This window comes from Fringilla coelebs, assembly GCF_963513975.1.
Source record: "Fringilla coelebs genome assembly, chromosome: 7".
Lineage (NCBI taxonomy): Eukaryota > Metazoa > Chordata > Aves > Passeriformes > Fringillidae > Fringilla > Fringilla coelebs.
This window is the reverse complement of record NC_140035.1, coordinates 35,611,316-35,681,657: the sequence shown is the minus strand read 5'-3', so window position 1 is coordinate 35,681,657 and position 70,342 is coordinate 35,611,316. Positions and strand designations below refer to the sequence as shown.

At 45.8% G+C, this 70,342-nt stretch overlaps 2 protein-coding genes across 6 annotated transcripts in view; one reads left to right on the top strand and one right to left on the bottom strand.

The window, feature by feature from the left end:
* The first annotated feature begins 11,374 nt into the window (after positions 1–11,374).
* On the top strand, positions 11,375–64,864 carry FN1 (fibronectin 1). 5 transcript variants are annotated; one of them, XM_084209467.1, is made up of 46 exons: positions 11,375–11,568; positions 11,806–11,934; positions 13,406–13,543; positions 15,380–15,511; positions 15,639–15,776; positions 18,137–18,295; positions 19,710–19,910; positions 20,710–20,889; positions 22,362–22,538; positions 23,354–23,506; positions 25,295–25,423; positions 26,950–27,093; positions 28,867–28,988; positions 30,189–30,366; positions 30,492–30,668; positions 32,243–32,371; positions 32,489–32,578; positions 33,115–33,309; positions 34,633–34,905; positions 37,810–38,076; positions 39,632–39,726; positions 40,048–40,216; positions 40,474–40,560; positions 41,340–41,531; positions 45,168–45,350; positions 46,611–46,700; positions 46,828–47,097; positions 48,079–48,195; positions 48,554–48,718; positions 49,346–49,501; positions 50,216–50,329; positions 51,970–52,239; positions 54,000–54,187; positions 55,257–55,344; positions 55,499–55,675; positions 55,901–55,990; positions 56,198–56,377; positions 56,917–57,006; positions 57,785–57,884; positions 58,020–58,239; positions 59,352–59,490; positions 60,340–60,504; positions 61,564–61,689; positions 62,251–62,357; positions 62,869–62,979; positions 63,274–64,143. In XM_084209467.1, exons 1-46 carry the CDS (start codon positions 11,412–11,414, stop codon positions 63,346–63,348), a joined length of 7,032 nt encoding a protein of 2,343 aa, XP_084065593.1. In that variant the 5' UTR covers positions 11,375–11,411; the 3' UTR covers positions 63,349–64,143. The 5 variants fall into 5 exon arrangements, with proteins under 5 accessions (XP_084065593.1, XP_084065591.1, XP_084065592.1 ...); XM_084209465.1 differs by lacking the exon at positions 63,274–64,143 and adding an exon at positions 64,185–64,864 and having other exon boundaries at positions 57,785–58,239; XM_084209466.1 differs by lacking the exon at positions 57,785–57,884 and having other exon boundaries at positions 57,917–58,239.
* A 2,878-nt stretch (positions 64,865–67,742) lies between these two features.
* The window catches only part of ATIC (5-aminoimidazole-4-carboxamide ribonucleotide formyltransferase/IMP cyclohydrolase), a 19,608-nt gene continuing 17,008 nt past the window's right edge, over positions 67,743–70,342 (bottom strand). The window contains exons 14-16 of the mRNA XM_084209283.1: positions 69,512–69,694; positions 68,543–68,698; positions 67,743–68,027 (exon numbers count right to left, since the gene is read on the bottom strand). Coding sequence (XP_084065409.1) covers positions 67,908–68,027; positions 68,543–68,698; positions 69,512–69,694 — 459 coding nt within the window. The 3' untranslated portion in view covers positions 67,743–67,907. The remainder of the gene's footprint in view (positions 68,028–68,542; positions 68,699–69,511; positions 69,695–70,342) is intronic.

Here is a 70,342-nt window from a genome sequence, read left to right as displayed (position 1 = left end):
ATGATTAAGACAGAGATGTGCAAGGCAAGGTTTGCCCATAAAAGCCTTTGGTCTTTTAAACAAAATGAAAACAGGCTGTCCCACCAGCATAAAAGATGGTTATTACTGTAGACATAATAGACCTGCTATAAATTCACTTTTTGTCTGGCTTGGCCCTCTGCCACAAACATGTTGCAAATGATTACAAGGATGCCTCATAGCCTTCCTTGATACAGGAAGGCTAAATTTCTTCCTTAGAAAGTGTGTCTCCAAATTTCTTCCTAAATTTCTTCCTTAGAAAGTGTGTCTCCAAATTTCCAGAGGCATACTGCTGGTTTAATTCCTCTGGCTATTCAGACAGAAAACAATATTTTTCAGATGTCGTGTAGGTGCAGAGAGGTAAGTATGCACTAGATTAGGAGAAATCCCACTTGTTCTAAGGAAAGTTTCTCCAAGATCTTGGATATTAGATCCAGGTCATATTAGAACCTGTCCACCAGAGCACCACAGAGCAATAACACCACAGCTAGCAGATAAAATTAACACCTTCTGCCTGTGTTACTGCCTCCTGCTCTGAGCCCGCTGCAGCAAAAGGGAACATTTACTAAAAATGTCACAACCTTAATTGTAAAAGAAGTTTTGTGGCCAATGTAGCAATAATTTTATTTCAAGAAGCATCTGGACTTTATTAGATGCAAACACAGTTGGTAGACATTGAGGAGAGGGAGAGATAAAAAATGTTCTCCCTGGAATATTTTAAACCAGAAGCATTCATCATGCACAACATACCCTTATAATCTAACACAGGGCTTTAGGGTGACAGTGCAGTTCACTGCAAAGCTCTTGCTACTGCAGTGAGTTATTGTATTTATACTTCCATTGCCTCTGGTGACAGGTGAAAAGTTTCCTTTCTTCTTTGCAGGATTCTGTAGTTGCTTGGAGCCTCATTCCAATTCCTTTGCAGCAGGAAAGACTGAAGAATGATTTCTGGTCCTTTCCAGACTGTTATGGACATTTGCTGAGCCTTTTCCCTGCAAAAAACCCCTTTATATTTGGAAAGACATCACTCACAGATGATGTTTGTGATGCTCTCCCTGGTCTTGACTCCTCTGGCACCAGTTTAACAAGGCCATGTCTTCTAGTTCCCACTCAATAAACATTATGTAATTTGTTCATTTAGACTGAATTTATATTTAGTAGACACATCAATACAAATTTGAGTATGAATCTAAATTTAAAATTGCCAGGTCACAACACCCCACAGTTATGCTTGGACTTAAAACCAATATCAAAAATCAGTTTTGTAAAGGAAGTTTCATCTTTCAGTAAGGCAAAACAAATCAGTAACTGATATCTAGTGTGGCATTTGAGCACCAGAAAGTGTCACCTTCCATGGAGGTGAATGTGGTTCAGTTTATCTGTATTCTACCATTTAGGAGAGAATTTCACCTGAAAGGAGTTAAAGATGTAAGCAGTCACCCTTAGCTGAGGTATGTCTGCAGTGTTCCTGTGCACTCCTAGAAACAAATGGTGTGCACAGCACTGAACACACTATGGGGCATAGTTTTAAAATGAATTTTATCTCTGTTTGACCCCTGATTTAAAGTGCTGTGACTTGCAAAATTTTTCCAAGTATGCACCCCACCAGCAAGGCATTAAGTGTGCCTGGGATGCTGTGGCATTCTCTGCTATCCCTAAAAAAAAGGCAGTAATGTATGCAGCTCCAATAAATAAACAGATTTCTGGAACAACTCAGTAGCACTGAAACCTGCTGTGTGGCACTCAAGGGCAGCCACAAATTAATCACTTTAAGATTGTCCTGAGGATGGATTAAGCTCAGGCCATTTCCTCTTTCCTCCTGCAGCTTGGCTGTAACCAGCAGCGTTGGAAGGCACATTTTGTGTATCTGAGAACCAGATCTAAAAAGCCATTTAGCACCACTCAGAAAAGCTAGCTAAGAGCATGAGCACACAAATATTAACTCATGAGGTCTCACTGATTCATGGGATGAACCTACACAGCTCTCCAGGGAGGGGCTTTGGCCAATATGCTTAAATCATGGGAGGGATTTTTCTAGATGCCAAAAGGATTAGGATGCTCCATTTTCATTAATAACCAGGCACTGTGCAAGGACCCACAATGTCTTTGAAAATTCTTCTCCACGTGTTTGTTTCAGTATGAAATCATCTGGTGGGCTGCATCCTCCAGTGGGTGCATATCTGTTTATTTCTTTTAAAAAGCTTGACTGCTTCCAAGAGCAGGAATAAACTCTTAGAAATACCTAATCATTATATTCCGATCATAACCAATACAGCATTATGAGTTTTTATTTCCTGTTCTCTGTTGATTTTTAATTAACGTTGACATTTATATATAAAATACTTGGTTTTCAAAAGGCCAACTGGAAACCCTCTTGTGGATTACCTCATCCAAGCACAGATTTTTTTGGTGTGCATATTTGTAATTGTTTGATGGTTTTCCAAGCATATCTTAAAGTCACACCACAGTTTTCAAACACACTTATGAGAATGTTATAAGTGTATGAAACTTCAAAGAAAAAAAAATAATTTTACACAGTAATGGTGCCTAGAGTTTGTGATGGACACTGGATGTGGAAGGAATATTTAGGCCCACATCCTGTGAAAGCTGCCACACAGATTTAGGGATATAGCTGCAGTCCATGGATTTGGAGATGGGCATGGACAATATGTATTGAGAGCAATTTTGTGAGATTGCTCTGGCCTGCTTCAAAATCAGTGCCACTTTATGGTTTTGAGTTTGGCTTTTCTATAAAGAAGGAAGAATTTCTAATGGTCTTAAAGCATCAATCCTTCCCTGAGAGTTGAGACAAAAAGAAAAACATTAAACAGAAATTAGGAGACTGAGCCTGCTCCCAAAGAAACCAAGGTCAGAAATGGTCTCATTTCAATGGAACAAAGTCTAGTAGTAAAATTTCTGCCTTCCTCTTAAATATTAGTCTTCCTTTGCTTCTCTCCTCATGTGTCTGCCACAGCTCTCATCTCTCCAGCAGCTGTGATCTGCTGCCAAGATTTGCTCTACTCTCCCTGTAATTTATGACCCTGTCATGCAGTTTATTCATACACACTTTCCCAGTGGCAAGGCTGAGGATACCAAGGTATCTCAACACTGCTCCCAGAGTGCAGGGAGCGAGCTCTGATAGACAAAGCTCATGCCTGCCTTTATTCAGGTGGCAGCTGAGGTAAATCAAATGGTGGAATAACTGCAGCAGGTAAAGCTACACACTTTATTTGGTCTTTGCAGGCTCAGCATGTGAGCCTTTCAGCTGCAAACCCTCACAGATCTCCAAGCTGAGAGCCAACAACAGCAAGGGATTCAGTGCCTTGAGCTATCTCTGGCCTGACAGTGCTTCCCCAGCTGATCTGCCTCCCACTGGCAAAGTTTCTACCAGACACTGTTTCTGCAGGAGCCAGGGGCATAAAGGACATGGCTGTATGGACTCAAGCATTAGGATACCAAAATTTACCATCTTTCAATGAGATTCAGGCTCACAAGTTTCTGGGACCTGGCCTGTCAGACAATCTTAGGTCACAAACACATGGGAGATAGATGTCCTTGGGGTGGCCTGAGCCCCTGCATTTCAGAGGGGCTTAAACAGCAGTATCCAGAGCCCAAAGCTCTGCCACAGAGCCCTCTTACAACAATGTTGCTAAAACACTACTGCTTTTTCTGTGATCTGTAGGATTCTGTTCTCTTGAAGATCTCTTTCCCATGCACAGATGCTCCATCTTCTATAAAAACTCCTATCAAAGGTGTGTGTCTCTCTTCCCCACTTTGTCTTCCCTGTAAGAAATGTCTCAGGCTATTTTATTTGATAGAGGAAAAAGAGCAATTTTTCAAATTTGTATTTCAGGAAATTTTTTTCTAAAGAAATGAGACATATACAGGCCCTTTGCAGCCTTCCATTTTTATGTCCCTGTGCACCACTGAAACAAAATTTTAAAAAAGGGAGAAAGAAGAATCCATCAGGAGATCAATTCTTTGTGTAGCATTAATTTTCAATACTACACATGACATTTTTGACTGTAAATTAATTGAAGAGACCTTCTGTCAAAACTTTCCCTTCATTTTATGAGCACCTAATCTTCACTTTATACTAATGCACTCTGTGGAAAATGTGAATGTTGTTCCTGGAAAGTGAGCTACGACCTCTTTCCACATTGTATATAAATCTGGAGACTATAATCAGATGCAGAAGCAATGTATATCTCCAGACTCTAAAGCTTCTACCTTCCCCTATAAATCTTTCAGACATGGAATGGACAGCAAGTGGGTTTATACTAATCCTGCCAGATTAATACCCCAATCTGATGATACATATTTAGGTAATGTTTACTTCAATTTCTGCATGACCTGGCTAAGCAAAAATGTGCCTCCAATAAATATAGCTGGCTTGGGATATATTCAATCAGTACAAACACCAGATGCATCATCAAGAGCTTTGGGATATTTGTTTTTAGCATATGACCAAGATATGATGCATCTTTGAAACACTTCCTACTTCACTTAATAATAATGTTCAGCTTTTTTGGTCTTGCCAGAAGCTATTCTGGACAACATAAAGAGAAACTTTCCTCTTCAGACAGTGTCAAACTATTCAGACTTTTTTTTTTTTTTCCTTTAAAACAGCTTTTTTCCCCCCTCTGTTTCCATACCTATGGAAATGATAATCATTACTCTAGAACATCCTGCTAACAGGCTGAAATTCTGCACCTTTTAAGAAAAATGTGAATTTTTTTGCTCAGTTCAAGGGGCTGGACTGCAACTACCTTATCATAAGAGCTTTAGTTTTCCATCCATTACATGCCTAAGTACCTGCCTGGCCACTGCTCCCATGCCATTACAGGAAAAGTGTGGCCAAGAAAGTTTAGGCCAAACTATGAAGCCATCCCTCTCCCCAGCACTCAGAGGTGCTGGCTGGTCTTGAGAGGAGAATTCTGCAAGAGAAGAGATGTGTCTGAATCACCAGCTTTCCTGCAAAACACTTTGAAGGTTAAAATCAATGTGTGTTTGGAAGTAGTGAAACAGATTCCTGGAATATGGGCATGGCTCCTGGTTCCAGGCAAACTGACTTGTTTTCACTTGTGATGTCCCAGTGGAAAACCTCTTGCAGCATCTCTAGCTGAGCCAATCCCACACACGTCAAGGCTGAATCCTTTCGGTGATAAAGCTTCCATTTCCACACCAAATCCATTGGTGGGGCTGTATCAGGGTAGATGGCAAAAAGAATGATGTAAAATGGCCCATGAAAACCATGTATATTTATTGTTACTGCAGTCATTCATCATCTCAAGAGTGAGTACACTGCAAACTCTATAAATGCTGTCAGAAAGGCGAATGAAGCGAGTGACAGCTGTTGGAAAGCTCCAAATCTGTATGATTTTATGGATAGGTGGCTCACTACAGACTGAAAATATGAGCTCCAAGCCAGTTCAAATGCAAAGAAGCCCCAAAACCAGAATGAAAAAAACATATGCAGGCTATTATCAGTTTTGAGTGCCAGGAAAAAAAAAAGTCTAACTCACTATAATCAACAATTGAAAGTAAAGAAGGAATTCAAAGGATTAATGACGGAGCAGAAATTTTCTGAGTCAGTACAGGAAGCCCTTTGCCATGAGACCCAGCTTTCAACCAAAATGAATCTAAGCACAGCTGGAAGGTGACAGGAACCCACCCCAGAAACAGTTAGGCAATGAGACATTAGAGCTGAGGTAGCTCCATTTGCCAGTTTGACTCCCATTAGGGATTTCCAATAGAATTGATGGGAGGAAAAAATCATTTCAATATTGATGCCTACAAAGAACCAAAACTGTCCCTCGGCAAAGCTCCCAGAGAAGAATCATACCTGTAAGAAGCCCTGGCTTCAGACTAATCGTGAGTTGACAGATTGACACAGAATGAAACTCCAGCCTGTTTTATTACAATTTCTTGCTAGAAGCTCAGCCTCCACAGAGGGTTTGAATAAGTCAGAAACAGCCCTTCTGCCTTATTCTGGGCCTCTCTCTGGGCTGGATTCCCATCCACCGAAGAGAAAGAGTTGTGAAAGTCCCACAGGAGAAGTGACACTATTGCTGGGCCATAGAAACAGCCAAGTTAAAATAAATACATCAGAAACCAAGGAACATCTTGCTGGCCTGGACGGAAGGCAGAGGGTGGAAAAGCAAGAAGAAGAAAGTGAGAATGAAGACAGGGAGAAGACTCAAGTTCTACCCCAGAAGCTGGAAAGTATAGAGCAGGAGGCCAATGAGAACTTCTGGGCAGGGCTGAAAAACAAGTGAAAGTGAGAGCTTCTCTCATCTCTGAGAATGCAGCCAAAAAATCAGATTACTTACAGTAAAAGAAGAAGGAAACAAAAAAAAAAAAAAAAAGAAAAGAAAACCCCCTCAAAACTGGCAGCAAAGAACTATCCACACTCTTGGCTCCATATAATGCTGGGTGGAAGGGGTAAGAAAGAAACAGGGGACAAACTGCAGCTTGGAGCCAAAACATTTCCCTTCTGCATGCTCCTGGCTCAGTTCAGCCCTTTGTGACTCTCAATTTCAACCCCTTATGCACTCCCCTATAATCATCATAATATGTGGCTGTTTGCTTGCTCAGTGTATTCAACTTCCTCACAGCAAGCCAAGCTCAACCCAGCACTAGCATTTATTTCTGGATTTTAACCAGGCCTGCCTAAAACCAAACAAGACTCAGTGTGGTTTGCCATATTCACTGGGAGAGAATAAAAGGAACTGCACTCAAAGACCAGGGTTTGTGGCCAAGTTCACCTCATGCTGCTGGTGGTGATATCACCGTTATTTCACTTTGCTTTAGTATTTTTAAAAGTGCTGTGGAAAAAGGGAGGGTTTCAGTTCTGTTTCTCAGCTTTGAGGGAGATGCAAGTGATCCTAACAAAATGGACATAACTGACTGTTGCCCTTTCATTAAAAGAAAAAACCCTTTATTAGTCAAAAGTCAAATTATTGTTAGAAACCCGTAATGACTAAATAAAAACAGCCAACAGAATGTGTGCAGAGCAGACATCAACTGGGAGATGGAACAGCCCTTGAGACAAAATAGCTCCAACTCTGTCTAAAATAACATTTTTCAAGAGCTGGCCCCACTGTGCTTGGTGTGGGACACCAAGCCAGGTCCCACAGTCCCAATCAGCGGTGCTCATGATGCATCCTGAAACAGCAGCTCAGAGTTCCAGAGCTGTCCTGAGAGTTCCCAGAGCTGCTGCAGAACTCCCCGTAGGGGCATCAGGATGGGGGATCCAAAGTATTTAGGGCAACATAGGTAGGATTCAGGATCTGTGAAAGTCTCTGCCAAATATCTCAAATGTGATGAAGAACAGGTTTTCAGCTCTTTGAAGCTGGTGGTGCCCAACTGGAAGCTTCACCTGGGAACAAGGGACTGTCCCATACCACTTGCCTGCCAATTCCCATTGTCATGGGTCTAATGAGAGTTCTGATTTTTGTTGATGTTTTGGCAAGAGGAAGCATGTCAGGATCTCAGTTTCTGTTCTTAAATCACTAGTATGTGATGTAAACACCTCATTGAAAGTCAGGAAAACAAATAAACAACCTGAAAGCCCTGGGAGAACTCCTCTACCCGGGAAAGAATGGAAATCTCTTCCCCCTTGCCCTCCAAAGCTGCTCCCCTGATTTTGCAGGGAGTGGCTCAGGAGGGTTAAATGCCTGGGGCTGGCAGTACTGCAGACTCTAATGCAAAACAAGAGCTGTGGCTGCAAACTTCTCATCACTGGCAAACTACAACAATTTGGGTAGACCAAAGTAAATCTCCTAATCCACGGACAGCTAGAGAAAGGAAATGCATTTTTCTGTGTTGATGACACCGAACAATTCGTTGGGAAGGACTAGGGAGGAGGGAGAAGAGAAGGAATTTCCATTGATAGTGCCAGAGATGCAGTTAATGTCCTGTCACAGAGCATTTATACCCGATGAAATTCATTCCTGTGCTGAGAGCAAGGAGTTACATGTCCTTGAAGTTGCAGCTAACGGGCAGAAGGAATGGATTTCATTTCAAGAGCCCTGTTCCGGATTCCTGGACGAGACACTCAGCAGTGAATGAAGCACTGTGCAGCACAGCCTCAGCAGCCTTGAAGTGAATTTTGCTGTGACCTAACAAAAACCACAGACTTGAAATTGTGATGATTCAGAAATTTTCAGCTCGCAACAGGGGTTCTTGCAAAATATTTGGGAACTGCAGGAAGCGTTTAATGGTCTCCCTATGTCAAGGAGAGGAATCCTGACCTTTTCTCTTCATGGTTCCTGTTCCTTATGAGCAATAATTTTAGAAGGATAAAATTAAGCCCAAGTGGCCTTTTTTTCCAAGACTGCTTATAGAATAACAAGTGACTTGGATTGGTCCTTTATGTACTGATTCATCCTCTCTTTGCTGTTGGAATGTGCTGAAGAATGGCTACAGGGACAGACCATGCTCCCAGTCACACGTGTGGCTCCCCACAAGTGTGTGCAGTAAAGGAAATCAAGTGGAGAGGTTTATCTGCAGAGCAATACAATGGAGCAACAAAAGTCAGGAGAACCTTATAAGGGTATGTGCCTTTCCTAGCCAAGAGTCAAAAAGGTAGGATTTCAGTAGGAAAAAAAATTTGAATAGACCAAGAACATGAATCAGAATACCAATGGCTAAAGCAGAGGTCTGGGACATTCCTAATCCTTATTTGGATGCAGAACCCATGAACGGGTGGTTTATAAATTCAAACTGATGTCATCTGAAGGAAGACTTCAGGTGAATCTTCCTTTCATTTCCTGTTAGCTTGAGGGACAAACTGACAGAGGGACGGACAAAGGAACTACATCCCTTTCCTGAAATAAATAAGAGACATCTCACAAAGTTTAACAGCATGCAGTATAATAATTACTACATGCTTGTATTGTAATTACTGTCAGAGATGCCTTTAAAAAAGAAACCAGGCTGTTCCAAATCATCTTGAAATACTACTTGTAAGACTATTTCTGCTGGCTTATAAATGATGGCTATGCAAGAAACTAATTTGAGCATCACTGGAAATTATAATTTTGTTTTATGTGCTTCCAGTAATGTTTTCTCAAACAAGGATCTTACATTTGTCCCTGTATTTGTGTAACTAATTTTGTGGAAAGCATTAGCACAGTCACATGCTTGCTGACACTGTCTTTTCTCATTCAAATTTCAGACAATACAATTTTCAGTCTGTGTAAGGACTAATACTGCCCTTGAAGACTTAAGTGCAGCGCAAAATTACATGAACTGGACTTAAAGTAGACAGAAATGAGGTCAATGTCAATAATTTAACCTTCATGGGAACTATACCTGATACATGAACCTTTTATATGCCACTTGCAAATAATTGCTAAAAGCAGATATTTCTCCCTCATGTTTGCTTATTCCACTACATCCTGTTCCTTAGGTACTTAGCTCTTATATTTAGCAGATTTCCCTGAGCAAATTTTATATAACATAACCCTGCTGTCCTTGAAGACTTCTCATAACCCTTTCCTTTTCCATGCCAATTGAGCTCAATTAGCAGCTTGTATCAGCAGCAGGGTCTTCACACATTCATTGGCTCTATACTCAGTAACTGGAAAAATGACTTCAAATTGCCTCCTCATTGCATGTATGGATGGAAACTTCTCTTTTCCACTGATTTCCACACAGTAATTCCCCCTTTGGAGCAAGCTTGGTAAAGTACATCCAACTCTCAAACAGCAGCATTTTCTGACTATGTGCTTTTCACCTGGCTTTTATCAGAGAATTCCAGACATAAGGTGGAATGTGAGATGGAATTTGAGGATGACACATCATATCTTAGGTCTCGGAAAAGCAGGAACACTTTCTGAAAGCAGGTTCTCATTTCAAGAAACTGGATATTTGCTGGTTTATGATGTTGTGTCCCGCTTCAAAAGCTAATACTCTCCCTTGCTCTGGCCACCTTAGTTCTGTGAATATTATGAGGGATAATGTGGTTCTGGTGACTCAAAAAAATAGATAAATTTAAAAAAGGCAGTGCAGTGGATCTAAAAATAAAAATTAGGAAAGGTGGGAATTAGCTCACCACAGCTCACCTCAATTGCTAGGTCAGGCTTCAATTTCCAGTAAGTTTTCAGCAGAGTAGCTTGTGTAAATGCATCTGTGGGCAATCCTCACACAAGGGAAAAGAAATTTCCTTGAAAACAGATACCTGACATCACAAGTACGTGTTTTCCTGGAACAGAGCACGCACTGGATCAGTACTCTGCCTGCTGCTATAGCCTTCATCCCAGCAGTGATGTTGGCACGTCAGTAAAGAGAACACAGTGGGCTTGCAGGAAGTGGAACCAGAGCGTGGAGCTCAACATGCTGAAGAACTCTTATGGAAAGCTGTGGATGTTCACCTTAAAGATGTCTGGAAACACTGTAGGCTACTTCACACTCAGGTTTGTCTGAAGAGTTGCTTTTATATATTGGGAGCTGCAGCAGACTTTTTAGATTAACGATCCCTTTGCCAAGACAAAATATGTGTGAGAAGCATGAAACACAACCTTCCTGTATGGTCTGAGCTTGGGTCCTGGTCCAGGCACTGTGCCAGAATGGGGCATGCACTGTGCTTTGCTCACTGGCAGCCTGAGAGCCACACTTACTGGACACACTTTCTGCTTTGCAGCACTCCTTCAAACCAGGGAAAAGAAACCCCCCTGGAGCAGCAGAGATGCCCATGGGAAGAAGACAGATGGAAGAGGTTGACAAAATTTGTGTACAGCAAGGTTACATTACAGCATCACATTGAAGAACCCTTCTACTTAATAAAGGCTCAACACCTAGTATTTCTTTCACTTTTTTTTTTGTTTTTCTTTTTTGTTCTCAGAGTTGATTTTGGACAGCAAGAAATAAAGTCAGACAAAGAGGGTGTTAAATTTATTTTGAATGGAATGCAATGACACCGATTTTTCCAAGCGAGGTGTGAAAGCTTTTAACCTTGAGTTCCCAGCAGTAGATAAAACATCACTCAGAGTTGCTATTTCCAACCCGTCTGTTACACCTCACCTTCTCCCCTGTGCAGAACATTACTCCTCCTGAACGGAGCAGTATCCGCTTACAGGCAGCGCTGCTCCACGGGAAAAAAAGAAAAGTTTGCCTCTCCCCTCAAAAAAAGCCATTTTGTTCAGCCAGATGTTCTACAAAATGGCACGGCCGCTGTGCTTGAGGGGGGCCGGGCCTCCCACCCCGGCGGGGCTCGGCGGGGCGGTGGCGGCCCCCGCCCGGCCCCCGGCGGCGCCGAGGCCAATGGGCGCTGGGGCGGCGGCGGCCGCCTCCTCCCGCCCAGCCCGCCCTATATAGCGCCCGGCAGCGGCGCCGTGCCGTCCGTCGGGCTGTCCGTGCCGAGCCGTGCCGAGCTCAGCCGTGCCAGGATGCCGGGCCGCACCGTGTGGCGGCTGGCGCTGCTCGCCCTCTGCCTGGGGGCCGCGGCGGCGGGGGGACATGGCCGCGGAGCCGGCGGCAAGAGCCGGCGGCAGGCGCAGACCCAAACCACCTCGCTGCCGCAGGGCACCGCCGCGCAGGGAAAGCGTGAGTACCGCCCGCGGGCAGGGCAGGGGCAGGGCACGGCGCGGGGCTTGGCACGGCAGCGCCGGTGGCCCCGGGGGACTTTGTCTGACTCCCGAGGTCGCCCGTAGCCTCCCCTCGGCTCGGCGGACCCGCACACGTGTGCGCCCTGCGCCCCTTCCCTCCCGGCTGCTGCCCTCGGTAACGCCGAACTTTGCTTTCTTTTCCCCCTCTGCGTCCCCGTTCCTCCTCTCCCCCCAGAGACCTGCTATGACAATGGACGGTACTATCAGATAAACCAGCAGTGGGAGCGCACTTACCTGGGAAACACTCTGGTCTGTACCTGCTACGGTGGGAGCCGAGGGTTCAACTGCGAGAGCAAGCCCGAACGTAAGTTGGTGGCCCCTTTTGTCTGCGTCGAGACCCCAGCGCGGCTTTTGGTGCCGAGTAAGCCAAGCCTTGTACGAGTTAGGGCTGGCAGCCCAAGCTTTCCACTGAAGTTTGGTACTTAGGGTCAGTAATGGGATCTACACTCAATTACACTGAAGATCTGGCTTGGGATTTTAAGAAATGCTTTTCATTAGCGATGGGCCTGCCACCAGAACCCTGAGCCAAATATCACTCATCTCTCTGGAGGATTGGATCTAAACATTAATTTTGGAGCCAACCTCTTCTTTATAATGAACTGAACTGACTCCTGGACTCGCACGGGGAAGTTCAAATCTGGAGTCACTTTGCAGCTCTGGCTCTGCTCTGTTCGATTGCTTCACCCCAACTTCTCATAGCTGTGCAGTGTCGTCAGCTTGTTTAAAAATATTTCAACTTACAACTTTCCACAGCCTCCCGGCCGTGCTGTGAGCTTTCTATAATTGAGTGTAAAATGAGATTGTTTAGTCTGTGCAGAAAAAGTTTAGGGAACAGAAAGAAGTTTAAATGCGAAGTCTGCTGGAGGATGCGTCTCTCCAGGATTCGGTGTAGTTCAGTTTATCAGATGCAATCTATCTGTATTTATTGGTTTGAAGCCACTGGTTTGCCATAATTCCTTTATGTTGCTCTGGAGATAGAAGAGATGAAAAGCTGGTTCCTGGCTGACAGTGTTCATGTAAGACAGATGTGAGCATCTCAGCCATCTGTTCTGCAAGGTTTGTGTGCTGCCTTCCTCACGACTGGAGTATTTTAAGGAGTACTCAGTCTCCATAAAAGAGGGTTCTATCTACTTTTCCTTCCCCTGCAAAGATTCCCAAGTTTTACAGTTTTGAAGTCCAGTAGGCAGTTTTCCTTATGACACAATGAGCTTTATCTGCCCAGCGGTGCAGAAAGTTGTTCTGCTTCTCATCTTGAGTCTGGTGGCAGCACTGATGTTCTGTAATCACTCACCTATGCATCAGTGTGAGCAATACACAAGTACTGAACTTTGCTGTTGACTTTGGTGGGACTGCTGCAGAATTTGGGATTGATCCACTCAGTTTTTGCTAAATCAGAGCGAGGAGGATTAGCATGACAAAGCACAGAGTTTCCAGGGATTGTTTGCTCCCTCCTGTCTTCTCTCCTGTTGGCTTCAAACAGCTGGGATTGATGCTTTCAGGCATGCCTGCCATGTGCAACTTTTGGTTCCCTGAGGGAGGGAAGAAGAGGTTATTGAGGTTGTTGAGCATCATGGGGGCCTTGAGGGGGCAAATTTCACCCAACTTCCTCTCTGCTGTTTCATCCCATGAGGAAAGAGGAGACTGATAGGCATTTTTCCCCAGGATAAAAGGAGTATCTGTGTGAGGAGGCAAGGAATGTGTTTCTGTTGACTGTACATGTTGCTGGTGTGGTTATATGAAGCTGATTATTTAATAATTTTTTTTCTCCCTCATAGCTGAAGAGACCTGCTTTGACAAATACACTGGATCCACTTACCGGGTTGGGGAGACCTATGAGCGCCCCAAGGACTCCATGATCTGGGACTGTACTTGCATTGGAGCTGGACGTGGGAGAATCAGCTGCACCATTGCCAGTATGTAACTAAGAGCCTCTTCCTACAGCTATTGTTCCTTAGAGTCATATTTTCCAGAGCAATTTATACACTATTCCAGTGCCTTTTAGCTACAGTTGCATGGGATTTAATCCAAAGCCCACTAAAACTTTGAAATTAAAAGTCCCTGCCCCATGTACCTACATACAATCAAACTCCTCTTTTATTTAAGAGGTCAAGTGCTTTGTGAGAAATCATAGGTCAAAAATTACTGTCAGTGTCCAGCCATACAGGGGAGTAATTTATTATGTACAAGAGTGTGTTACATCTTCACAGGTGCAAGTATAAAAGTAGTTTTTTGACTGGAGAAAAAGTCTGCTCTACAGCTGAAGGGTCAAAATAACACAGTCAGCATTAATGGGACTACTCAGAATAAATGATAATAAATGAATGCTACCTGAGAGCCAGTCCTTCATCTTCCAACAATGTCATTGAACACTTGTCTCTAAGGGAACTGGGATTTTATATGCAGACAGCAGCTTAACATGTTTCTGCAACTCCTTTTTCACTAGCCTGACCCATACTTTCCTCTTGGTCTTCCCTCTCTTCCCTTAGTCCTTTCTCCCCAGCTCCTGTTTCATGTCTCTGTCTGGAAATCCTTTCCTTATTGAGTCACTGAATTGTTCACAATTTCCCCTTAGTTCATAATTGGACTTTCTGTGAGCCCAGAGGAAGATTGCTGTGTGTCAGGATTTTTAGACTGAGATTTCAAAGTCTCTGAGGTACCTTTTGAGAAAAGTCTTGCTGTTAAAAGTATCCAGTTTCTTGTTTAAGACACTCATGCAGACCCTAGTAGTGTTGCCACAGCGGACTCGGAAACCAGCCATCATTGTAGCATGGGAAAAAAATAATGCATTAAATCTAACAAGTAAAGCTGGAGCCCTTCTGAATTTAATGGCACTTTATTGGGCAGGGATGATAAGTGTTGTAAGAAAGAGTCAGTAAGGAAATTGCGAGTGTAGGAGCAGCCTTGTTTCCTCATCATCAGCCTGGTTTAGAGCTCACTGGAGAGTCTCACCGAGTGCAACTGGCTTTGAATCAATCTTCAGAGCTCTGAGATTCCCTGCTTTCACAAATGAGCCCACAAAACATTCAAAACATTTTACTGGCTCTTAATAAATGATGGGATGTGGGTGTTTTTTTCTTTCCTTTTTTTTTTTTTTTTCTTGGATCCTTCCAAAGAAACAACTCCTGTGTTTGCAAGCTGCCCTGTGCCATGCTGCCCTCCCTCAGCCTGGGGTGCCTCAGAACTGTGGGGCACTGATGGGTGGGAATCTGCCTTTCCAGGGCAGGCTCTCCAAACCCCAGAGGAGGTCTGATTTCCCCCTGGGCTGTCACACCAAGCACCCTCTCGTCCTCCACATGCTGTCCTGGCCACCATGTCCCTCATGAATGGTCACAGAGAAGCCCAAGTGGCGCTGCCTCAAACAAGATGGAGGCAAACCCGCTCTCGCCAGCCCTCAGCCCGAGGGCAGGGTCTGAGGGAGAAACTGGGCTTCATCACTCCCTGGCCTTCCCTTTTCGCCAGCCAGGCTTTGGCTGGGGTTTGGAACATGGCGAAGTTAGCTGAGGGGAGAGGACAGGGCCTGGGAAGGGCAGAAAATAGTGGGCTACGACAGAAAATGGTGGGTGCCAGTGGGAAATGTTGAGCGCCATTTTACAGGCCGATGTCCCCCCTCCTCCTCAGTGTCCCTCCTCCTCCTTGCTGCCCTTACCCCCGATGACCCCCTTTGCCCCCGGCCAGATGGCCCTTACCTTGTCGCCGTCATGCCGTCCCTGGCGTGTCCCTCACCCCGGCTCCCCTGTGTGCCACCACAGATCGCTGCCATGAGGGCGGCCAGTCCTACAAGATCGGCGATACATGGCGCCGGCCCCACGAGACGGGCGGCTACATGCTGGAGTGCGTGTGCCTGGGCAACGGCAAGGGCGAGTGGACCTGCAAGCCTGTGGGTAAGTGGCCGCTCCTTCCTTCTCCCTCAGCGCAGCCAGGGCGTGTGGGCCCTTTCTCCTCATCCTCCCCGAGGCGTTCCCGTGTGGGAATGCCCTGGGCGGGCTCTGATCCGCTTTCCCCTCACAGCCGAGCGATGCTACGACAACACGGCCGGGACGTCCTATGTGGTGGGAGAGACCTGGGAGAAGCCCTACCAGGGCTGGATGATGGTGGACTGCACCTGCCTCGGCGAGGGCAGCGGCCGCATCACCTGCACCTCCAGAAGTAAGTGCCAGCCCCCACTTTATTTAGCTTGCTTTTTTTTTTCGTTCCCCTACTTATTTTTCATCCTGCATGGGAAAGGAAAGTTGTTCCTTCCTCTGCCCTGTGCAAGTAACAGTATTTTGAGAGGGATGGGCGTCCCCTGAGGAGTGGCGGGAAGCAGAAGGGGGAGAGAGGCCTGGGTGGTGCCTCAGTCACCATTTGCCGTGTGGGAACACTCCCCAGAGCTGGGGACGAGGGTGCCTGGATTATTTGGGGATTTAATCCCATGGAGAGAGAAAGGTGTAAGGGATTGGTATGTCAGCTGAGCCACAGCCAGGCAGCTCCCAGGAAGTCAGGGGAATGGCTTGGCCCACAAAATGGCAGAGCGTTTAGCCTAGGACATCCATTTCTGTACTTTCAAGGAGCTTTCTGAGGGACAATCAAGTGGTTTTTAAGTTAAATACCCTTTCCAACAGCCGGATCTGCAAGATTAAAATGTTTTCTTACTTCTTTCTCTCTATTACTGGTTAATTTATTTGTTAGCTAAACCAGGGTTTGTTTTGCCTGCTCTGCCATCTCACCTATCACTTTTCTCACCCCATTTCCCGCTCTAGCAGCGCAGGTGATGTTTTTTAAAAAAGTTTTTGCATCATTGAGGGACATTACCGTAAATACTCCATTTTATTTGTATTTGCAGAGCAAACAGGACTTTTAAAACCCAAAATCTTGCTTGTTTATTGACCTTCTGTTCCAGTCCTGTTAGCTCTACCACAGACCTTACTTCTGTCTCGGGTTTATACCAGTTGCCTCAAGAAAGTTTAACTTTGTACCTTACACCTTGGTTATGCAAGGTTTGAGGAACTCTTCTGTAGCCTTTCAATTGCCTCATATTCAGTTGCCTTGGGGCACACAAATAATGGATTTTTGCTGATATAAACAGCAGACCTGATGATATAAGCAGCAGGAAAGAATAAGATACTTCAGGAGGGTTGAGATGAAAATGGAAGATCTGGAGAGACTTGGTCAAGAAATAAGCTATAAAAATCAACCCAGCCTTGACAATATTACGTCTGTTAAAGACATATGGGGAAAAATCATTAGCTGTCAAATGGGAATGAATAAAACAGAATGTGTTGTTTGTGAATTTTGGAGGACTTATAAAATGCATTTGGCAGTAGCTTTCTTTCCATCACTCAGGTCTGTGCTGTTGTATCATGGGGGAAATTGCAATATAAGGAGCTGTTCATTTTTCATTTTGTTTTCCAATTACATTTGAATAGAGAAATTCAAATTTATGTCTATAAAATGATACCTCTAGCCCACAAAATGGCATTACACTTCAAGTGTGTGCTGCTGTTATATATCTTTTATGGCCAGCATTTTCCAGAATCACAGCTGGTTACTTCCGTGACATTTCAGCTTTTCATTGAGAAGTGTGTCCATTAGACACATTTTTTTCACATTTGCAAAATTGCATGATGAATACCTCACCAATTTACCATACTTCTGGCAAATGCTCAATTTCTGGTCATTCTAGCAGTGTGAATCAGTAACATGTTTTCTACATTCACATTCTGTCCCATGTGCTCTCTCAGTGGCAATCTGGCTTAATGCATCTGTCCTTCCACAGTTCTTCATAAATCCATGTTCATTGATCTGTGATTATATTTGAGCCACTGTATCGGGTTTCCCTTGAATAAGAAGGTAAAATGTTGTAATGGAAGAAGAACTAGTTAATCCATGTGGATCTGGCATCCAGACAAAAGTAGTTTGTTGTGCTGTCCTTTGAACCCATTTGCTCAATTCATTGGGGGCTGTGGGTTATTAAAGAGATTTAGAAAGTCTGATACTCCTGGTATTACTTGAGCAGCTTGTATTAACTTCTCTGCAGCTTCATGCAGGTTTCTTTTGAAAGAAATGGGGTTTTACATGTTGCCCTCAAACAGGTTTTAGTCCCTTCCAGATGAGAGAGAGCCCTGAACTTGAATTGTGCCCTGTGTATAGTATGAAATGACCAAGCTGCCAAAGACTCCTGTTTTTTTCTTAAAATAAAAAAAAGGGTCATTAAAACGAGTTTAGCTTTAAAGGTGTGTGCTGGACAGAATGGGTTTAGAATGGCTTTAAAAAGTAGCTCATTTTGACAACGGCTGCAAAGTAAAAGCACAATTCTGGAAGTGAACAGAAATCTTTCAGGATTTTGGAGTGCTCTCAGCCTGTGCAGTTTAGTGCAGGCTTTGGTGCATGTAGGAATTGCAGTAGTGGGCTCTGGAGGTGGGCCTTTAATTCAGGCTGTAAAGGATGAGCTTGTTTGGTAGAGTTGGTGGTGGGGTGCTGGAAGCTGCCAAGTGCAGGCCCAGCTGAGAGTCCTGTTCCTTACACAGATCGCTGCAATGACCACGACACCAAGACTTCCTACAGGATTGGAGACACCTGGAGCAAGAAGGACAACCGTGGGAACTTGCTGCAGTGTGTCTGCACTGGGAATGGCAGGGGAGAATGGAAGTGTGAGAGGCACACGGCCCTGCACACCACCAGCACTGGTAAGTGGAACATCACGTCATGGAACAGAGAGAAGGGGAAGAGGAATGGCATGTTTTGACAGGTCAGGACTTGGAGTTGAGTTGTTCCATCCTAATTCGAGTATTTCGGAGTCTTGTCTGGGAAAGATCAACAGCAAAGAGTGTCAGAGTTCAGAAGATGCTCCTTGTTAGTGGGTGCGGAGATAAGATTAATTGGTACCTTGTTTCCATGCGCAAATGGGGCTGGCACATACAGGTGGGATTGCCTGCACAACCACAGGGCAGTAAATCACATGCAGGGCCCTGCATCCACAGGAGCTATCTTTGTCTTGGGAGCACGGCACTCCAAGTTAATGTTTGAACTTTATGTATTCGCCTCAGGGTAACTTTCTTGAAATGTCCTTTATTTAAACCCCACTGAGACCATCTGGTTTCTTTGACATGATAAATGCACCTACTAATGGCTGAGCTTTAAAAACCCAAAAATGTCAAGGAATGTATACAATGCTGTTTAGTATCTGTACATGAGATAGCTTGTAATTTCAGTCTGAATTATTGCCTCGTTTACGGGTAGCATATTTTTTGTGTCCAAAGTTTCCATCTTCAGCTCCTAAATTCTTTTTTTTTTTGTCATTTTAAGGATCTAGGTTTCTTATCAGTGAGTGCAATATAGAACTTCTGTTTTCCTGCAGTGCCTGCACTAAATTTTTCTTGATAAATGACCTTTAACTGTTTGGTACCAGCAGGTTAACTTAAAACTCTCAGAAGGTCTAAACTTCAAAATGAGTAACACTTCAAGGATGACAGTATTTTCAAGGGTTTCCATTATTACTTCCCCTATTTCAGCAGAGCTGAATTTGTGGAGGTTCCTGTGGGAATCATTAGCAAAAATTCATATGATGTAGACAACAACAAGCCTCTTTGTCTCTCAGTATTATTTCAAATGGTAATGTGCTAAAAACTTTGATTCAAAGTTTAAAAATTGCTGGGTAAAAGAATTTTAAATTTATTCTTCTTGTTTCTCAATGAAAAATTCAAAATTAGTCCTTTTTGCCTTATCTCCCTACTCTTGGTAATTTTTATTCTTTTTTCACTGATCTTGATTTTTCTATTCTACATTTCCTTCCAACTAATTTTTTTTTCCCCAAAAAATTGTTTTCTAAACAATTGTATGAAAAAGACTTTCTAAATGCTTTCTAAAGCCACTCTACATGGTTGGAAGCCAGAGGCTGTCATTAGCAGAGAGGGGGAGTTGTTCTTCTAATTTCAAAATTTGCAAAGTGGAATAATTAAGCTGCGTCTCAGGAAGCTTAAGAGTGTCGTGCCTTCCGTCTGCTGGAGTGCCTGAGGTTTTATTATCTCAGCACTTAATGGCAGCCTTCTGTTGCTGAGCTTTGAGTGCCACATGTCCCTTCTGTCCCACGTTGTGCTGCAGGCTCTGGCTCCCCCAGCATCACGAACGTGCAGACGGCGCTGTACCAGCCCCAGCCGCAGCAGCCGCAGCCCCAGCCCTACGGCCAGTGCATCACCGACAACGGCGTCGTCTACTCGGTGGGCATGCAGTGGCTCAAGACACAGGGCAGCCAGCAAATGCTGTGCACCTGCCTGGGCAATGGAGTCAGCTGCCAGGAGATAGGTATGAGCTGCTGTGAGGTCTCTGGGACTGTCCTGTGGCTTCATTTCCAAGTAGAACCATTTGTGTGCATGTCAGAAGTGTCCTCTGACAAAGATGTACTGGAGAAGGGTGCAAGGTGGGGAAGAAATCGTTTGGTTATTTGAAGCCTTGTTGTTTAGGGCAGGAATGTTTCCCAGTGAGGTGTGTATAACCTGCTGAGGGGGAAACAGAGCCCTTGAGGAGTAGCACCCTTTATGTGCATGTCAGAAGTATGCTCTGACAAAGACATACTGGAGAAAGGTGCAGGGTGGCGAAGAAATGGTTTGGTTATTTGAAGCCTTGTTGTTTAAGGTAGGAATGTTTCTCAGTGAGCTGTATATAACCTGCTGCTGACTGGGAAACAGCCCTTGGGGAGCAGCACCCTTTGTGTGCGTGTCAGGAGTATGCTCTGACAAAGACATACTGGAGAAAGGTGCAGGGAGGCGAAGAAATGGTTTGGTTATTTGAAGCCTTGTTGTTTGGGGCAGGAATGTTTCCCAGTGAGCTATTTATAACTTGCTGAGGGAAGCAGCACTCTTGGGGAGCAGCATTAATAACTTCATTCAAATGGAGCTGCAATAATATATGTTTGGAAAAGAATGTGAAGGAATGCCACAGCTATGGAGCTGTCTGTTGGTGTGCATTGGCCTGGCTCCTTGGCAGTCAGTGTGGGTTCCCAGCAGCCAGCAACTTGGCCCAGAGGGGCTGTTGTTGTTTTAGAGGCCTGAAATTTGTGAATTGCTTTAAACTGCAGTCTAATGCTGTGATTTTCTTTCTGAAGCCGTGACCCAGACGTACGGTGGCAATTCTGATGGAGAGCCCTGTGTGCTGCCTTTCACCTACGATGGAAGGACTTTCTATTCCTGCACCACCGAAGGCCGCACGGACGGGCACTTCTGGTGCAGCACCACTTCCAACTTCGAGCAGGACAGGAGATACTCCTTCTGTACTGAGCAGAACGGTGAGCTCCACTCACCGGGTCTTCACATGTATGTGACCAAGGTGGAGGGATGGAGGAGGGAGCAGAGGACACAGGAACAGGCTGCCTGACCGATTCCAGCAGTCTGGAAGGACTCAAGGCAGCAAGGCGGTGCTGTGAATGGAGGGCTGCCTGGTGACAGAGCACTTGTATGCTCTTGGTGGTTTTGCAGGGTGCTACAGATGTACCCTTTGAGTCCTGTTCTCTGAGCTGAACTTAGAATGGGAGTACCTGGTCATGGTGGAGCTTTGGCCCAAGGGATTTGTATCTTTGGCTTTGCTTGGGTGAATTGCTTCAAGCAATGCCCATATTAGGCTGCAAAGAGGAGGATGTCCAGGAAGTACAGTTTGTGCAGTTCTGTCACTCCCTCCATCCTGGCTTTCTAGCCAGGCTGCCATATATAGCAGTGCTCTTCATGTGATTTGTGATCACTGATCAGGAGCTGGGGCATGACTAAGGCAGCAGCAGCATTGCCTCTTGTCTGTGGATGCTCAGTGTTCACAGCACTGATCTGTCTACCTGTGTGGTTGCACTTCCTGGAGTGCCTGTCAGACATCCATGGAGCAGTGTCCAGGCAGCTTCTTGGGAGCTGATCTTGGAAAGAATATTTCATCTTCCCACATGAAAATACTGCTTTCTTCACTGCCTAGACACTTTATAAAAAAATCTGTTCTACTTTGGTTGTTTTTTCCTGATAAAAGTCAAGCCTTTTTCTGCAGCACTTATCATACTTTATTTTTAAAAAAACAAACTAACCCCCCCAAAAAACCACCCAAACTCTGTCTCCGTCCATGCACACATTCCTGTTTCAGTGTGGCTTCTTGCGATACACTGTGGAAAAGAGAAATGTAGAAACGTGATATAGAAAAATCTCAGTAAATGTCTTGTTGTTCTCCAATGTTTGTAAAGCAGAGTTGCTCAAGAGGTGATTAGTTCAGGTAGATTACAGCCCTCTTTCCCCTGCTGCTTGCAAAACATGAAGCTTCCAGCCTGCAGAGAGGTTTTGGCTTGTCCTGTTGTACATAACTGAGCTGTAACCCTTTCCTGAGGGTGAAGGCTTCCCTTAGAGCTGAAGGGCACCACTGGGAAATGGTTTCAGAGATAATACGGGTATGCTGAGAGCTGTGAGTTTATTTCATTCCCTAGGCCTTGGGAGAAGGCATTTACAAAGCTACTTCCCAAGCACAGTGAGCTTTGGTTTTCCCTGTTTCCTGGGAATTCCCATGGCTGGCTCTGCAGCTCATTCCAGAGCAAAGCTTGAACTGAACTGACCTCATGCAAAGCTTATGTTTCCACATCTGAATTAATTAAAGCTGAGAAAAGAGGCCTGTGGATTATATACAGGGCACACATGGGAAAAAGTAGTGCTAGTGGTTTGTTCTCCAAGCTCTTCCATGCATGCTAAGAGAGAGTGCAGACTGAATTTGCATCTGTTCCCTTCGTTTTTGGTACAGTTTTGGTCCAGACGCGGGGTGGCAATTCCAATGGTGCTCTGTGCCACTTCCCCTTCCTGTACAACAACCGCAACTACACCGACTGCACTTCCGAGGGACGGAGGGACAACATGAAGTGGTGTGGAACCACAGAGAACTACGATGCTGACCAGAAGTTTGGGTTCTGCCCCATGGCTGGTAAGGCTGAGAGCCATAAAGGGCTTATGGAGCATATGGTTCTTTGAGCTGGAAAGGGAAGATCTCTCAGTCGTTGGTCAGATATTGATGACTTCTAATGAGCTAAGTCTCAGCTCAAAGCCATTTAAGGCATTTCTGAAGTTTTCTTTTGTCCTTTTTTTTTCCCATTGACCACCTCTAGCAGAGATTTAGGCAGTGCCAGGAGAAGGCAATTTTCATTACTTCTTTGCTACAAGCTGGTGGTAGGCATGCTCTTCAGCTGGTGTGAGTCCATGATACTCCATGATACTCGTTAGTTTATTTTTCTTCTTTCAAATTAAATTTTACTTGTGACAGAGTATGGAGGAGTAAAGAAACAGTTGCCAGTAGAGGTTACTTTAGTCAAATCTTTTGGTGGATTCAATTTACTTTTTTGTTGTGAGACTTGCTGGAATTTGCTGTTAATTTTTTTCTTGTCTTTCATCTACTTCTTCAGATAATGTTGGGTGCTTGAAGTATTTCCTATAAGTTTCTCTGATACTCCCTGTAATTCTGATTTTGAGTCCTTCCACAAAGTTAAGAATAGAATCAGTTCATAAACTAATCCTTAATTTTGTGCAGGATTTTGCAACAATAGATACTTCTACAGCTGAAAACTTCAGAAGTTTATACCATCAGATCTGCTGGAGAACCTAAATATGAGTGTGTGCCTAAAATTTCCTTGTTAAGATGCAGAAACCACTACCTGCTATGAAGGGGCATTGCAAATGGTCTTAGTCCTCAAGATCTTGTAAATTCTGGCCTCACAAATATCCTTTTGCTTTCTTCTCACCCAGCCCATGAAGAAATCTGCACAACCAACGATGGTGTCATGTACCGCGTTGGGGACCAGTGGGATAAGCAGCATGACATGGGCCACATGATGAGATGTACTTGTGTAGGAAATGGCCGTGGAGAATGGACCTGCATTGCCTATTCACAGCTCAGAGGTACTGAATTTCATGTTGATATCACCAGTTGAAGGGGGAGATGCCAGAAATTGGTGTTCTTTTCTGTCGTTGTGGGTTTGAGCCCACACTCAAGAACTGTTGTTTACTCTTTGGAGTAGGAAGGCAATTAGAGGAGCTGTGAAGTTCTTGTCTTGTTTATGTGCTGGAAAAATATATTCCAGCCTTTACAGGCTCTGAAGCAGAAGCAAACCTTGATTGTCTTGATTGTGGCATCCCTCCCTCCTTTTGTCTGCATTTAGGAATTGGCAGCACTGTGACTTTACATGGAGCTCAGTATAGGCACCTCCCTGCCTCAAGAACAGACAAAACTCCAGACTAGTCTGAGGTTTGAAAGCGGACCTATTGTGTTTTATTGTTCTGCAGTAAAATTTTCAATTCCTCTGTGCTGGATTAGCCTTTTGCTGGCTAGTCTATATGAAAGGCTGGCAGGAAAGCGTGGAGATTACTCTTATTTATTTACTCATTTGCGTGAGTGGTCCAAGTGGAGAAGTACTTGAGCAATACCAAAAAAAGAAGACTTAAATGCACAGACATTTGATCATCCTACAGCTAGCTCACAGCATTGGCTTCATGTCTGGAAAAGGCAGGGGGTTTGCTGTCAGGAGGCCAAGAAAGGACTCTTTTAACACCACTGCTGAAGTGGGATATAATTTATAGAGAAAGGCTCACTCAAGGGCTTTGGAAGGGTTTTTTTTAATGTGCTCCCTTCAGTGTGAAAGGCACTGCTCAAAGTTCTGGGCTGTGCAAGTCCTGTTTCCACTTACACAGCTAGTTCTCTGCAGTTCCATTCTGGAGCTGAAGTGATTTTTCTTGCTGAGGAGAGGGTGGAGATGCTTTGCTTTTTCAAAAGGCAAAGGTTATCTGAATTGGGCTTTTTAAGCACAGCAGCCAGACCTTGGCGCCTGCAGGAGAGCCTGAGCACTCCTTGGTTTATCCAGATGCTGTGCCCATGGTGTGGGAAAATATCATGGGGAATAAAATCATGGGAATCATGGACTCACTTCCCCAAGGACAGCTGGTCCAGGATTGACTCCAGACCTGAACTTGGGTCTCTTGGGTCCCACTTAACAAAACAACTTGCTTCTAGGCTTGTTTTCATGTTTGTTTTGTCTTTCTGCTCCTCACTGTGATTAGACTGGCTTTAGGAATTCTGGGCCAGGTCCCAGATGGACATTGAACCTAATAGAGTGATAGCATTGTACTACAGCATGGGGTCTGGTATTGTGTTGTGAGGAAAGAGTAGACTGGTAGGCACCAGCAACATCTTGTGTGCATAAGAGATCAGCCTCTACCTTCAGATTACTACAGAATGTAGCAGAGATACCCAGCAGAAAAACATCATGAGGATGGCTGTACTTCTTCGTTTTATCTTCATAAATTTGGAGCAGCCCTTTTTTGAGGCTGAGGAGTTTCAGCTGAGATGTTCCTCAGAGGAGATGGTCAGAGAGTCAGTGTGGTGGTTTAGAGTTTTGATCACATGTGGAATCTATCTGAAGGAACAAAGAGGCAGCTGGATTGTGACCTACAGACCTCTTTTCTGCAAGCGTTGCTTGATTGTACAGTGCTGATAGATGAATTTGGGAGCTGGGCTGTGTGTGCAGCACTGTGAGGGTCACAGATTACAGAAAGGAGGGTTCCCTACTGGCTTGGATGGAGCTGGTCATGGTCAGTCTGTGTGCTGATCTAGCAAGGGAATGATGTTCCAGGCAGAAGGGCTCTGTCTCAATGCTTACACCTATTGCTGATGAACTCTGCCCTCTCCCCCAGACCAGTGCATTGTAGATGGCATCACCTACGACGTGAACCAGACCTTCCACAAGCGCCATGATGAGGGGCACATGCTGAACTGCACCTGCTTTGGCCAGGGCCGGGGGAGATGGAAGTGTGATCCTGTTGGTGAGTCACTGGCTGTCCCCCCTTGGCAGACACACTTTGTAGCTCTGTACAAACTGGCTGTGCTATGGACAAACTGTTGTGTGAGTTTGGGCCCAGCCTTTGTCCACTTTCTGTCATGAGTTGTACAAAAGCAAAAATAGAAGCACCACTGCATTTGCTGGAGGGTAAGTGAAAGGACATTTGTTAATTTAAGAACATGTGCTTGGGTTATCACACCTGCCACAGAAGAACCACAACTGTGGCAAGCATATGTTGTAAAAGGTAGCAGGTTGTGGTAGCAGGACAGTTAGCCTGTGGTCATCTGGCTGGATTCTGGTACCTCAGCTGTCAGCTTAGCAGAGCTCTCAGCCTGAACACTGATAAAACACACAGCTGGGCCCTGATGCTAGGATCAGTTTTCTTGCCTTTCTCTATTCTAAAATCTTTCACAGTTTTCTCCCTGAACTAAGGAAGGAGCACCAGCATATATTAACTTACCTTGGACTGAATTGATTTTTTGGCTGCCCTTTGTTCTAGCAAAGAGAGAAAGCTCAGGATGAGAACACGTGTTAATAGTGCTCTGGAGGTTACTTAAAACCATCATGATTCTCTGCAGGAACAAGATTCCATGTCTTCTTCCTCCCCCCCTTCCCTAGCAAACCTTGACTGGAAGATAAGACCTAGCTGTTTGGGTTGCAATTACTAAGTCCAAGAGAGCTTCAAACTATTGCCAAGAAAATCTATTAGAAATTGCTGGTTGTGAAGCTCTACTTTAGTAACAGTAGTATCTGTACATGTTTACTCAAGGAACATAGATTGTAAAGCTCCTGAAAATTACTAGTTTGAAGGAAGGGGTGGGGGGATGATTTCAGTTATCTGTATAAGTGCAATTAAAGTTTTAATTTTGTTGGCTCTCTCTAAACAATGCTCTTATTTATCCAAGCAAACATAATGCCGGTTATCACTGAAAATTTCCAGGGAGCCAGGCATACATGCAGTTGTCAGAGTAGAAAGTGTGCTGAGGTGCTGTACTGTGCTGTATTTACACTAGTTCAGCTGATTTCAGGATCTGATCTGTCCTCCTTTGGTTCATACAATGGTAAATCTGGAAAGATTCTGCTGAAAATAAAAACATTCTGGGGACTATTAAAGCATAAATAAATTCTGAAGGCAGGAGGAATTTGTGGCTTTGATCTCCTTGAGAGCAGCATGGTTTAGCTTTGGGTGAGAGATGAACTCAATTGGCCAGGGCAGAATTGAGCTCCAGAGTGGATGAAAGTCTTTCTAGAAGGAGCACCCCACTGAAATGCATCACAGCTGAATTAGCCCCCTAATATCCAACTTAATACATACAGTGCTATATTAAGAACCTTGATTTGAGACTCCAGTTCTGTTGCCACTTTATGTACCTATATTTGCAAATAAACATCAGTGCAGCATTTCTTTGTTCAAAAAGGGGCGAATTCTTTGCCTTGGGGACTTTTTTGTAGATATTCCTGTGTGGTTTCAGTAACACCCAGTGTGAACTGTTCCTCTTGTGCCTCCAGACCAGTGCCAGGACTCGGAAACTCGCACCTTCTACCAAATTGGAGACTCCTGGGAGAAGTATGTGCATGGGGTCAGATACCAGTGCTACTGCTATGGTCGTGGGATTGGAGAATGGCACTGCCAACCTCTGCAGACCTACCCAGGTAAGAAACCCAACAGAAAATGAGCTCACCTGCTGAGTGAGGCCTGAGGAAGGCCAGCTTTCCACCCCTCACCTGGTCAGGTTTTTGTACCTAATGCCTTTTGGTTTCCTTTTAAAGCAGAACAGATTCTCCCTGTCCCCTGGCAGACACAAGCAGTGGTCAGAGGTTGATAAAGAGGGGCTCAAGCTGTTTTGCAGCTATTCCTGAGGCCAGGGTTAGTTCAGAGAATGACCCTCAGTGCACACAACAGTCTGGGTTTACATTGCCTCTTGGTATTTAGTGATCTCACACGTGTGACCTTCAGCTTATATTTCCCGAAACTCACATGTGTGATTCTTCCTTTTCCACTCATTACAGAAGCAAAATCTATCATGGAACAAAATGTTTTTCCTGATCAGTGCCCCAAAGACATTAAATATTTGAACTCTTGTTTGTCCAGGCAATTCCAGGAACCCTATAGAAATGGGCAATGCCTGTTTGTTGGTTGTTCAGCTTCAGTTCCCTGAACAGGAGAGGAACTTCTCTACTTTCCTGTTTAAGGTTGCAACTGCCACTGTCTTAATCTGAATTAAGATGAAGTATTAAGGCTTAAGATGAAATATTAAGGCTGGCTGAGCTTCATTTACTCCTGTTGGACTGCTTAAACAAACATCTCCCTGAGCTATGTGAAATATGCATGCCTCCAGCCTGGAGACCAGGCTTGGGGCTGCTTTAGACACAAGAGTGACTGAAAATGTGTAAATAAACCAAATCTAATGTTTCTGAATGTAGGTTTGGGGTTAGGTGAGCTTTGAAATTTTCTGCCTGTGGGCACAAGTTTGTTTTTCTAGAAATCCTGTTAAATGGGGAACAGGTATATATGTTACATGGTTGTTCAAATAAATTATTATTAGAAATGTTGGGAATGGGGTGAGGGTGCAGCTATTTAATGACTTAAACACTTTACTGCAGTTTCCAGGGATCTCTTTGCTGAGATTTTCTGAGAACTAGCATGAAGACAGTGCTGCTGAGTGTTCCGTGACACCTCCCCAGTGGGCCCAGCTTCTATGAAAGGAGAAACATGGGATCATAAAACCTGTCCTTCTCTATTGGAGGAAATAGGCCTGAGCCTGACCTAGCTGAATGCAATCAGTAGTCTTGAGCATTAGAGCACTGCAGAACTTGTATTTTTATCAGTTCATGGGCCTCTTTTGTCTCAGAACTTCCACCTACCCTTCTGGTGGGGTTTGTGTGCAGAAGAAAAGTCTCGCTATCTGTGGAGTCCTCTGCAGTCAGGAAAATTCAGTGTTTCAAATGAACTGATGAAGAAATTTAGTAAAATAGTAGAAGATTAGTGTCTCTTTTCAGGTTATCTTCATTGTCAGATCAGAAATTTTTCCCTCACCGTGCTGCATGGTTTGGATTTGACAGATGGTTTTTCAGCTTCCCTGCTGCCATTGCAGAAGATATTAATGAAGAAAACAGTTATTTGCTAAGAAGATCCCCCCATCTCTTTGAACAGCAAGACTCTGTTTTGCAGACTTTTTCTGTACTAGACCTCTCCCATTTTCCATTTCATTGGTATCTTACAGGAAATGGACCTAAGCAGTGCACATTAACTTCCCCACAAAATTTATTCTTACTCACTAGTTTTCTAGGTAGCAATGAAGGATAGAAAGACAATTGAACTGATTTCCCATGTATAGAAATACTATGTGAGCCATGCAGCTTTCTTGCTTTTTGATGACTCCACAACATCCCCAGCAGGTTAAAAGCAGCAATTCTTTTTTTCAGGCTCAACTGGACCTGTTCAGGTGATCATCACAGAGAGTACCAATCAGCCAAACTCCCACCCCATCCAGTGGAATGCTCCTGAACGATCTCACATCACCCAGTACATCCTGCGCTGGAGACCTGTGAGTGCCACATTTGTCATCATTTGTTCCTCAAGAGTACTTTATTTGGCTTTTTCTGCTGTCTGAAAGAAGTGGCTGACACAACTTCATCAAACTTGAGTTGCTTATTCAGTGTCTTTGGCCTCTTGAAGTCAACAGCTACTCTTGAGCATCAAGGAGAGCCAGTGCTGTATAAACACTTTTTGCCCAAACTTCACTGGTTGCTGTGTTCATAAAGTATTTTATTGAACAAAGCACTAGTACAGCTAGCAGACAAGTTTATATCCTTAGGAATGTAAATCCTTGTGGAAGCTTCTTCATCCAAAGAAATGCTGTTTTAGTAACGTGCATATCCAGAAACTACCAGGATACATTTTATTCTGTTAATGTGGAGGTAAAAATGACTAGGAGATGAAGTCATGAACAGCTTGTGTAGGTTTAAATAAACAGTCACTCCCATCTTCTCCAAAGTCTAAACCAAAACTGGTTAACCACAGCTTGTTGGCTGGTTCCTCTGTGAGGAATGATTTGGTTTAACCAATGCAGATGAGCTGTCTTCCAGCTCCCCTGAGTACAGCTTCACAAAAGACCACTTAATGATTAAGAGCATTAGTACCTCAATGCTGCCTGTTATTAAGAGAACAATAAAGGCCCTGATCCAAAGCCATTCAAGGCACTTAAGTCTTTTTACTGATTTCAGTGTATCTTGGATGAAGGCCTGAATGAAATGGACTTTAAAGCACTGGAGTACAAACCTCAGAGGATGGAGCATTATTTTAAAGCTTCCCATAGAGTTCAAACACAGGGTAGAAGGGAAGAACCTCTCTGTATATTGTTTTCAGATGATGGCTTTAGAGTGTTATTATGAATAGGCTTCAAAAGTATCTTTTCCAGCCACTACTTCATGCCTTACTGTGCTTTTGGTGAAGGAATGAGTTGAATTTATAACAAATAATGCTCCTTTTAAAGGGTAAAGTTCACAGCTAGGTTGTTTTTAGTTTACCCTCATAAAACCTAGTAACTCAATGCCATTGGTCCTGCTTCGTGGCATACTTTTCTCATCTCCTTTGACTTGATTCTGTCTGTGCACTAGAGCCATTCAAGTCATACCTGTGTTTAAATATTACAGTGAGTAGTGACCACACAGCAGGTTAGGTCTCTAGATTGCCCTGCTTGCAGCCTAGGGAGTCTCTCACTGTCTGAGTGTCCTTCTTCTTGCAGAAAAACTCAGGAAGGCAGTGGAAGGAAGCCACCATCCCTGGCCACCGCAACTCCTACACCATCTCAGGCCTGAAGCCTGGTGTGATTTATGAGGGACAGCTCATCAGTGTCCAACAGTATGGCCACAAAGAAGTCACCCGCTTTGATTTCACCACAACCAGCACCACAGCAGTGACAAGTGAGCTCAGCAGGGGGACATCTAGGAAAACCTCATCTCCTTCACCCATGTCCTTGCTTTGTGCATCCCCATAACGCAAAAGTGTAGTGATGCTTAATGCAACCTCTCTTTCCTCTCTCTTGTAGGCAACACTGTTTCAGGAGAGACAACTCTTCTTCCTCCCGTGGTTGCTACTTCAGAATCTGTCACTGAAATCACATCCAACAGCTTTGTTGTCTCCTGGGTTTCTGCTTCTGACACCGTTTCTGGATTCCGTGTTGAGTACGAGCTGAGCGAGGAGGGTGATGAGCCGCAGTACCTTGGTGAGACAATGCTGTGTGTGCCAGGGAAAGCACTGCTCACAGTCAGGGCATCACTGCTCTGTGGCACTCAGTAGAGCTGGTGTGAACATCACAGTGAGCACCTCCCTGTCTTTCAGTAGGATTCAATTAGGGTATGAAAGTGCCAGGAGCAGCTCAGATTAAAAACTCAGTTCCTTGTCTTTTCTCCATTAAGAGCTGTAAGAGAACAAGGCAAGTAAATAGCAGTATCCCCTCAGAATACTGTCCCAGAATTCTGCAGAGGAAAACTGCCTGAGCCAGGAGTGGTGAATGAGTAATAACTTTGAGTAGATATAATTATTCTTTTCATATCCATGAATCTTTGCTCAGTTTTGGTTTCTTTTTTCATTTTGCAATCATGTAAAGTTACTGGCTTCCACAGCATCTTGAAATGAGCAGCAGTGCACATGAGAAGAGAACCAAATCTGTTTTTTTTTGAACCTGCCTCCCAACTGGTTTCCTTTGGCATACCTTTGTTCTTCCATCAGAATGGACAGAGAGAACTCTTTCCCACATGCCCTATCTTGGCTGCTTGTTATCTCATGGATATTTCATGTTCCAGTCTGCTCTGTCAGTTATTTTGTTTGAATCAGAGCTTCCTCATCTTTGATAATATGGCAGTTTAGCTAAGCTAGGAAGCTGGTTAAAGGCACTGGACTCAGATGCAGGAATTGAAACTGGTTTTCTAACATTTACTCTAGAGCCCATGGCACCACTACATGTTATTTCGTTTTAACTTCTTTTTCCTAGTTTCCTGTCTTAACAGTGGTAATAGCAGTATCTCACCTCAAGCATTTGAAGTTATAATAGTTAGTGGGACATGAGTGTGGTAGAAGAACATGGCAAAAAGAACAGCAATCTCCTGACCTAATAATTCTCCCTGGACTGTTGCTCCCCTGAACTCCCAGGCTTGGACACTCAGCAGAAGTGGCTCTTGTGGGGACTGCCAGCACTGTCACCACCTTTCTTTCTGCCCAGACAGCTGAGCTGAGCTGTGAAGCAGCTCCTGAGCTCTTCTGTCTACAGACAGAGGTTTACAGGCAGATTGAAAGGCAATTCCTAGTTTCCCCTAAGATGCTTGGTTTCAGTCTGGTCAGCAAATGGGGAGTTTCCTACATCTGGCACGTAGGTGGACATCTGGGAGAAGGGAAAAAAGTTCACCAGGCCTCATAATGGCATTCTTCTTCACTCATGAGTCAGTGTTTCCACATAACCTACTCATGTGAAAGCTTTTCCATATATTTCTGTACTGAAAGTTCAGCAGTCAGGGTATGAGATTAACGTTCAGCTGAGATGGCTACAGTGTGCAGGGGGCTGCTGCTCAAGCTGCCCTGCAATATCCCACATCAAGCCTTGGTGCCCTTGGTTGCTGGTCCCAACTCTCTCCACACAGCTCTTCTGAAGTGAATCAAACACAGGGCACAGAAACTGTTGTTTTATTGCAGGGAAGACTGTGCTTCAGCTCAGGTTAGAACAGACTTCTCAAATATTTAATTTGGAAAGAAAGCAAGAAGATGGAATTGCTAAAACAAATTTTTCTCTCCTGCCTTCCTCAGATCTTCCAAGCACAGCCACTTCTGTCAACATCCCTGACTTGCTTCCTGGTCGCAAGTATATTGTTAATGTCTACCAGATCTCTGAAGAGGGAGAGCAGAATCTCATCCTGTCTACTTCACAGACTACAGGTATGTGTGGTTGGCTGTTGCTGCACTTTGAAAGCTGTTGTTACTGTTTGCTCAAGAATTTTTTGTTACCTCTTACCCTCACACTTGCTGTCCTCCTGTGTTCATTGTCTTAAACAGCTCCTGATGCACCACCTGACCACACAGTGGAAAGTGTGGATGACACATCCATTGTCATCAGCTGGAGCAGACCACAGGCTCCAATCACAGGTTTGTCCTGTTGGAGTGCACTTATTCTGCATTATTGGTAGAATCTAAAATGTAGGTGAAACAGAAAAGGAAATATAACTCTGGGACAAAAGTAGTGCAAAATTCTGCCTGGTCAGAGAGACCAGCTGGAAAGCACATGGGCAGTTTAGCATTTCCTTGGCTTCAGTGGCTGAACCAAGCAATGCAGAAGGCTGGATGTAAAACAATTCCTTCTGGATTTGTGTTTAATAAAAAAAAGGCCCAAGACCTTATATTTGTATCTGTCATCCAGACCATCCCATAGTGAGCATGAGAACAGTACAGGCCTAAATCCACATGTCAGACCTCAGATATCCTAACCCAGGTCAGACTGTGCTTTGAAGGTGGTGTGAGTGGGTGGTCTGTAGATGGGACGTGAGCACAGGCAGGCCACAGGTCCTGCTGAAGTTCAGGACTATTTTTACCAAAGTTCAGGAGGGATATCAGTTCAGCCCTCATTTCTAGCATTCTTTGTGCTTACTGTTTGTACTGAGGATTACATATTTCTCTTGCTTCAGGCTACAGGATTGTCTACGTTCCCTCTGTGGAAGGCAGCAGCACAGAGCTCAACCTGCCTGACACTGCCACCTCTGTGACACTGAGTGACCTGATGCCAGGGGTTCAGTACAACATCAGCATCTATGCTGTGGAAGAAAACCAGGAAAGCACTCCTGTCTTCATCCAGCAGGAAACCACTGGTGTCCCACGCACAGGTAATGCTCATCTTCTGGGTTTCAGTCACTGAGGTTGCTGTTGCTAGCTAAGGGAGTGCTTAAATAAACTCTGTTATGGTTTTGTGAGTTTGAATTTTAAGTTTCACTGGTATTGAAGTTCTGTAGTAAAGTCATACTTATTGACACAGTTAAAACACCACTCTGCATTGAGAGGGTTGCAATTCCTAGCAATTGGACTGCAGGCAGGTCTTGCATTATCTGCAGAAGAGAGATCAATTTCCCAAGTTATCTTAGGGGGATTCTGCTAAGAAATCCTCTGAAGTGCCTGGTGTGTCATTTTGGCCCAGCACTCGGCTTGTAGATGTTCAGGGTTATGTACTCAGACACCACAACACAATGTTCAAACTGTTCACCTGACTTTTCCTTCTCCCTTCCAATCCTACCCATTATTTTCCTTTGCAGTCAGTGGGGTTGGGAGATTGCTCAGCATTGACTGATGAGCCAAAACACCATAGGAGCTAAACTTGAGGCACTCAGTATTTAAAAAACTTCTGGTTTCAGGGTTCTTTAGCTATCCAGTTGGACTGAATAACCAAACCAAAAGAAGGGATAGTAAAAGAATTGGGATTTGATGTGGTAAGCAGTGGAATTTCATGGTCCTGCAAGTTGCAAGCACGTGTTTGCAAATGGGAATTTACCAGGAATGAACTCAGCTCAATGACTTTATGGTTTGGCTTCTGCATCTTCCAAAAATGTGTGCTGGTTAACCTTAGGGCAGTATCAGTCCTAGTCTCAAGAAACTTAATTTAAACACAGGAATTCAAGGGTGCAGTACTGTGGCCCAGCGCTGAGGGAACTGCATTTTGCATTTGGCTGCAGTAAGGCCAGATCAGCCCCTCTACTTGTTTAATTATAAAAGGTGGATTTCAAGTTAATCACAGACATTCAGGTCATGCTGTGGTTTTTGAAAACCCTCTCTTTTAGTTTTAGAAGGAGGTTACTGTTTCCAACCCCTGGAGTACTTTGTTTCCCCTCAGGCTTTGGTTCTGCATATACTTGAAGTTCTGTAGCATATTACATCTTGTCTTTCAGTTCTTTCTATCACAGCAAGATACCTTCTGAAGACATAGTATACTTTAAAGTAGATAATGATGTTAAGAATTATAGTCTGCTTGAATATTGTCTGGGAATGTGTGTAGACATGTTTACAGTGAGGTTGCCCTGACTTTTTATTTTGGTAAATATTCTGGGGCTAGCTGTTGTTCAAAGAAAATTCACTTTTTTTTTCCTTCCATGGAAACCAATAACTTCTCCTCCTGCTAAGGACTCCCTCTGACAACTGTTGTACCCCTGTGCTTTCAGATGAAGTGCCTTCCCCCAGAGATCTGCAGTTTGTGGAGGTTTCTGACATCAAGATCACCATCATGTGGACCCCTCCCCAGAGCCAAGTGTCCGGCTATCGGGTGGAGGTGATCCCTGTCAATCGCCCTGGCCAGCATGGCCAGAGACTGCCCATCACCAGGAGCTCCTTTGCTGAAGTCATTGACCTGATCCCAGGAACAACCTATCTCTTCAAGATTTTTGCTGTAAACCAGGGCAGGGAGAGCAAACCTTTGACTGGAGAGCAAACCACCAGTAAGTTTCTTTCCTCTGTGCTTTTTTTCAGCCTTTTGAAGCGTGGATTTCTCTGTCGCTTGGAGAAATGTATAAACAGAGCACTTGAAGTGCAACAGTTCTAGCCCAGGAGGTATCCCATCAGTAGGATGACAGGGCTGGGAATTCATTCATTCTAACAATGATCTCTTCAGCAGATTTATCCTCCTCCAGGGCTTTCCAATGGTAGTTTAAGTCTCATGGCACTTTAAAACAATTTTGTGTGGCTGGAATTCAACTTTTTTATTACTGACTGAGAATTGATGGACCCTGCAGTTCTTTTACAGCAGAGATCACAGCCTGTGACTTTTATAATACTTTTTTCTTTTGCTGGTACCTTAGGGCAGATTTCAGTATGACTTAGAAGCCTTGCTGAGATTCCTCTGAAAATCCACCTCTCCCTTCTGACAGCTCCATACCTATCTGGCTTCCCTGGCAGCAGTAGCAGTTGTGCCTGCACATGTAAGGAAGGCTCATGCAGGATCCCTCAGAACCTGATTGCTAATGATCTAGTGACAGTGCAGCACCTCACCAGTGTGAGAAGCACACTTTGTCAGGCATTGCTTTTTGCTTTGCAGCAGTGCAGAGAAGAGAGAGGAGCAGTGGCTGGGCAAGATGTAGGTTTTCAGATGGAAGAGTAAGAGTTTTATCTGGGTGGTTATCTCCATTTTTGACCCAAGAGGAGCAGATCAGACAGAACATGGCACATAGTTTGTTTGATCAGGTCCTGTTTATTGGGCATTAGAAGGGTGAGTGGGTATTTGTGATGTTCTTTGGCTGGGTCACTTTATTCAAAGGGACAAAATTCAGCTGTGTGCATCTGCTGCTCTTCTGCTGCTTTTCAGTAAATAAGAGCAACTTCTGAGAACCCAGCCTGTCTCTTAGTAATATGAGAGGGAAGGAAAGGAAATGGGATAATCTGTGAATATAGCCATGCTGTTTGAGGAATATCCTTACTTCCATCCATAAAGTTATGAGCAATGAATAGTGCCTGTCCCTTGACTGTGCAGGGAGAATGGGATCCTTATGTCCATCCTTTGCCATAGGTGTCTAATTTGAGCACAGCACAGATGGTGTGAGCACCCTCCCTCCTCTTTCAAGCGAGGCTTTCAAAAGCAAGGATGCGACTTAGGAATCTGAACCCTCTTGGAAGCGTTTAGAACAAGAAGGGCTCAGTTCCCAGCCAGATCTGTAATTTTTTGTGGTTGTTTTGAGGAGCCTGGGCTAGGTGTAGGGTTCCTCTGAAACTGCACAGAGAGGTGTACATTGGAGTATAGACATTTAATTCAGACAGCACAGTCACAAATGTCTGGAATCATTTTCCATAGGCTGTGATCATCTGCTTAACTGCTTGGCCTAAACCACATTGCAGAAACTATTCACATAAATTGCATCCTGTAATCGAAAATCCTGGGAAACAGAAATCATTCAGGGTTCCCAAGGAAAACCCTGCAGCAAAAGTCTCTTCCCACGGTGTAAATGTGATTCTCTTTTTGGCCTTCCGTTAAAAAGCAGTCTACAAATAAACTCCGAGTGTGTGTGTGTGGCTTTTTAATCTTCCCCTTTTTCCTCTACTATGGGGAGAGGAAGCGATAAAAGCCTAATAGAGCTGGCAAATTAAATTGTGCAGAAAGGAACTGACTTTAGGCTACACATTTTAGGAAGATACAATCTTTGTCAGATGAGGCTTAGCCCAGATCTAAGTACCAGCAAGGGATAAAGTTGACTTTCAGCCTGTGGGTTGGAGATGGGCTTAAGCCAGGTCACACTCATCTTTTTCCTTTTTGAGTTCTCCCCAGTTTTTTCCAGTGGTGGAAGAAGGAAGACCTCACTTCCTTTTTTTCTCCCTCCTCAAAAATGGAGAAAACGAAAAGGACAAAAGCATCTTCTTGCTGAATCACTGGGAGAGTGATGAAAGCATTAAATTTTTTTGCCAAAATATTACTTCTCCGGGAGGAGAAAAAAAAACATTTGCCAGCAAAAAAAGAGCATTCATGAAACCTCACTGCTCTTAAGTTCAATATATGGTTAGAATATAGAAAAGGTGGGGAGACTTGCCATGTGAACACTGTGAACTCCTTGCTGTAGCCGGTGCTTTGGGGGCAAATTCCCATCCAGAGCCTCACCTTGCCTCAGCCGAAGGCGGTGACATCTCCACCAGTCACTGTGGCTCCAGTGAAGGAGCTGCGCTGCCTCAGCCTCTTGTTTATGGAGTTATCTGGGTTATCAGCTTCAGCAGATTCCCAGGGGCACTGATAAAAAGGGGAGGAAGCCTGGTAAGAGCTGTTCCCTGAGTCCCAGGGGAGAGATGAGCGTGCTTGGAATTGTTGGATGGTCAGTTTCATGGTGTGAATATTTTTAAGTAGATCTAGGAACTGGTTTTCTGCACAAAGTCGCTGACTACTACTTATTTTGACATTCAAATGACAAAGTAGGGGTGGTTTATTTTGGGAAGGGATTTTGAGAGGACTGGGCAAGGATTTAAAAGAATAAATCTTTTTCGTGGAAAAGGGCTAAAATTAGGTTTCCGTGCTTACACTGACAAATCTAAACCAAGCTGGTTTTTAAAAAATGCTCAGTGCTCATGAGAAACTGTTGAAATTCCTGAGTGTGTTGGGGTCAACCTTTAGGCTGCCTTCCCCATGGGATGCAGACATGGCAGAGACCCAAATCAGCGCAGCCTGGAGCGCTCAGGTCTGCCTGTCTTGGTGTATTAATGGATAGCCCTGAGGCGTGGATGCAGAAGTGAAATAACTTCCCAGCTCTCTCACAGTCCCTTCTGTTGCCCTCTCACAATACATCAGAAATACAGGCCATGGTTTGGAGGTGGGGGTGAGGTGGAGATTCAGCTGGGAAGCTGATGGGTGTTCTGCTTTACCTCCCCAGAGCTCGACGCCCCCACCAACCTGCGGTTCCTCAACACCACGGAGCACTCGGTGCTGGTGCTGTGGACGCGGCCCCGCGCCGTCATCTCGGGCTACAAGCTGACAGCAGGGCCCACCAGAGGAGGGCAGCCCCGCACCTACAACGTGGGACCCTCTGCCACCAAGTACTTCCTGAGGAACCTGCAGCCTGGCACCGAGTACACCGTGTACCTGGTGGCCGTGAAAGGTGACCTGCAGAGCAATAGAGAGACCGGCGTCTTCACCACTTGTGAGTGAGATACACACACGCCTCACATACCCCTCTTACACCCTGGACTTCTTCAGAACTTGTGCTGAAAGTGCTTGTTGTGGGTTGATTTACAGGGCAGCCTTTTGAAGTAGCATTCCAGCAGAACAGCTTGGGAAATGCTCCTTGTTGTTCTTTCTGAACTCGTTGTCATGAAAAAGAGCTATTTGCATCAAAAAGCTTTTAGTAAAATATATTTCAGCTTTTCCTGATGATTAAAAACAAGAGGGAGAACTTACTACTGGTACCTCACTTTTTGCTTAACTGGATGCCAGAGAAATTTAATTTTACTTGATCTTCCTAATTGCTTGGTTTTGGCATGACAAATGAAGGAAAGAATACAACTTCCTTTAAAATGGGCAAGGAATAATTAGTCTGGTACTTACATAAAGCTGAAAGCAGTCATTTCTCAAGCTCAGCCATTCCATCTAAGGCAGCTCAACTGCAGTTACCCAAAATGACACAGACATTGTATTCTAGGGGTTTTTTGGGTTTTTTGTTTTTGTTTTGTTTTTTGCATTTCAGTCATCTCTATTTATGCTGCTGGTTTGGGGGAAATATTAAGCAGATTTTGGAAGGAAAGGGAGTTCTGTAACAACCCCCACATACTTCTAAAAGGAGCAAATAGATCCAGTATTTAAATAATGATGATGCCATCACATAAACTAACAAAACTCAAAACCACCCAAGCCCAGAACCACATCCTCTTTTCAAAAGAGAATGTGGTTTCTTTTAGAACAATGTGAAACTAAAATAAGGGCTCAAACTTTTAATCAGCGTACCATTGTTGACATTGGCAAGGTGCTTTTTGCTGACAGTCTTATCTATAAATATTCCTCAAGTAGAATGTGATTTGGTATCTTAGATTTATTATATTCTGGCTTGTCTGAATGTAACCAGTCCAGTTTGAGGCTATAGATTGGATTAACCAAGCCTCTTCATTAATGACATTACTTACAAGGCCATTTCAGATTAAACTCAGCGTTTTTATTTAGGCTGATTTTGGCATGCACAAAGGCTTTGGCTTCTGTGTGATGCTTCTGACAGATGTCAGTGAGACCACAGATGCCTCAGACTGACATTGGCTCCTTTCTGCTGACTTCACAAGATGTTGGTGAGGGATGAGATGGTCCTTGCTGGGACAGCTGGGTGACAGACAGGGGTGTGGTGTTCTGCTGATTGGAAGGCATATGGTGGGTGAATCAAAAAAAAAAAAAAACAGCTGAGTTTTGAGGAACACTAGATATTATGCCATAAAACAGGATTCCCCAGATTCTTGGGTCTGGATGCATAAAGGATCATGCATCCACTTGAGTATTTTTGTTTTCTTTAGGAACAAAAGCTCTGGCTATGATTAGACCACTTGCATACTGTGTCTGTGTCAGATCTTTCCCCAATCACTGGATTTGGGATCTAGTGATCTAGTTCAGCACTCATTTCATACCTCTGGCTGTTTGTGCTGCTGTAGGTCAGGTTTTCAAACTGTTTGGAGCTATCACAGCAGGTAGACTTCAATTCTGGTCAATTCACTCCACAGATCAGCCTGCTGGCTCTGTTCCTCCTTTTAACACAGAAGTGACCGAGACCTCTATTGTCATCACCTGGACACCTGCCCCAAGGATTGGTTTCAAGGTAGGAGGAGCTAAGTCTTGTGTTGGTTTTTCCTCTTGCTTCACTGTGGTGGGGAGGGCAGATTAAAGCCATTTCCTATGGACTGTGCTGAAGTTGGCAGTGCAAAGGGGAGAGGTGCAAAGGGCCTGTTGCTCACAGGGAGCAGGTTTAGGTGACAGAGGTCAGTGCAGTCATGGAGTTCCAGGTCAAGTGGGACATTTAGACCACAAGTTGCAGGATTAACAGCTGGAGTTGAGCATGAGTGCCCCTAGTGCTGCTGTTGGATGGTCAGTCAGGGTGCTGACAGCTTGTGACTGAAAAGGAAACCCCTGTTCCCTGCAGCTGGGAGTGCGCCCGAGCCAGGGCGGGGAGGCTCCCCGGGAGGTGATCTCCGACTCCGGCAGCATTGTCATCTCTGGGCTGACCCCCGGCGTGGAGTACACCTACAGCCTGACAGTGCTGATGGATGGCCAGGAGAGAGAGACCCCCATCATCAGGAGAGTCACTACACGTATGGCACCTGCTTTTCCTCCATTATTCTTTCTTCCACTCACCACTGCCTTCTGGGAGGCAGTTCTGGTCTTTCCTCCCTTTCGTGGTCTGGTTTTTCAGTGACAGCAGCACTGGCTCGTGCAATGCAGGGTCTCAGCTTCAGGGGACTATTTTTGGCTGATTCCAAATGTTGAGGATATCGTGGGGAGAGGGATGCTGAGGCAGCCAGCATGGTTCTCAGTGCCATCAGTGACCCATTTGTCTGAACACTTGCAGCACTGGCTCCACCGACCGGCCTGCGCCTGAGGTCCAACCCTGACACTGGCATCCTGATAGTCTCTTGGGAGAGAAGCACATCTCCAGGTAACCATGTGGACTCACTCCATGCTCAGACCTTCTCTTGGAGCAGAATGCTAACTAACACTTCTTTTGTGGTGCCTTGCAGTTTGGTGGGAAATCAGCTGTTGATAAATTTAAAGAAAAATGTATCTGTTTCTAGATATATTTAAGGATATAATTCACAGCTAACTACAACTTGCTGTAGGATTCTTAATGATTTACATTCTGTGTAAAATGCTGTTTTGGAGCATGAATGTGTTAGAATATGTCAGCTGTTTTAAGGATTTGAAGGGTTTCTTCAGGTATCTCCAGTGGTTGAAAAATAGTCTGAGGGAAGGAAAGTGGAATGGACCACAAAGTTTTCTGGAAGTGACAAATGAGTTTGTGCTATGCAAAGTGAATGTGGAAGTTCTGACAATGTTCAGGATGAACTCTTCTCCCACAACAGCTGATGAAAGCTGCACAATTACTTCCCATAAAAGGTGGATTGAAAGTTTTCAAAAACCTCTATTGGTAGCTGAATCTTTTCCTGACAGAGTCTTGAGAGAAGTTCCTCTCAAAACTCCAGAAATTTTCAGTTTGGTGAGGTCTCAAAGGGAACAGAAATGCTGTGAGGGTGGCAGGACTAGCTCCTGGGAAGCTCATTTTGGGGTGCTTGACAAAGCAGCCTCTTTCCTGCTGGGCCCAGGCTGGCAAAATCACTTGTAAAATGTCATGTGTTTGCTTCAGCTGTCACACTGATGACTGATGTAAACAGTCCAGGATCCATGAGGAAACTGTTGACACTGGCCTCTGTATTTCAGGCATCAGTGGGTACCGTGTGACCACTGCTCCCACGGATGGGCAGCAGGGCTCTACCCTGGAGGAGGTGGTGGGTGCAGATCAGACCACCTGCACCTTTGAGAACCTCAACCCTGGCGTGGAGTACAACGTCAGTGTCTACTCTGTCAAGGATGACCAGGAGAGCGTGCCCATCTCAGAAACCATCACACCAGGTAACAAACGGATGAGCAGCAATTTCAGCTGCCCAAGCTCAAATGGCTGAGCCCCAGAGCTCTGCATTGCAGAACTTGTATTAGCCTGCTGGTAGAAGGCTTAGACTTCACATTTAGTCTCAAGAAGCAGAATAGCCACGTTCCAGCCTGTGACAGAGCTTCTTATACCCGTGTACTTCTCTGCATGGGCATCCTGTGTTGTGCTTCATAGGCTGGTGGTCAGCACATGGATCTGCTGTATGAGTTCAGTGAGCTGGGCAGCAGCACCAGGGATTTAACTGAGCCCTGAAGTGCCCCAGCATCTGGAGCGCAGCTGGTGGGAACAGGAAGTAGGTGAACAGAGGTATGAGTGGGAAGCAAGCACAGGAGAAATTCTGGCAGCAGTAGTGGCAGAAGATCACTTGAGCACAATGGAGAGGAAAGCCAAGATGGAAAGGTCCATCACTGTAGCACTTGAGGTACAGTGTTGTGTGTGCCACCTCACAATACATCTGTGGGGACTGCAGAAACTGCCTTTGTAGCCGCAGTAGCAAAATTAATATGCATTTCCCCAAATGGTTGCATTTAGTTTTCCTTTGTGAAGCCTTTGTTTGTTTTTGTTTCTGCTCTGAGATGATGCCAGCTACTGTGTTTGCTTGCTCTTGTAACACTGCTTTAAAATTTCTGTGCTTCACTGAAGTGCTGTGTGCTCCCTAGGGTGAACTAATACTGTGATGCTGCACAGTTATGCAGTAATAGCTTTAGCCCTTCACCATCTTCTGGTGAGGGAAAGCTAAGAATGTATGTGTCTGGCTTTTACAACTCTTTAAAGGTGATATGGTACATGCATTCCGTGTGGATAAACAATTATTTTACAGAAAACTGGTTTTTTTCCCACTTATTCTGTAAAATAAGTGTTTTCCAAGAAGGACATCAAAATACAACAAAACCACTATTATTAAAGCAATATTTCTGTCCCTTAATTTCTTTTTCAACTAACTTGTATTGAACAGAATGGACACAGAGTCCTGCATCTTTGACTCACCGATGTCTGATCCTGAGTGAGGAAGAGCATCCATTAGTTCCCACTGCTTTCAGGATCACCCTGATAAAGTTCCACAGCCAAATCTTGTGGCTTCAGTCAATACCAGTTTATTGACTTGAGCAACTGAAGGTTTGGCCATTGTCAATTAAAGATGCATCTAAAGTTCCCCATTCCCTGCCCAATTCTGCTGGTCCTAACATGCAGGAAATGAGCACCTTTGCTGATGGAATAATATCAATAGGGAAAACAGTCACAGCTGGGCTTATTTTCCCTACAGAAATTTAGGCAGCATCTTAAACTTCATTAAAGGGCATTCTTATGCAGGGGCTAAAACTTGAGATTTTGAACAATTTTAGCCACGTATGTCAGGCTCTTGGGCACATCATATGCTGGGCTTAACCTTTGAATTTTGGGATGTTGTCACTCTGACAAAATTAATAGCATCTAAAGGTCATTTTTAACCATATCCATGTTTCCAAGGGAGTGTTCTGTTACTTACTGTTTCACATAATCTGTTTTTAGCATATATATTGCAGCAGTTAGTTAGTAAGTAGAACTTGAGGAATTCTGGGCCAGATCCTCAAGCCATTGCAGGATTTGAGGCTTTTTTCCATGTGCAGTGTAAAGAGTTCAGACAGTGGATGATCTACCCTGGAACTTTGAGAAGGTTCTCACCAGCTCAGGGTCTGATTTAGCTTCTTCAAATGTGTTCATATTTTTATGATCCCAGTGATAAAAGTTAGATTCACCATTTGAACAAAACAAGAGTTTTAGAGGGTCAGTCAACAGAATTGTTGTTTTATTTGCACTTTAGTGAATTTAGCTCTCTTGTAATTTACCTGTAGAAAGAAAAAAGGGCTGTATTTTTTCTGCTTCTGTTTTTGTCAGAAAATGATGGGTCTTTGTGACTTACCATTGCTCTAAGTAAATTTGTTGCAAGTTAAGTGCCTCGTGTAGGGCTCTTTGGAAATTTTATGTCTAAAAAGAACTGGGGTTTCAGCTTCTGAGGGAATCGGGGTTTCAGCTTCTGTCTGCCCAGGGAAGCAGCTGGAGACTGCATTGAAGGGTAAATCTAAGCAAACAAACTGAAAACAACAAAAGCAAGAACACAACAAAAACCACCCCACCAAAATCCATCCTTTTCCCCCAAACCCCAAGAGAAATTGTGCATATCACCGCAATTGCTTCAAGTTCTGTCGATGTTAATAGTGATGAACACTGCTTTTTTCTCCCTTGTCTTTCTTTTGCCTCCGTGTGTCTCTGCCTCTCCCGTTTGCTCTTTAACTCATTAGAGGTGCCCCAGCTCACTGACCTAAGCTTTGTTGACATAACTGACTCGAGCATCGGCCTGAGGTGGACCCCGTTAAATGCCTCCGCCATTATTGGGTACCGCATCACAGTAGTTGCAGCAGGAGAAAGTGTCCCTATTTTTGAAGATTTTGTGGACTCCTCAGTAGGATACTACACAGTGACAGGCTTGGAGCCGGGCATTGATTACGACATCAGTGTAATCACACTCATTAATGGCGGAGAGAGCGCCCCTACCACTCTGACACAGCAAACGGGTGAATTTTGAAAACTTCTGTGTTTTGTGATGTGGATGGTGTCACTGGCTGTCACTGGCTGGCGGGGTGCTGGGGCTTTGTCCAAAGAGGAATTGAGCCCCTCGCTGTGGGGAAGCCAGACAGACCCAGCTGGCTCCTTTCCCCAGATGGCAGCTGGGGATGGATATGGCACTGCTCATTTTTTGAATTGGAGGCGTTTTAATACCATGAATGACTGCAGACTTGCCAGGCTCATTCACCTTCTGCTGCTCAGATTTCCAGGATCCAGTTGGCATCAAGAGCCTGAAACATGAGCTGTGTGTTTGCCAGACTTTAAAACTGATTCCTCAAAAGAGGAGTGCTGAAGGGCGGAGCAGATCAGTAGACACCCTCCAGCCTTGACAGCTGTTTGAGCTTCCAGCAGCCCATTTCCATGGTGGCCCCACTCTTTCCACAATGCCCCAAAGGATGCAGATGGACACCACTCCCTGAGTACATGCCAGTGACAGCCATGCCACACCATGAAGGGTTTCTATAGTGCATGAGCGGAAGGAGAGCTGGAAACTGGTTCTTGCATGAAATCCTGTTGGGTTTGAAAGTCCTGAGGCTGTAAATCCTTCGACATGAGTAGAAGTAGAGTCATAGGAAATTAGTGTTATACCCTCTCCTCTCCTGTGTGTGCATGTATGGATCCTAGATGAGATTACTTTTCCATCTGTAGGCTGCTGTATGGCAACTTTAAACCTCTCTTGGCACCACATCTGTAATACAAAATCCAGCTGCTAGAAGCACATTGGTGAAACTTGCTACCTTGTTTTTAAATTAGCCCCGTGGGGTTCATTTAACATATCAGGAATTGCCAAGAGGTTAAAGCAGCCTGACAGCAGTGCAGACACATTTTTCTCTTAACTGTAGTAGAACTAAATGTAGTTTAGAAGTCTGTTTGCATGAGTCTGATGCCGTAGTCAGTTGTGCATGAGATACTTTCTCTGGTGGTTGATTCCCTGAACAGACCTCTTGATCAATACAAATCTGAGAGCTGAGGTGGGTTTGTTCTTTGCTGTGTAGCTGTGCCTCCTCCCACCGACCTGCGCTTCACAAACGTGGGGCCTGACACCATGAGGGTGACTTGGACTGCCCCGACCTCCATCGTGCTGAGCGGGTTCCTGGTGCGCTACTCCCCCGCCAAGAAGGAGGAAGATGTTGCAGAGGTCACGGTCTCACCCTCAGACAACATGGTCATCCTAACAAGTGAGTGGGTTACCTGCATAAATCAAACAAACATGAGAAGCCCCTCATCATAAAATCATAAGATTACTAAAAGACCTCCATGGTCATTGAGTCATCAACTCTGCACCACCATGTTCACCACTGAGTGCCAATCCACACACGCCACCTAAACACTTCCAGGGATGGTGACTCCACTCCTGACCAACCTTTTAGTGAAGAAATTTCTCCTGATATCCAACCTCAATCTCCCCTAGTGCAGCTTGAGGTCTTGTCTTTTCTTGTTACCTGGGAAAAAAGACTGACCCCCATCTTGCTGCAGCCTCCTTTCAAGTAGTTGTAGAGGGTGAGAAGGTCCACATGGCACAAGATGAAGCAAAAAAAAAAAATTAAAAGTGTGGCTGGCCAAATTCTCAGCTGATCTAAAGTGATGTTGCAAGCAGCCTCATAGAAACACACCAAATGGGATTTGGCCTCTAGTTTTACCCAAGTTAAAGCCAAACCACAGGCAAGATTTTTCCTTTCAATCCAAGGACAGTGATGAATCAGGCTGTGAGGCAATTGCATTGATTTTCAGCCTGGTTAGGTATTAACAGTAAATACGTGTTGTTCGCCTGGTTTGCCAGTAATGTCAAGGACTTGCTGTGCAGAGGTTCAGGAGAGGATCAGAATATGCAAAAGGCCATTGCTCCTTTGACTTTGTATGCTCAGACCAGAAAGCACATCCTGTTTTGGAACCTTACAGGACATGGCAGCAAAATGTGGGCATTTTCCAAAAGCTGACATTAATTTTGGGGCAAAAGCTGTGTTGTATTTATAGTTTTTTTGGGTTTTTTTAAATCCGAGAATCTGGTTGGTTGAGAGACAAGACCTGTTTTCAGAATAAAACACCAAATCTAGAGCTTGTCTGAGTTAGAACAGCTGTGTTGGAAGTCTTTGGCCCTGTTTCAGCTTATATCAGCTAAAGCTTTGGCCTGGTGCATAGATAAACTAGTAGATAACTAGAATGGACCCTGTAAAAAGGTAATTGCTTCTAGTCAATCTCCACAAACTGATGAAGCAGTGATATAGGATATCATGCTCGTTCAGGCTAAAGCACTGCAAGGAACCATAATACCACAAAAATAACTGATTTAAACCTTTGATTGTCCTGGAGACTCACATCTTCCATCAAGCAACACCTGATTGTCTCCTAAGAAACACAGTTAAAATTGTGTAGGTTGATTAACTTCTTGATGTTAGCAAAGAAACATTTGCCCAAATTCCTGTTCTTCAACTCCACAGACCTGCTCCCTGGCACTGAATATCTGGTAAGAGTCTACAGCGTTTCTGAGCAGCATGAGAGTGCACCTTTGTATGGAATCCAGAAAACAGGTACTTGGATGCATGTGTGGCTAGTGCCATCCTTTAAGAATTCATTAGTGGGACTTAATTACTTTTTTTTTTCCTGTGATGATGCCAAGCAGTTTGAGCTCACCCTTGTGTCTCTTGAAACACCCAGGCCTGGATTCCCCCACTGGCCTAGACTTCTCGGATATAACGGCGAACTCCTTCACGGTGCACTGGATCGCTCCTCGTGCCACCATCACGGGCTACAGGATCCGCTACCAGCCCGAGCAGGGCGGGGGCCGGCCCAAGGAGGAGAGGGTGCCCCCCTCCAGGAACTCCATCACCCTCACCAACCTGCTGCCAGGCACCGAGTATGTGGTCAGCATCATCGCTGTCAATGGCAGGGAGGAGAGCCTGCCCTTGGTTGGCCAGCAGACCACAGGTGAGCCTGCAGGGAGTGCTGGGTTTGGAGTGTCCTCTAGCAAAGTTAGTGCTGTTAAACCACATCTACCCTGCCAGCTTCACTCATGAGGAAATGCCTGTGTGCTGAGGTAGGGCCTGACTTAGGAAAAGGACCCTGTTGGAACCCAGGAAAATCCTCTGGCTGCCCTGGAGGACTTGAGCCCCTGCCCAGGGGGCTCAGAGACCTGAGCACAGAGCCCAAGACCCCTGTGCCTTTGATTTAGCCCTTGGGAAAAACAATTACCAACCTTAAATGAAGAATTACAAGCCACGAAAGTTTAAGTAGAATGATAGTGAATTTATCACAGGGTGAAAAAATAGATTTTTGGTGGTTTTAGAATGGGGGTTCAGGGGGCAAGATGGAGGAATCTGGGCTTGTCCAGCCTTTCTCCTTCTTCTTGGCCTCCATCTTCTGCTGTGATGGTGGCACTTTTAGATTGGTTTAGAGTAGAAGCTCACTGTCTAACATAGGTAATAGGTATTGGAAAGTAATTGTAAATATTGTATATGTAGTTTTTAGTCTAAAAAGATAACACTGCCCCAGGGGCAGGCAGAGTGCCTCAGACTGTCTTGCTGAGCAGACCTTGGCTGGACAGGAGAAAAAATTTTATAGCTAAGATACAATAAACAACCTTGAGACCGAGAACTGAAGAACTCTGACTCCTTCTTCGAGCACTGGGCTGGGAAAAGAGACTTTCTAACTTATCTCGGGGTCACTCTGACAAGCTAGAGACCCTGAGAGGACCCATGCTGCTTTCAGACGTTTCTAGGGCCAGCAGAACTATTTTCATTCAATCCAGTCCAGTGCTATCTGGTTTTTAACCAGATATATCTCTTTGGAGAGGAGTGTACTCTGAGCCAAAGGACAGACAGATGAGTAGCAGAGGAGCAGGCTGTAAGTGGAGTATGTAGCTGATGTACAACTGTGTTTAAATTCCTTCTCAATTCTCTGTTTTTCTAGTGTCTGATGTTCCAAGGGACCTGGAAGTCACCCCTACCAGCCCAACCAGCCTGAAGATTTCCTGGGATGCTCCTGCAGTGACAGTCAGATACTACAGGATCACTTATGGTGAAACAGGTGAGGGCAGGCTGCTACAGCTGGTCACAGACCAGAAACTGTTCTGAGGCCATTAGAAAGCAAATAGCAAAGGCACCTTGGGCTATAGCAGACATATAGGATCCTTTTTTAAAAAAGAGCAAATCATATTTTGTCTACTCAAACGAAAGAGTGTCTAGAGTGTTCCAGTAATTTTAGAAGTGGTTCTATGTACATGTTTCATTCTTTTCCTCAAAACAAATTTGACCCAACAACCACTGAAATCAACAGGGTCCTGTCTTCAGCTTGATGCATGTAGGACTGTTCCTGGTTTTTGTAGAGATTTTAAATGTATGCTTTACAGGTCCATCACATTTCTTTCTTAACCTACTCTTGCTAGGTGGAAGCAGCCCAGTACAGGAGTTCACAGTGCCTGGCACCGTGTCCACTGCCACCATCACTGGCATCAAGCCTGGTGTTGAATACACCATCACTGTGTATGCTGTGACTGGCCGTGGAGACAGCCCTGCCAGCAGCAAGCCAGTCACTGTCACCTACAGGACAGGTGAGACCTGATTGAACCAAACAAGGCAAAACCCCCACAGCTTTGTGTGGGCTTTTCCCCATAAATGTGTATTGCTGATCCCTGGTCTCTTTTAGAGGCCATGGGCTGTAGGGCCATCAGTTTGTGGAGCTGTGTGTCTTGGTGGCACAGAAGGGGTCTGTGGACCTGGAGAAGGGAACCCCTGCAGAATCCAGATGGGGATAAAAGCAGTGCTCAACTGCTCACTGCAGAGTGGAGATCCTTTTGGGCTCATAATGTGGGGCCACTGCTGGCTTAATTCCAGTCCTTCACAGTGAAATTGTGATCCTGAGACCTAACTTTCTAATGCCAAGGCTGTTGTCTCACTCCTGATTTGGATATAGCTGAATCCTACTCCTGCTGTAGCTGCAGATAAAGGCATTAGGCAGCCTTTAAAACAACAAAAATCCTCAAGTAACATTGATATGAGATCACTCACCCTCACATCATGGTTAAGGCTTTTTTGCTCTGGGCTAGCATGAGAGACAAATAACTAGCAACATGTGTTTTCTCTTCCAAGCAGTGCAGAATAAAATTCAGCCAGGACATGAAAATGGAGGGAGGGTTTCCTGTACCAACATACTCAGAAAAATTATTTTTGTTGCCCAGAAATAGACACACCATCCCAGATGCAAGTCACTGATGTGCAGGACAACAGTATCAGCATCAGATGGCTCCCTTCAACATCCCCAGTCACAGGGTATCGGGTGACTGCTAATCCCAAGAATGGACATGGGCCCTCAAAAACCAAAAATGTCCCTGCAGGTAAGAGTCATGTCATCCTTCACTGGATCTGTAAAGAATGCAAGATGTCACCACTAAAATCCTGCTGTATCTGTCTCATCCAGGACAGATGAGCTCAGGCAGATTTTTGTCCCAAAAGCTTCATATTTCTTTGACACCACTGTACTGCAGAAGTTTGTTCTTGGCAGCCTCAGTGTGCATAAAAAGCACTTGCATTTCAAAGAAATACCATTGTATTTTCTAGTATCCAGCAAAACTTGCTCTGAAATCCTTCTGGAAGTCACATAACATGACCCTTGGTCACAGCCTGGGTTCAGTCACATACAACTACAGGTTTGTAGTGTAGTTCCTGTGGAACCTGCCATGTCAGCTCTCAGGGAAAATGCATGTTGTGGGATCAGCAGAGCACTTGGAGATGCTTGTGACACAGCTGTGCTGATGGTCAGTCTTATCCTAAAAAATGATGAGAGCTGGTCTCCCTGTACCTTGTTCTACCCACTGTGCTAACCTTCACTTTCAGATGTGGAGACTCAGAGCAGGTACAAATGGCAGTTGTGCACTGCCAGAGAAGCATGATGCAATTTAAAGGCAAATTTAATTTGTCAGTCCCACCTTGTTTTAATAACATTTATTCATGGTATGGCTTAGACAGGCCATTCATTCAAGGCTACTTTGAGGCCAGCTCTGTGCAGCTTTGTGCTGTTCTTTCTGACTGTTTGTGTTCTTTCCTGCCAGATCAAACTCAAGTCACTATTGAAGGTCTGCAGCCCACAGTGGAGTACTTGGTCAGTGTCTTTGCTCAGAATCAGAACGGGGAGAGCCAGCCCTTGGTTCAGACAGCTGTCACCAGTACGTATTTCACTTCATGGGAACAAACACGTGTTTTCTATTGATCTCTGAACCTACCACCACATTTCCAGGGAAAGCCAAAGCCAGGGCCCTGGTCTCCAGGAGAGTGTGAGGTGGTCTGCCCCGTGAGAAGTACCATGCACCTAAGCTGCAGATGCTGGCAAAAATGCAGTCCCTCTGCCTCAACCACTGCCAAAATGCAATTTCCCACCCCCTCAAAGCGCTGCGCTTCTTATTTTCTTTCACTAAAGCTACAGAGCCTTTTGGGGTTTCATTTGTCATCAGCCAATCAGTGGATAAAATGTGCCAAGATCTTTGTGTGGAGCTAGGTGGCAAAGGTGATTGCTGTTAAGGGACTGGACTGGGCTTGGGAGCACATGACCTGTATGAGGGAGTAAAGAGAAACCACATGGGTTATACTTGGGATGAAACTCTGCAAAAAAAAAAAAAATTCCATGACTGAGGTGCTGTGTAGAAAACAACAGTCCTGCTCAGGTCACAGGAGGGACAGAAGAGGGACCTTGTAACTCAGGGATATGTTTGAGGCAAAGTGCTTTTGAGGGATACCTCTGGGGTAGGGATTTGTGTGATTCTTACTTCCCTGCTCATGCTTGTATTCAAAACCGTGACTCAGCCCCAAACACTGCAGACAGCAGGAGCTTCTCCACAGCTTTGCAGAGATGAATGAAGAGTCCACATGCAAACCAGCAAATTTCTGGACAAAAATCACCTTTGCCAACTAGAAAATGCAGAAAAATGAGGACTAATATAACATGGCAAATGAAAAAAATAAAACTTTCTAGAAAAGCATGGTTTTGATCCAATATAAAAATCACATTCTAGATCCTCCCATTTTGTGTAGCAGATGGGTGTATTTTTGTGATAGCCACTCCAGACTTCTGAGGAACAAGGCTCACTTCCCCTGCTCTGAGCTCCCACCTTGCCAGGAAATCCTGTGAATTGGTTTAATTGGGAGGTGTGCATATCACCCAGTTGCACCTGTGGACATTCCCTGTGCACTCAATACAAAGCTGAAGAGTTTGTTTCTAACTGATTCTACAATATAATATGCTGAGTAATTTTGCTTTCTTGATGAGTGTGTTAATTGGATATTAATTTATGAAAGAAAATAGTGGGATGGATTCTCCTTGGACTGGCACTTAGCACAGCAGCTCACAGTAGTGAACAGCAAGCGCAGCATGAACTCAAATTTGTAGAGTCAGGTTGGTTCTCTGGCTGCCTTTGGCACAGCAAGCAGCCATTTACATGGGAGAAATGGGTCTTAGCATTCCCATTTTTTCTTTCTCTCCTCCCCTTTTAAGGTAGCTTAATGCTACTGGGCTTGTGTGAAAGGGGACTCAAAAATAGGTGAGAATTGGTGTCCTGGCTGCTTTGAAGGTGGCAATGCAGGTCCTTTTGGTTTCAGCAAAGCCAAGATTGCTTTCCTGCTGCCTGGCACCTGCAAACTCAGGCTTAGGGATGTAAGCATGTGTGCAAGGTGCAGCACAGAGGAGAATCCAGTGCCCCCTTTGCCACACCAGACTGAAAACCGCTTTGCATGTAATCGAAATGCTTTTTATTTTCCTCACCCACAACCTGCTTTTTATCACTTAACCTCTTACCGTTAATTTGCCTAACAGACATTGACCGCCCTAAAGGACTAACATTCACTGAGGTGGATGTTGATTCCATCAAAATTGCTTGGGAAAGCCCTCAGGGGCAAGTCACCAGGTACAGGGTGACCTACTCAAGCCCTGAGGATGGAATCCATGAGCTATTGCCGGCCCCAGGTGGCGAAGAAGACACTGCTGAGCTGCATGGCCTCAGGCCAGGTTCTGAGTACACTATCAATATCGTTGCCATTTACGATGACATGGAGAGCCTGCCCCTCACTGGGACCCAGTCCACAGGTACAGCTCCCACCACCCCCAGCAGGCCATGGCAGCAGCGGGTTCTGCCCCGAGGGGTAAAGTGTGCTTCCATGTGCAACTGGTGCTCCAAGTGGGGCAGCCCAGGGGATGGGATTGCTCCTGAGGGATGGCTTAGCTGGGGCCAGAGAGCTGCCTGGAGCAGAGTCAGCCTGCATACACATCAGGGAAGGTAGGCAAGAGAGCAGAATTGCAGGAGCAGATCCTAGAGAAAGGAGGGGAGGGTGTCCAGTGGTGTCCTGTCCCTGGTCATGGAGTCTGATCCATGGTGAGCACTCTCACAATGCTCTTGTCTTGCCTTCAAGGTATGGACACCTCAAAGCACAGGTAGTTACCAACAAGAGAGATGAGGGCAGCGTTTGTGCCCCAGGGACCTTCCTGTTGGAGCCAAAGATCAGCAGGAAGGGCTGGCAGATTGCTGAACCCTCAGGTCTCACAGAGCCTGCAGATCCCTCGCTGGCACTGCCCACTGCATGCCCAAACCCTGCACCCTCATCACCTCCACAGGAGAGTCCCTTCTGTGCCAGGCTGATGCAGCTGCAATTCTGTGCATTGAAAATTCCTTGATGAGAAAGGAAAATTACTGCAAGGAATTAGCTTAATGTTGCTTCCAGCAATATGGAATCCATTGCAAGCTTCCAGCATTACCAGATGTGACTTTATTACAAAGACAGGTAGCACCTGTGTAATAAAGGTCTCCCATTCATTTGTGGCTGAAAAGTTGGCCCTTAATTCCAGGGGTGGAATGAATTCAGTGGGTCCTAGTGTTCGGATCTGCTGTGCTAAACTGAACCAAAGTGATGTAATGATGGAGCAGCTGGCTGACTACCTGCCAGAAATGCAAATATAATACTTTTTCAAACACACCCTCTGTGGTTTACCTTTTGAGGCCTGTTCAAAAGTGTCTTTGAAATAATTCAAGACTTTCCATTGACTCTCATGGGCTTTACATTGAGCTCTGAGCTAAGCCAGAAGGAAGAATTATCCTGTATTTCCACTTTGTAAAACTGGAAAGCATTGATAGCAATGTGCCATAGTGGGCACTATGCTAAGGTGTATCTTTGCTCTGTTTACAGCCTCGGGCTTACCAACAGTAAGGCAAGAGACTATTTCAATGGACATTCCTTTTTTTAGGAAAGAATTTGTTTGTAAGGATAGTGGATGTGTTAGCTCCTGAACAGGCTCTTGTGTGATGGGCCTTATGGCCACCACAGCTCTGCTTTTCCATTGCCTTGCTCGCTGTGTAAGTGGCTGTAAAATGCTTCCCCTCTCCATTTGCAGTATTTTTATATCTTCTCTGCAATTCCTGAGCCTGCTTCCTACTTACTTCTGTAAATCATCCATGGTATTTTGGAAATGAACAGACCGGGGCAAGTGGAGCAGGACTAAACCGTGAGCTGTGTGATGAAAAGCAGAGACTGGTAGAATAATTAAAACAGGCTGGCCTGCTAGAGATTTAAGCACCTTCCCAAGCATTTACCTTATATCACAGCAAATGTCATTGCTCACTTAACTTGAGGGTTGAAGCATTGATATCTCCTTATTTCTGCTGAAAAGCGTTTCTGTAGATTTGAGAATCTCCTCCTGAACAACACGTCCCCTCCCACGGTGCTTTATGCCTGTGTTTGCAGAAGGCACTCCACTTTCCTGGCCTAAAACCTGTCTCATGTTCAGGAGAGAATACTGTCTTATCCAAAATGTCTTTTTTTAAAGTAACCATGTGCCTGTCTGGATTTTTGCAGCAATTCCACCTCCAACAAACCTGAAGTTTACTCAGGTAACTCCCACCAGTCTCACCATCAACTGGAATGCGCCCAACGTTCGCCTCACTGGCTACAGAGTCAGAGTGAACCCCAAAGAAAAGACTGGTCCTATGAAAGAAATCAACCTTTCTCCAGACAGCACATCTGCAGTCGTGTCTGGCTTGATGGTAACTTTTTTTTTTCTGTGTTGTGGGAAGGAGATTTTGGAAGAAATTTCAGAATCCTGTGTCAGGAGCTTCAGTTGGAGTAGATCATTACAGCTCCTAAGGGTCTGGCTCTTAAGCTCATGGAAAGTCAGCCTGCAGCTACTCAGCACTGTAGTTTTTTTTAGAAGGCAAGTAATTGGCCTGCTGAAGCTGCATTCTACCCCCTTCCTTATCCAGCACAGAGAGACTGGATGCCTAATCAAATGCAAATTACCAGGTTCACAATCAAAAGTAACCCAGCAAAATGCTTTTACTCATCTTTCACAAAAGAGGTCAGATAAAGTGATCTGATGCAGAGATTTCAAGCTGTGATATGGGAGCTCTGGCAGTCTATTGCCTATTTTTAAGACATCTGCAAAATATACCTTAAAAATACAAGTCTTTTGTGACTTAGGCTTAAATTTGCTATATAGCCATCTTCTCCACTGGAAGCATTTCAGGAGTTCCTGAACTGGAGAAGGCTGAAAATAACTGCTTTTATGGTTCCTGCGATCTTAAAAAGCTACTGATCTGTTTTTAAGGAGTTTTATGAATCATTTTCAAAAATGAGCCTTAAAAAACATTCTAATCTTAGTGGACCCATGGTCTGATGTAGCCAAGGACAAAACCCCCCCGTGCTGTTACATTCACAATTATCTTTTATTCACATTATTTTATTCTTTAGCATAGCAAATGGCATCCATTAACCCTGGGAAAAATAGGAGGGAAATTAGAGTTTCTCTGAAGAATCAGCTTTAAAGCACAGATTCTAAAGTGAGGGGTGATAAATAAGCTTCTTCCAGGATTTCTTCTGCTCCTGAGAGTGCGCATGTGCAGAGTGTGTCAGGGTCTGTGCCTACTCTTTTATTCCAGCTGGAAAGAATTAGAATTATCCCATCAGTTCTTCCCCAGTTTATTTTCAGGTTTCATATTTCAGTAAGTGGTGACTGTGAAACATGGCTCCACCAAACACTGACTGAGGGCAGGAATACTTCCCCCGCCCCCCGTGCCAGGTCCTTCTCTTAACGTGGTACAACTCTGTCCATTCTAGGTAGCAACCAAGTATGAAGTGAGTGTGTATGCCCTGAAGGACTCCCTGACCAGCAGACCAGCCCAGGGGGTGGTCACAACCCTTGAAAGTAAGTGGTGGCCCTCCCCACATGACCACCTGGGGCTGTGTGGGTGCAGAGGCCGGGAGCTATGTCCAAAGTTGGGGCCCATCCCAGGCTGCACCACCCCTGGTGAGATTGCCAGTTCCGCCTGTACTGACAGGACCCTGTCCCTTGTGTGCAGATGTGAGTCCCCCTCGCAGGCCCCGGGTGACAGATGTCACTGAGACCACCATCACCATTACCTGGAGGACCAAGACTGAGACCATCACTGGCTTCCTGGTGGAAGCTGTCCCTGCAGGTGGCCAGAACCCCATTCAGAGGACCATCAGCCCTGAGCTCAGGAGTTACACCATCACTGGTAAGTGAGGGCTTCTGCAGCTCCAGGGTCATATCAGAAAGTACACTGGGTTTTTGTTTTGGAATTGACTATCCTTGATGAGAAATACTACAGGAGCAAAAGGTAGTAAAAATATCTGAGGCATCAAGACTAGGCTCCAAGAAGAGGTTATTGAAAGACCTTCTGATGGCCATCTTAGGTGGCTTCCTTTCCTTAGCTAACATTTGTGTTTCAACTTCATTTTAGGCTTGCAGCCTGGCACTGACTACAAGATCTACCTGTACACTCTGAACGAGAATGCACGCAGCTCCCCGGTGGTACTGGATGCCTCCACTGGTAATGATCTTGCCTGACCTTTTTGCTCCTCTTAACACACAGCAATCTCATATGGCCAGTTAGGAGTTGTCTGTATCCGACCACATTTAATATTCCCTGGTTCCCTGGCAATAGGTTTGAGAAGGGTGTCAAGCAGCTGTTGCTCAGGTGAAGAATATGCTGGGTTTTTCTGTATTTGACTTGTTAAACCCTTTTGTTTCCATCCAGCTATCGATGCTCCTTCTAACCTGCGCTTCCTTACAACCACGAGCAACTCCCTGCTGGCCACCTGGCAGCCTCCCCGAGCCAAGATCACGGGCTACATCATCAGATATGAGAAACCTGGCTCACCTGTCAAGGAGGTCATGCCTCGGCCCCGGCCTGGCACCACCGAGGCTACCATCACTGGTAAGTCTGTTCTGCCTGGGAGCTCCTCTCCTGAAACACTTGAATTTTGAGAGAGAGGGAGGGGGATAATTCATAAAATGTGATTATAATTGATGATTAGCTAATAGGCAGAAAATTGTGTTCCTTTTTTGTGGTTTCCAGTACTAGTGAGTGGTCCTATAAGCACACCTGTCCTACAAACATATTGCACTTCACTGATCAGAACAACCACCGCATTTGAACAGCCTGGTGCTTGTTTCCACTGTCACCACAATTGTCGTCCTTCCAAGGAAGAAAAGCCCCTGATTCTGGCACCCAGCAGTCCAGTGTGCTAAAGATCCCTTATGTTAGGGTCCATGATCCCAGCTGACATGGTCAGACTGCAGACTTGCTCTGAGGAACAGGAGGCTGAACTCTGCACTGTCCTGAAAACCTCGGGTGTGAAAGGCACATACCCGATACTATAGCCATACCCACCTCTCATCCTGCCTTAGTTCTCACACATAATCATGAAAGAAAAGCAACTCCTAAGTCTAAAATTGTTCTTCTTCCCTCCCTAGGTTTGGAACCTGGCACTGAATACATCATCTACATCATTGCTGTGAAGAACAGTCAGAAGAGTGAACCACTGGTTGGCAGAAAAAGGACAGGTAAAACAAAGCTCTGGATTGTTGTGTGCCAACAGGAGAGAGCTTTCACAGGGGAAAAACACTGGAGGACACTTGAGGAGGACTGAAATAATATTTTTTAAAATATCCCATTCACACACACCTTTTTTTTGAGTCAAATAGGCTTTGTAAGGAGGTTTTCCTTTCTAAGGATGCAGGAGGTAAACTTCTAAATTTATATTAATAGCACTTACCTGTGTTTGAACACTAGCAACAGAACAGTGTGCTTGATGCTGGATTCTTGCTTGGGTATCTAATGCGTAATTAAATCAGGGTTAACATGACTGTCTAACACTTGATGGTGTCAAATGCAGAATCCATTCAATTTATTGCTTGTTGCATTCCTCTTACTTTGCAACTTTCACAGCACCAGCCTGACCTATAGCAAGCAAAATACCAGCTGGACATCCAAATATGATCAAGGAGCAAGTTTCTTCCTGCTCACCAGTGATTCCTCTTAAAATGATAACCTGCAACTCTCTCTTGTAATTGTTCCTTCTCAGTTTGAGCAGTGGTGGTGGCTTCTTTGGGTTGCAGTGTTCAAAAGTGTCGCTCAGCTGTATGAAAATTTCACACCAACACACTTCTTATGGCTATGTTTGAAAGATGCAGAGAGAGAAATTACCTTTACAATCAATGCAAGGTCATAAAAAGTGTGTTGCATCTTGGGGCAATTGCTAATATTTGATGCTTGGAGTGGTGTAATACAGCTGTTTGATTTGTTGCTTTGCTTGATGACCTCTAACCTTTCTTTGGCCAGATGATCTCCCCACGCTGATCAGCAGACCACACCCCAACCAGCCCGACATCCTGGACGTGCCTTCCATTGACGAGGGGACCCCTTACCTCACCAACAACAGGTATGACAACGGCAACGGTATCCAACTTCCAGGCTCCTCGGGGCACCCTCAGACAGTGGGACACCAGGGCCAGCAAGTCTTCTTCGAGGAGCACGGCTACCGGCGGCCCGGGCCCACCACAGCCACTCCCCTCAGGCCGGGCTCCAGGCAGGTGCTGCCCAGCGTGGACGAGGCCATCGAGGTGCCGGGCTACCAGGTGCCCATCGTGGTGGAGCCCTTGTACCCGCACGGGCCGCGGCGCAACGACAGCCAGGAGGCCCTGTCCCACACCACCATCTCCTGGAGGCCCCTGCTGGAGAGCTCCGAGTACATCATCTCCTGCCAGCCCGTCAGCCAGGAGGAGGACACTCTGCAGGTAACGGGGCTGTCTCAGCACAGGGTTGGGGTGGCCTCAGCTGGGGCTCTCGGGGATGCTAAGGGATGTCGGAACCCAGGAAATTCCTCTGACTGCCCTGGAGGATTCGAGACCCTTGGCACAGAGCCCAAGACCCCTGTGCCTTTGATCTTTGATCTTGACCCATGGAAAAAATTACCAATCTTATATGAGGATTTACAAGCCACAAACGTTTAAGTAGACTGATAGAGAATTTATCACAGGGTGAAAAATAGATTTTTTTGAGTTTTTAGAATGGGGATTCAGGAAGCAAGATGGAGGAATCTGGGTGTGTCCAGTCTTTCTCCTTCTTCTTCTTGGCCTCCATCTTCTGCTGTGATGGTGGCACTTTTGCATTGGTTTAGAGTAGAAACTCGCTGTCTAACATAGATGATAGGTATTGGGAAGTTATGGTAAATAATGTACACGTAGTTTTTAGTATAAACAGATAACACTGCCCTGAGGGTGGCCAGTGTGCCTCTGTCTGACCTGCCAGACAGACCTTGGCAGGCCAGAGAAAGAATGTTAGAGATAAGTAACAATAAACAACCTTGAGAATGAGAACAGAAAAATCCTGACTCCTCCTTTGACTGCCAGGCTGGGAAAAGAGGCTTGTACGTATCTCAGAGTCACTCTGACCAGCAGAGATTCTGAGAAAGGGAGTGGCAGGAATTAGCCTAAAGAGTCTGTATAACATGGAGCTGAGAACAGGGTGGGTGAAAACTTCCTCATCTCCTTTATGGAAAAGGCTGCAGGATAAAACTGCAAAACCAGAAAACTTGGAAATGCTGTCAGCAGTGGTGTTTCACCAGGGAAGGGGGCAGCAAGCTGAGGGGGAGTTTCAGAGTTTGAGGTGCTGCTTCTCCAAGCTGCTTGGTTTCCTTGAAATGGCAAAATTAACCCCTCGTGATCCATAGCCCAGAGTAGCCAAGTCTAACTTGGTATTGTCTGAAGTTCTCAGAGTACCTAAGGGGAGTTACATCATGGTACAGAGCATAGGGGTCATCCTAAAAACCCTGTCTATCCTATGAGAGAGGTAACACTTTAAGGGTGTTACCACCTTTCTGGTGACCTGGCATTGTCTCTTGTTGCAGTTCAGGGTTCCTGGCACTTCCTCTAGTGCCACACTCAAGGGCCTCACAAGAGGGGCCACCTACAACATCGTAGTGGAAGCCCTGAAGGACCACCGGAGACAGAAGGTGCTGGAGGAGGTGGTCACAGTTGGCAATACTGGTAAGGAACAGCCTTAGGGAGCCTGGCTGGACCTGTGCAGCCCCTGCCTCATTCCCCTTACTCCAGGTCACCTGTCTGGTGCCCAAGTTTGACAAAAGTTCAGAAAGGAGACTTCTGACAAGGACAGTTCGTAGCAGGACACTGGGACAAGTGATTTGTGAGGTCCTCTGCTTCTGGATAACTGACACACACTCATGTGTGAGAGCTGTCCTGAGCTGCTGTGCAGGCACAGAGGCTGCAGACACACCCCAAGGCAGATCTGGTATTTACTGTGCTCAGAGGGAGTCTTTTGTCTGTCATAGACTGGACCATGAGCTCGTGACCCTGATCATCACACCCTGAACTGGTGGTTGTAAAGCACCCACCAGCCAAGGCACACACCTAAGGTGACCAATCACTCTGCCCAACAACAGGGTCTGCTCTCCTTCTCCCATCCCCTGCCATGACACAGAATCTGCAGCACCCCAAGAAGGTGCACATGCAGCTACCAACCCCCTGCTGTTCCTCAGCATCTTACAGCACATTTTCTCCTAAAACCAGCCAAGAGTCGGGTTGTTGATCACCAGCAGCAAATGCAGAAACTCACACTTGCTTCAAACTTGGCAAATCAAAATGAAAATAGCCTTCATGTCAGTTTTTTTATCATTCAACTGCTCTGACACATGCAAATGGAAAATAAATCACAGGGAGCTGGGCTGCTGACAGCCTTCAAGTATGTGCCCATGGGGTAACTCTATTACTGCCAGGATATTACAAGAAGAAAAACGTGTGTGTTCACTGAAAATCAGTCTGTCTGTCAGCAGCTCCCACTGCTGTGTGTGATGCCTGTTTCTCCTCTTTCTGTTGCAGTGTCTGAAGGATTAAACCAGCCAGCTGAGGACACCTGCTATGATACTTACACTGGCTCCTTCTATTCCATTGGCGAGGAATGGGAGCGCTTATCTGAAACTGGCTTTAAGCTCTGGTGCCAGTGTTTAGGCTTTGGCAGTGGCCATTTCAGATGTGACTCTTCTAGTGAGTAGCTTGCTGTTAACCATCCCCATCCCCACTTTTCCCCAGCAGCAGTGCCATGTTTGACAGGCTCAGCCTGGTCCAAACATGGTGCAAATGAAGGCAGGGTCTGAAGTCCTTAGACCAAAGCGGTGTTTTGCATCATGAGAAGTGATGGAAAGCTTTGGTTACCTCTGAGCTTTGCAGCTAATCTAGAATTGCCATCAGCACCAATCAGTATGGTGTTGATAAGAGACTTTTTTACCTTGCCAGACATGTGTAGGTGATATGGGAAAGTGTGGATTTCAGTGGGTATTGCAACCAGTGCTGGTATTACAATAAATCTGGCTTGCATTGCAGACAGCCTTTGCAAAGCAGCTTGCAAAACCAGTTTTCTAATTTTTCTAACATTTGCGCCCAGGGCATTAAGTTTTATTCTTTGCAGAACTGTGTGGTTTACATGGAAAAAAAAAATCCAACTTGACACAAGGGAATGGAGCAAAAGTCTGTGATTGAGCAGTTTAACACAACACATACCCAGCTAATTGAAATTAGGCTTTTAAATTGTGGAATAAGCTCAGCAGAGAGAGTATTTCTGCAATTTGCATAGATTCAGAGGAGTCTGTGTAAAGACACTTAATTTTACAGGGAAAGATTTTATTTTACAGGATTAATATTTATATTTCATTATTTGATACACATGGCTTACCCATGGTGTCTTGTGAGATTGTGGTAAATTTTATGCTGGGTATTTGCACAAAAAAGACCATTTAAATATTTTTCTCTCCTTTCCTGCCCCACATCTATTAAATTCCTTTTCATTTCTTTTCATCTCCTGTGAACCAAACCTCCTCTCCCCACTCTTTGTCACATCCTACGTTTTTCCCAAGAGCCTCTACACATTTTCTAGAGCTGAAACAGCCTTCAGCAGTTAAAAACTGCAGGAGCTGAACCCATTTCCTCCTTGGGACTTAGATGAGCTGAGAAGATTCTTTCTCCTGCCTTTCCTGAGACAATGCCAAGCTCTTTTCCTCCTGCTGCATGTGGGATAACTCCTGATTCTTGTTCCCCTGCCTTCTCCAGAGTGGTGCCATGACAATGGAGTTAACTACAAGATTGGGGAGAAGTGGGACAGGCAAGGGGAGAACGGCCAGATGATGAGCTGCACCTGCCTTGGGAATGGAAAAGGAGAATTCAAGTGTGAACCTCGTAAGTGTCTTTGTGCTGTTAGTCTAAGCTCTCCTTCAGCAAGTCTCAGCTCTGTCCTGCCAGGAGGACAAGCAGACTATCAGTGTGTCTGGTTCAGGCTGAACTGGTGACAGCTTCAGTCTGTTCTCACAGGAGATGAAGGCATAAATCTCACATTCCTGAGCTTGAAAAGAAGAAAACCTTTTGTTAGCTCAGGTCACAGCACACTGAGCACCTGTCTGCCTCTGGCCCTGGAGCTGCACACCAGGGACATGTCACTGTCTCAGAGGGGTGGATTGTCCCAGCTGGACTTTCCTGCAGGGCCTGCTGCCTCAAGCTCCTCTGGCCTTCACACTGTGACTTAAACTGCATTGCTCATGTCAGGAAAACACCCCCCTGCTGTAGGTTAAAGTGTCTGGAGAGCTGTGAACATGTCTGATGTTCCCCTGCCAGTCAGGGAGCCTCTGTTCAGACAAGGGGAGCACGCTTTCCCAGGGGCTCCCTGCTGCTCACCAGGCTGCTTTGGGACTGCCTAAAGCCAAGCCCAGGCCCTGCAGCTGAGCTCTGCCTGTGCCTCCACAGATGAGACCACGTGCTATGACGATGGGAAGATGTACCACGTTGGGGAGCAGTGGCAGAAGGAGTACTTTGGGGCCATCTGCTCCTGCACTTGTTATGGAGGACAGCAGGTAAGCAAGAGGGAGGTGTTATGTTGGACACAGGGGAGGCTGTGCTGGGCTGCACTTATCAGATTGCTGGGTTTCAGGTCGTGGAAGGGGCCAAAATGGGCCCAAATAAGGAGAAAAGTACTTAGGAGAGCTGCAGTACTTGCATTGGTGCCTGTCTGCTGTAACACAGGAGCAGCCTCATGGGTGCTGGTGGCTCCAGCCTCATGTATGAATAATCATGGATTAATGGCTTTAAGCTGAAGGAGAATAGATGTAGATTGGATATCAGGAAGAAATTCTTCCCTGTGGGGGTGGTTAGGCCCTGGCACAGGCTGCCCAGAGAAGCTGTGGCTGCCCCTGAATCCCTGGAGGTGTCTGAGGCTAGGTTGGCTGGGGCTTGGAGCAGCCTGGGATACTGGAAGGTGTCCCTGCCCACAGCAAGGGGGTGGAATGGGATGAGCTTTAGGCACTGGATTCTGTGAGCCCTGGCAGCTCCTTGGCCACGGCACTGACAGGCTGTTGTGTCCCCCAGGGCTGGCGCTGTGACAACTGCCGCAGACCCAGCGTGGAGGTGGCCCCCGAAGGCTCTGCTGGCCACACCTACACACAGTTCACACAGAGGTACCACCAGGCCACCAACACTGTGAGTACAGCTTTCCTTCTCTGCCCCATCCTGCTGTGAGTGTGGCACAGGTGGCGGGGTCGCTGCTGGGCTCCAGCAGCTGTGGGTTGGTGCTCCCCCAGTAGTGCATGGCAGCCCCCAGGACACACACACACAGTCCCAGCAGGGCCTCATGCATGCTCTGAGGCAGTAGTGCATGGAGTGGTTTCCAGCTGTGTGCTTTGTGCTGGGAAACAGCCCCGGGCGCTGCCGGCAGCTCCCAGCACAAAGCACACCCAGGACAGAGCTCTAACTGATTTCCTTCCCTCCCGACAGAACGTCAACTGCCCCATTGAGTGTTTCATGCCCCTAGATGTACAGGCAGACACACAACATCCACGGGGAAAGTAACATCCAGCGAGACTGCTTGCGGCCATGGCAACAGACAAACCAAAGTGCAAACCCCTATGTGCCACGATTACCATCCAAACTGGAGTGATGCTAGCAAAAGTGCATCTAGTGAGAATGGCCCCCTGCTCTGGAGCCATTTTCCCAGCTTAAGCTCAACTCACAGCTTCTCCAAGCGCCACTCTTGGAGTGTTTCAGACTTTTCTCATGATTGATAGCGATTGTCTTGGTTTTGCTCAAAGGGTTGAATTCCAGTCAATATTTTCAATTTTAAAGAGGGCAAGGAAAAAAAAAAAAGAGGGGGCGGGAGGAGAGGTTGTAAATCACAAATTTGGTGGGGGATCAAAATACAGATGGGGAGGGAGGGTGTAGAAATTCAAGGTTCCTGTGCTATGCAAGAACATTTGAGTACGGCAATACTGAGGTTTAGGGATAGGAAAGTCCACCAAACACTTCTGCTTTCACATAAGCGTGCAGCCAGCAATAAGATAGGAACAGCAAATCCAATCACTGTGATATTTAAAATATGCACAGTCCTAATTCTTTCTTGATGATCCTAGTATTTTTCTAGCTGTATCTTTATATCTCATACTGTTATTTATCAGTTTTGTTCCCCTGACCTTCAAGTGTTTTTATACGGGAATAAAATGTATGGAAGACACTTAGTATGCAGTTGACAAAAGAGGAATTTGGTGTAATTATGATCAGTGATTATTTTTATACTGTAAGTGCCAAAGCTTTACTACTGTGGAAGAGAAAAAAAACCAACTCTTTTAATAAAAAGATTTACAAACCAGACATATAGTTTAAGTGATTCTCTTTGCTGCCATGGAATTTAGGATGAAGATGATTATTCTCAGCTGGATTATTCTGAGGTGGATAATTCTGAGCGGGATGATTCAGAGCTGGAGTAACACGAGATGGAACAAACATCCCCAAGAAGAGTGAAGTAAACCTGGAGAGAATATTGGTAGAGCAGTTTGTTAATGAAAGGCTTCCAGCTGCACCCCTGCCCCCGTAGAGCGCAGACAGTGGTAGGTATGGTGTGGGCAGGAGGCACAGGCTTGCTTTGGGGCAACAAGGAAGGGAGGGAAAGGCAAATAGCCCCTGCTTTGCACATCATGAACTGAGCTAGAGCTGGCTCCATAGCTAGAATTCAATAAGCTTTCAGTGGCTGAGGTGCCAGAATTAGTGAGATGGTCCAAACCTGTGAATTTCAATGTGTCCAAAGCTTCAAACCCCAGCAGGAGACAGGCACCAGCTGGGTCTAAGCCTGGGTGTTACAGGCACTGGCCCCTTTCTTGTCTCCTGTGCTTCTACCTCATGGCGGGGAGGGAAGTAAACAAAATGTTCCTCACAACCCTTTGGATGAGAGTGAACCAAGCCAGCAGTGAGTCCCTTTGCTTGCTCTGCCAGGACCCGTCCAGCCTTTGCAAATGCAGAATAGGCCAGGTCCTGTCAGGATTGCTGAGCCCCCTCCCCTGGGCTGCACACGCACTGTACTGCTCCAGTCACTGGCATTCTCTGCACCCAATAAAGCATCACATGAAAACTCCATCTGGCTTCTTGGCATGTGGCAGCTGCCAGCAGGGATTGCTACCTGCAGGGCACCCCAAACCTCTGCAGAGAGCAGGATGATTGCAGCAGCAGTCAGTTCTACCCCACCAGTGCTAAAAACCAAGCATGTCCCTAAAAACACCTGAGAATTAAAACTGGCCTAGACAGACACAGAGGAGTCATTTCCCATTAAACCAGATTGATTTTCCCAAGTGAGGCCTACATATTTTGGACCAGAGAACAACTCTGCAATGATCCTTTCACTTTGTCACTAAATAATTCACCAACACAATGAAGAGGAGTCAGAGCCCACCTCCTCTCCTCTGTCACATCTGTTGTACCAGCAGCAAACACCTCCCCTGCCCACAGGGAGCATTTCAAGATAAAATCATTTAAACAGCACTTTTCCCCAAGCTCCCTGTAGAGGTTTGTCTGTGCCTTGAAGCACATGGTGCTCACAGCTATGCCAAGCCCTGCAGAATTTAAGCCCTTGGCAGTTCTTTTCCAGAGCAGGAGGCACATCTCCACAGGGCTTGTCTGCTCAGCTTTGGGTAGAGTCCAGGAACAACCAGAGTCAGGGCACTGTACTCCAGGGAAAAGTGACTTGGTGGCTGAAGAAGAAAACAAAACCCCTCTGTTACTGCCTGCCAAGGCCCAGAATGATTCCTCCCTGCTCTCTGTTCACATCCACATTTTGGGAGCTGTTGTCCTGCCAGCACAGGACCTGCCAGGGGCAAGGTGTCACAGGTGACAGTGCAAACCCCAGCCTGGCAGCAGCTGCTCCTCAGAACACACCAGCTGAAGGGAGGCTGAAGGGACATTCCCTACATTCCCCTCCTGCTGGGAAATGACACCAAGCAGAGCTCACAGTGTGCTTTTAATCCCTGCAAACATCCAAGGCAGAAGCAGATCGGCACACCTCAGGAGGGACACCCTGAGACCACCACAGCCCTTTCTACAACTACTCCCACAGCTTCAGGGGAAGCTTCCTTCAGGGGGAAGGTGCCAGGTAAATTGAAATTGTCACTGCAGCCCAGGGGACAAGCCATCCCCAGAGACATTCCTGTGAAGTCACCTCACACCTGGAACACCAGAGATTTTTATCAACCTTTATCCACTCAAGTGAGGCAGGATCATCAAGAACTCTTGTTTGGGACATTAAACAATCCAACTTCCCCCCTCTGACAACTCCTGCCTGTCCTTTAACCTTACCACAGGCACAGCAGGAGGCAAAACCATCCCTCTGATGCTGAGTTGATGGGTACAAGTCATGCAGCACAAGTAAGGCAGGTCCTACAGAGGTATCAGCTGAGGCAGACATTTCCTATCTCCCGCAGATCTCACCTGAAGATCAGTACCTATTAACTGCCTTCAGTAAAACAAACAGTGCCCCAAGGACTGCAAACAAAGGATCAGGGGAATCCACAGAACAGGAGCTGCCAGGTTCTTACTGCCAGCCTCTGTTTTAGCCAATGCTGCAGAAGATGCAGGTAAAGAATGCACAGAGGGATTCCCTGGAGAACCTCACAGCAGGGTCTGTGCCAGCTGCAGCTACAACAGCAGGACACAGAAGACATGTAAGGAACCTTGTGGACTCTCCCCTGTGGAAGAGTCCCAAACCCCAACTTTTAAAGTAAAACTCCAAGCAATGACAACTTACTGGAAGCAACAGCACAGAAAAGAGTCAGAGGCCAGGTTGGGGTTAGCACAGCAAAGGGGCCAGCCAGGAAGAAATGGATAATTTTTATTTTGGGTTGCAGTCTTAATCCATGCCAAAAAAGTAGAATGCTCTCTACCCTGTCCTGTCTCATCCAGTCACTTGGAAATAATCCATTGTGGAGATCAGAAATGACAAAATGATGCATTGCAGAGTTCAGAAGAGTCTGTCCTGTTCAGGCTGGAGCAGGGGCAGAGGGAATGACAGTGTTAGAGGAAAACCAGTGTGTGGATTATGGTACCTTACATAACTCCCCTAGGAAGTGTCTCTCTGCTTTGCTCCATTTGAACCAGTCTGGATCAAACACACAACCAAGTAAAACAAAAGCCATGGCCACAGTCACAGCAAGTCAGCAGCACACCCCAAATTTCCCCTCTCCCAGGTCCATCTCCCACCTGGGCAGCCCTGCTTGAGCCAAGGGCACACGTGCACACACCCTGCTCTGCACCAGCTGAGAGCTGAGCCCACAGGAGTGTTCACTGAAAAACTGGGCTGCTCCTGGGGAAAACTGAATAGATTTTATAAAATAGAATCAAAAAGAGAAAATCCCTTTGGAACAGGCGCAGGGATTGCCAGCAAAAATGTGTCTGGGCTCATCCTGCACTTCTCTCCCTGTGCTCCACATTTTCACTTTGTTTTTTCCCAGACTTAATTCAAATCTGCTTAATGCAAACTGCAGACAGCAGAGAAGGGAAGTGGCTCCAGACACTTCCCCCCTTCCAGCCTGTGAACTCTGCTCTGCTCCCAGTATGGGGACAGGCCTGTCAATGGGTCTACTTTGGAGAAAGCCCTGCCAAAGCACAGAGTGTAGGGCCGGATTCAGAGCACCAAAGCCCAGAGTGCTAGTGCAAAGGAGCTGCTCCCCCCTCCTCCCAGGGAAGAGGACAATAGATTAGAAGGACCTGCTGACTCAAAAAAAACCCCACCAACCCAACTTAGTTTAGGACAAAGCAGATCTTTATCAGTTCCATGAGAAGCTGAGCAGAAGCCAGGCTTTCACACCATTCCACAGGCCCTCTATTGAATTCGTAGAGTCTGGACCATAAAACCTACCTCAAAAATAAGCCTTTTTCCTGAGGACACAGAATTTGGGTGACAGGGACCACACAGACAGTAGGCAGCTAACAACTGTATGTTTATTTGCAAAAGAGACTGATTTTCTACACTGGAAGCCAACTTGTACCTCTTCCTTCTCCCTGAACACGGGGAAAGGCCTCTTCCCAAGCTGCAGGAGCCTCCCAGTTACAGCAGTGCCATGTGGCTGCTGCTGAGGCTGTGCCCAGAGGGCTCAGTGGTGGAACAGACGGAGGTTGGTGTGGATGAGGGTGATCCCCAGCTCGTTGCAGGCCTCGATCACGACGTCGTCGGCAGCCGAGCCCGACGGGGCGGCGATGAACTGCACTCCACTCTGCACACACAGGGAGCAGGGCAAAGATCAGAGGAGGAAAACCCAAAATCCCCCTCAGAAGGAGCTGGCAGTCCCAGTTTTTCATCCACATCCTACTGAACAAAGGCTTCCAGTCCCAAAGATGCTCCTTAAGGGAGCAGGAAGTTCTCTGTGCTGCTCAGAGGGAACCTAATATGGTTCCTCTGGAAGCGACAGGCCTTGGCTTGATATTCCTAAATGGTTTCATAAACTTTAATCCTCCATTCATCCCAAATCAACAAATTGAGCAATGACTGGATAATTACTGTCCATGTGACTGGATAATTACTGTCCATGTGAGAGCTGTAACCACCAGGAACATCCTTCCCAAGATCTGCTCTCCTAGTGCAGGGATTTTGCTCAGCAGTGCACACAGAATGAAAAGGACAAGCTCGGGCTGCACAGCAATTCCCCTGGAGCCACCCCAGCCCCCTGGCCCTGCCCCAGCCCCCTGGCCCTGCCACCACAGCCCCCTGGCCCTGCCACCACAGCCTCACCCGCTTGGCTCTGTCGACGTTATCCCTAAAAGGGAAGAAGGCATCGGAGCTGAGGGACACAGCAGACAGCTTGGCAATCCACTGCTTCTTCTCTGCTTCTGTCAGCTGCTTGGGCACCTCTTCAAACAGGGCCTGCCACTTCACCAGGTCCTCATCCTGCAGGCAACAAGAAGGCAGCTCAGCCCCAGAGCACACAGCTCCGCCAGTTCCCTGCCAGGGAGATGAGTGATGGCCTCCCTCTGATCCCAGGATTTCTGCTCCATGACTCTGCTGCTGGGAACTTCATACCAGAGGGTTTAAAACACATCACCACCAGCAGCTCTTTTTGCATCCTTTTAACTCCTTCCCTCTCCTCACCACAGGACCCGAGGGATTCCTTTTCTCCCTCCTGAATTCCAAGATGCTCTGCCTGCAGTGTGCTGCTCCATGAATGCCAGCAGGCATCTGGTAGATGACTTAACCTGTGACCAACAGCAGCTCAGTTTATGATTCACCTTCTGAAACAGCAACTGATCCAGTTCTTACCCCTTTAAACAAGCAACTGCTCACAAGGTGATTCACAAGGTCCCTAATCCAGCTCTTGGCTTTTGATACTTAAAAAGGACATACTATTTTGTTGTCTCACTATGGCCCGTAACGGGAAGGTCAGAATCTGGATTCTGAGAACCCAAAGTGCCCCACAAACAAACAGCTCTGTGTGAGAAAGAGCCACTGACAGGGCAGGGAGAACTGCAAGATCAGCTGGAGCTTTAACCCATCCTCACTGCTGGGAAGAGCCAGGAGGTGAAGCCAAGGTGCTCAGTGAGGCACAGGGCAGGCTCCAGCTCCCAGGGCTGTGGGTGCAGTGTACAACCATGGGGGATGGATCAGCATCCCGGGCCCGGGGTGCCCCAGCTCTGGAGTCACCCATTACCACCCACAGCAGGAACAGCTGGCACAAGGAGCTGGCGTGGCAGGAGCTGCCCTCACCTCTCCGATGGTGTCGGTGACGTACTGGTCGATGGCGTTGGAGATCTCGGCCCTCTTGACGCCCGCCTTGAACCTCATGGCCAGCACGCGCGGGTGGTGCCGCAGCCACCAGTTGTTGGCCTTGTCCCCGGCCAGGCGCGTGCAGTGGATGCGGGACTGCTGCCCCGCGCCGATCCCGATCACCTGCAGCACAGCACAGCACAGGGGTCACACAGAGCCACAGCTCCCCCTGCTCAGCTGCTCCCCAGCCAGGCAGGGACGCTGCAGGTGCTGAGTGGGGGAACGCCTGCCTGCCTGGTCCTGTGAACTGGTTACAGGGCCAGCTGTCGGCACTGCTGACTTGTACAGCTCTTTGGAGCTGACAGTCACACTCAAACACTGATGTGCTTTCACCCTTCTAAATAACACAGCCCCAGCCATCAGTCAAAGCCTTAACCTCAGGGGAGGGACACAATTATGGCTTCCTGCCTCTTCTGGTCAGAGAGTTAATGCCTGAGCCCAGGTCACACAAACACCATCATCTCTCCGCTGAGTCAGGCACACACAGCTTAACCACGTCAGCTGAGAGGTGCAGGGGATAGGAGGCAGTTTGTCTGGCAAGGCTAGTAAGGGAGCAAACCCACTGCTCACTCAGGAATGCTGGTCAGTGGCACTGTTACATCCAGGAATTGTCAAGGCCCTGGAGCTACCTCACATCTCCTGTGCTGCCATCTGCCAGAATCCAGGCTTTTTGAAATGGCTGCTGCTAGCCCTATTTCACAGCACTTGTGCTTGATCTCTAACAGATAAGCAAAATCCACACAGTGGTTTTATCTCAAGGAAGCTGCTATG

Bases quoted from the DNA above. Each gene is read 5' to 3' on its own strand.
- FN1 (XM_084209465.1), top strand. From the start codon at position 11,412: ATGCCGGGCCGCACCGTGTGGCGGCTGGCGCTGCTCGCCCTCTGCCTG. The intron at 38,077-39,631 runs GTGAGTGAGATA...TTCACTCCACAG, and splicing joins GACCGGCGTCTTCACCACTT to ATCAGCCTGCTGGCTCTGTT. The intron at 41,532-45,167 runs GTAACAAACGGA...TTTGCTGTGTAG, and splicing joins CTCAGAAACCATCACACCAG to CTGTGCCTCCTCCCACCGAC.